The 72,089-nt window shown below is 37.5% G+C and overlaps 3 protein-coding genes and 1 long non-coding RNA gene across 4 annotated transcripts; 3 read left to right on the top strand and 1 right to left on the bottom strand.

The window, feature by feature from the left end:
* Positions 1-30,000: 30,000 nt before the first annotated feature.
* On the bottom strand, positions 30,001-30,357 carry LOC138895110 (uncharacterized). The gene is made up of 2 exons (XR_011409309.1): positions 30,241-30,357; positions 30,001-30,087 (listed from the first exon to the last, which is right to left on the bottom strand). It is a non-coding gene; the product is annotated as an uncharacterized lncRNA (long non-coding RNA).
* Positions 30,358-38,340: 7,983 nt separating this feature from the next.
* LOC104092367 (uncharacterized) lies at positions 38,341-42,221 on the top strand. Its single transcript, XM_070180007.1, has 7 exons — positions 38,341-38,449; positions 39,199-39,446; positions 39,573-39,776; positions 40,234-40,326; positions 41,128-41,236; positions 41,317-41,686; positions 41,770-42,221. The coding sequence occupies exons 1-6, from the start codon at positions 38,341-38,343 to the stop codon at positions 41,580-41,582; spliced, it is 1,029 nt and encodes a 342-aa protein (XP_070036108.1). The 3' UTR covers positions 41,583-41,686; positions 41,770-42,221.
* Positions 42,222-43,217: 996 nt separating this feature from the next.
* On the top strand, positions 43,218-50,232 carry LOC104092363 (transcription factor MYB41). Its single transcript, XM_009597955.4, has 4 exons — positions 43,218-43,270; positions 48,489-48,859; positions 48,973-49,102; positions 49,224-50,232. The coding sequence occupies exons 2-4, from the start codon at positions 48,727-48,729 to the stop codon at positions 49,966-49,968; spliced, it is 1,008 nt and encodes a 335-aa protein (XP_009596250.1). The 5' UTR covers positions 43,218-43,270; positions 48,489-48,726; the 3' UTR covers positions 49,969-50,232.
* A 12,058-nt stretch (positions 50,233-62,290) lies between these two features.
* LOC138895328 (uncharacterized) lies at positions 62,291-62,998 on the top strand. Its single transcript, XM_070180006.1, has one exon. It carries the CDS (start codon positions 62,291-62,293, stop codon positions 62,996-62,998), a length of 708 nt encoding a protein of 235 aa, XP_070036107.1.
* Positions 62,999-72,089: the final 9,091 nt, after the last annotated feature.

Below are 72,089 nucleotides of genomic sequence, written 5' to 3'. Positions count from 1 at the left end.
GAGCGGATCATGTTAGTGGTGGTCGAGCTAATCAACCGGACTATACGGGTCGTGGTTATCGTGGCGAGCAAGCGACGTGGCCTTCTATGAGCCGCACATTTCAAATGCTTCGAATTTCTCGGGTGATTTGCTGGAGTTATGTTGTCTACGGGTTAGGATGACGTCATGATGTTATGCATCATTATGACTCATATTCCCGATGCATTGCTTTGTTTCATGTATGACCTCTGATTAGACCTACCGTTTCGGTTCCGACGCCAATCATGATGAACTGTTTTGGTTTCGGTGCCATGATCTTTATAAATAGAGATCTTCAAACCCGATTTTGGAGTTTAAATTATCTAATGCTTCGAAACACCATACTTTTGTCTTACTCTCTTCTACTCTGAATTTTTTCTTTGTTTCAGTGACCTATATTGTTCTTCATCCCCTCTTGTTTTTTACTCTCCTTCACTACGCCAAATCATGTCTAACGTATCTTCTGATGCTGGCGAGGGGAGTCGTGTTGCTCCCTTGGAGGTGGTGTTTCCCTCCCATAGGGAGAGCGTTTCCGCCACCATTGAGGATGACACTTTCCTGTTGGTGGGGGAAATAATCTCACGCAACCCTGATTCCAAATCTGATTTCACCAAATCACCAGAGTCTGCGCCTGGAGCTTTTTGATCTGTGATGACGATAAAAGAATTAGTGTAGCTTAAAGCCAAATTCGGTCTTCCCAAATATATCGAGTTGATCCCGGCCGGAGGAGACACGGTACAAGTCCACCGTCCTGGGTATTGTGCCCTCTACACCTACCCCTTCCAAGTCGGCTATTCTCTTCATCTTCTTCTGCTGGTGGAAGAGTTAAGTCATCACTACGGCGTTTGTCCCGCTCAGCTCGCGCCGTATGTTTATAAAATTATAAAGATGCTCACAAAGTTTGCCAAGATGGCCGAGGTCGAATTGACGCTGCGGCACTTAATACATCTATTCGCCCCTAGTTTTTATAGGGGAACGATGTTGAATCTTCGCCACCGAGGAAGCAAATACTTGGCGGTGAAGATGGACGACAAGGCCAATTGTCAATTCTGGTTCAACTTCTTTTTTGTCAGAACTGAGGACGTTGTGGCCAATTTTAATGGTTTTCCTAAGGGTTGGAACTATACTCGTAAGTGTCTGGTTTGTTTCCCGTGTTTGGTCCTGAATTCTGACTTATCGCCTTCTTCTTTTGCAGCCAAGACCTCTCCTCCTCCTTTGGACGCTCATATTTCTTACTGAGTCGAGCGACTCCTCTCTCATATCGTAGGGATCCGTGATTGACCAAGTTTTATCAAGAAATTCGGGCTTGCCCTCCCTTCGACTGGTAATTTTCTTTCCTTGATCGTGGTTGCTCTAGGGTATGGACTCAATTTACTAACTTAATGCTGTCTTTTTCTCAGGAAGGGGTTCTTGGAGAAGTCGGGCACCAGTGCCCTCCTTCTGAAAGGCCGTTGTTGCATTGTCGGCTTCGGCTCCTATTTTAACTACTACGTCGTACGTATCGATAACTTCTGCCGATGTAATTCGGGAGCCAGTCTCCGTTCTATCTGCAACTCATGTTCCCCAACTCAACTCATTAGTTGATGAGGACGATATCTCTCTTGATGACGGTGGTCGAATGCCTTGCAAGAGGAGAGTCATGGATACGGGGAGAGAGGGGCCTGCGGCCGTTGATGTGGGAGTTTGTGGCTTTGTCCTTCGAGAGACGGCCATAGTACATATTGTAGAGAGCCTTGAGGCAAGTCTTGAGGCCTCTCACTCGGAGGAAGAGGGCATGTGTCCTGTGGGGGACACGGTCGAGGGCATGGCACGAAATGACAGCCCTGCTCTTCCGGGGCGCGAGGAGGCCTCATCTTCTGGGGTTGCAGCAGACGTACCTTCTTTGACTGATGAAAGAAGGAAGGTTATTGCTGAGAAGGATGTTGGATCTAACTCCGACATGGATATAGACATGTTGAGGAAGATCGATGAGGGGCTAACTCAACTCGAAGTAAGGTTGGAAGGGGGTTCAAGAACTATTGCGATCCCGATGGATCGTAACCTTCTTGTGCACACCGAGGAGATAATCCCCTCCCTCGGCCCTCTCTATTCTGAAATTGAGGGTACGACCCTCGGGACAATGAATAATAGTACCTTGTCAAATACCATTGCTGGTCTCGCCCTTCGGGTAAGTACATTTGTTGTCCGTTATTTTTCTTACGCTTTGCTCTTTCATAGGTTCTAACTCCCTTCGTTCGTTTTGCAGATAGTTGTCCTGGATATTGAAAGTGCTCATAGGTATTAGAGACACAAAGATATTTATGTGAAGTTGAAGAATAAGTACTTCAAATGCCTTGAGAAGTACCGGAAGCTCCGGTGCCGGCTCCGAGAAAGCGGTGATGTGCGCCAACTGATAGAGGACTTGAAAGAACGAGACGAGGAGCTGGTGCGGGTAGTTGGGAAGTGTAGCGTCCTGGAAGGGACGTTGAGGAGTGAAGTGATCTCCAAGATCGAGCTTAGCAGGGTGTGGAAGCCCAGTGCAGTGATCTCCAAGCTCAGGTAGTCTTGCTGCGAGGCTAGCTTGAGAAGTGTCAATTTAGGGGGAGGCTCTTAGTGGCGAGATCACCGAGAAGATGGAGGAGCTTGAGAAGGTGGAGTTCGCTCGGTCGGAGGCTTTGAGGAAGATGAAGTCTCTTGAGGTGGTGATCTGAACTCTCCATTTCGAGCGAGAAAATGACTTGTCAACGGCAAGTCTTAAAGAAGAGTGGCTCGATGAAAGGATTGGTAAGTTGGAGAAAGAGACCTCTAATCTTTATGATCGGGTTGCTGCTCTAGAGGTCGAGAAGGATAAACTACTTGAACGACCTTCTTCATCTGTGGCTTTTGGCTTCCCCAACATTCCTTGTGATTTGTACGAAGAGTGGATTCACGCCGAAGCCCGACTGGACGTGCTTCGCGAGTTGTATGTAGCGGGCTCTATTTCTACTACGGACTTCGAGGGTGCTCGTGCCAAGGCTCGCGAGGCTCGGATTGCTTGTGGTTGTGATATGACTACTTCTCGTCCTGGTGAGGAAGATGAGGGTTATGAGGATGCTATAGATCGCCTCGAGGACGAATCCTGGTATGATTCCATATACCTTCCAGACGAGGATGGAGAGGGTTATGGGGGCTGAGATAGGAAGGTTATCGGTGGTCAGGGTGGTGATATCGTTGAAGACCGAGCTGACGAGGGCACTGAAGGCCGTAATGGCGATGGCCAGTAGTTTTCATTTTAACTTTTTGTATATTTTTGTCGGCCTCTTCAAGAGCCTTTGTAAATAATTTAAATATGAAATACCAAAGTTGTTCCTTGCATCTTCTTCTATTATTGTGGTTTACTTTCTGTACTTGTATATTTTTTGCTTCTATTGTTTTCCCGTTTCGCTTTTTGTCCTTCTTATTGTTGTGGTCTTTTAGCTGATCGTGGTCTTTGGGCCGAATATTCATGGGTCATATTAGCCTTTTGTTTATGTAGGTCGAGTGTGTTTCTTCGTTAAGATTTGGCCGAGGGCTGATAGGTGTTGTTTGAACTTGGTCGATCTTGACCTTTGTTAAGTTGCAGCCGAGGGCCGGTAGGTGTTTGTTCGAGCGAGAGCTCGAACATAAACCTTTTTGTTAAGTTGCGGTCAAAGGACGGTAGGTGTTTGTTCGAGCGAGGTCGAACATAACCTTTTCATATTCGTGGCTAGGGTCCGATAGGTGTTTGTTCCAACTTGGTCGAACATAACCTTTCGTTAAATCATGGCCGATGGCCGGTAGGTGTTTGTTTGAACTTGGTCGAACATAAACTTTCATTAAATCGTGACCGAAGGCCGGTAGGTATTTGTTCGAACTTGGTCGAATGTAACTTTTCATTAAATCACGACCGAAGGCTGGCAGGTGTTTGTTCGAACTTGGTCGAACATAACCTTTTATTAAATCGCGTTCGAAGGCCGATAGGTGTTATTCAAGCATAGTCGAACACAACCTAGTATTAAATCTTGGCTGGGCGCTGATAGGTGTTGATTGGGGTCGACCGTAACCTTTTCGTAGACGTGGACGAGGGCCGATAGGTGTTGTTCGAGCGTGGTCAAACGTAACCTTTTTGTAGACGTGGTTTTCTGATAAACGTAAGTTTTTTTATTACTTCGACGTTGTTGCTGTGGTTACATACTTGGAGAGAGTTACATGTTTTGGGTGTTGCCTGGCATTCCAGTCCCAGTCCTAGTCTACCTAGTCCCTTTATTGTTCGACTTGGAGGGTATCGAGGAGTCGGGCAATGAAAGAGAAAAAAATAGTCTCCTTCGCGTACTTCGACTTGAAGTGTTCCTTTCGCCGCCTCGTTAAAAACCTCTTTGAGAAAACCGAACTAGGACAAAACTCAAGTGAGGGAAAAAGAGTACGACTTGGGGGACACTTTTCCTCTTAGAAGTTGAAGTATTTGAGGCGGCTGATGTTTCAATTGTTTGGTAGTTGCTTTCCTTTCATAGTCTCTAGTTGGAATGAACCCTTGTTTGCTTTGGCTGTGATTTTGTACGGGTTGTCCTAGTTTGTTCCCAGCTTTCCTTCCCTGGGGTCTTTGCTCGCTTGAGTTTTGGCTTTCAGCATGTAGTCCCCGACTTTAAGCAGCCGGACCTTTGATTTCTTGTTATAATAGCGTTCTGCTTGTTATTTTTGGGCGACCATTCTTATGTATGCCACATCCCTTCATTCGTCGATTTCGTCGAGTTCTTGCCTTCTGCTCTCATCGTTACTCATACTACTTTTTGTGGGAGTACCTTAGGCTGGGTTCTCCAACTTAGACCGGTATTACTATCTCGGTCCCATAGACCAAAGAGTAGGATATCTCTCATGTGCTCGTCTTCGGAGTTGTTCGGTAGGCCCATAATACTTTTGGTAGTATTTTCGGCCACAATCCCTTGGCGTCCTCAATGTTTTTCTTCATGCTATTTAGTATGCATTTGTTGAAGGATTATGCTTGCTCATTACCCGTTGGGTGATATGGGGTTGAAAGTATCCTCTTGATATGCCATTTATCGAAGAATATGATAGTTTTCTTTCTCGTGAACTGGTGTACGTTGTCACAGCTGATCTCCTTGGGTAGGTCGAATCAGCAGATGATGCTCCACCATATAAAGGTAATTATCTCTTGTTCCCGTATTTGGGCGAATGCTCCTGCTTCCACCCATTTAGAAAAATAGTCAGTTAAAACCAAAAGGAATCATACATTACCTTGCCCTGCTGGGAGGGGGCCCATGATGTTCATTCCCCATTTGATGAATGGCCATGAGGAGGTGATTGAGTTGAGGTGTTCGCCTACTTGATGAATCATTGGGGCATACTTTTGGTATTGTTCGCATTTCCTCACTAAATCTTAGGCGTCCTTTTTCATGGTGGGCCAATAGTATCCCGCCTGTATGAGACATCTGACTATTGCTCAATTACCAGAGTGTGCACCGCAATGGCCTTCATGGAATTCTTCGAGTATATGCTGGGTCTAGTTTGGGCCTAGACATTTCGCTAGAGGACCACCGTAAGTCCTTTTGTACAGGTCGTTATGGAGGAGACTGTACTTGGCTGCTTGCATTCTTAGTTTCTTGGCTTTTTTTTTTGTCATCTGGGAACATGCATGCAAATAGGCGATAATACGATGGCGCCAAACCCAAGTTAAGTTTACGGTTCTTACCTCGATCAGGTCTAGTGATGAGTTGAGGAGGTGGACTACGCTTTTATCCCCTGTCATGATACTTTTGATAGCTGCGGCCAATTTGGCGAGGCCATCCGCTTCGGCATTCTACACATGTGGGATCTGGTCGAGCTGGAATTCGTCGAACACGAGCAGTAGTTTGCAGATCTCGGTATGATATTTTTGTAATCTTTGTTCCTTGATTTGGAAAGTCCCTGTGACTTGGTTGACTACTAGCTGGGAATCATAGCGGAGTTTCAACCCCTTCGCCCCATACTTGAGTGCTAGCCTCAACCCTGTAATTACGACTTAATACATGCCTTGTTGTTTGTCATATCCGGGCACCTTATGGACTGGCGAATTACTTCGCCTGTAAGGACCTCGAGTACGAGTCCCAGTCCGGACCCTGATGCGTTGGATGCACCATCGGTGTACAGGACCCAGAGGTCTTTTGCTTGGAGGGAATCTTGGACAACTTCCTTTTCGACTTCAGGCATTATCGTTGCACTGAAGTCCTTCTTGAGTACGCCAAAAAATTTATGACATCGATCGGATGATCGTGAGATAAATCTTGATAGGGCGGCAATTCTACAAGTCCACCTTTGGACTTTCTTTTTGGTCGTCAAGTGTTCCGGTATCCCATCGATAGCTTTGATTTGGTCTGGGTTGACCTCGATCCCCCTCTATGACACCAAAAAGCCCAAGAACATTCCCGAGGCTACGCCAAACGCGCATTTCTCCAGATTTAGTTTCATTCTGTACCGTCTTAGTATGTCGAAGGCTTCCTTCAAATGGTCGATGTGATCCTCTACCTTTTCGGACTTGACCAATATGTCATATATATATATATATATATATATATATATATATATATATATATATATATATATATATATATATATCTCCATGGTCTTGCCGAGTTGGTCTTTGAACATCTTTGGAACCAATCTTGATATGTAGCCCCCGCATTCTTCAGCCCAAACGGTATGACCCTATAACAATGCGTTCATTGGTGGGTGATGAACATGGTCTTCTCCTGATCTTCTTCCTCCATAAGTATTTGGTTATAGCCTGAGTACGTGTCCAAAAAACTCAATAGCTCGTGCCCGGACGTTGCATCGATGAGTTGGTCAATGTGGGATAACGGGAACGAATCATTCGGACATGCTTTGTTCAAGTCTGTGAAATCCACGGACATCCGCCATTTTCCTGTTTTTCTTTTTGACCATCACTACGTTGGTGATCCACTTTGGGTACTTCAACTCCCTGATGGATCCGTTCTCTAATAGTTGCTCCAACTCCTCGCGGACTACATCGTTGATGGTGGGGTTGAATTTATGCCTGACCTGCTTTACTGGGGGTAGAATGAGTCGACATTTAATTTATGTGTGGCGATTTCCTTGGGGATGCCCGACATATCTGCATGGCTGAAGGCAAACAAATCTGCATTAGTTATTAGGAATTGACTAAATTTACCTGGTTCTCGGAGTTTGTAGCCGATGTAGGCCTTTTTTCTACGGTCATTGAGGTCCAATTGAATAGGGTCGAGGTCTTCTATGGTTAACTTCGACTATTTCGGGATCCACAATGAAGTCCTTGGTCTCTCCTTGCGTCGACCTCGGCCTTGTTGGTTGCTATGCCACTTTTTCCTTGTCTTTTCTCTGTTGGGTTACCGTGCTATCTAAGGCAATGCAGTAGGATTCCTGGGACGTGCGTTGTTCTCTTCGTATGCTGAATATTCCCCATGGTGTTGGGAATTTAATTACTTGGTATAGTATGGAAGGGATGGCTCTCATGGGATGTATCCATAGTCATCCCACTATGGCGTTGTATGTGGTGGCTTGGTCCATGATGTGGAATTTCATCTCCAGAGTTACGCCGCCGGCCAAGACGGGGAGTGTAATTTCCCCTGACGTCTACTCAACTGCATTATTAAAATCGGTTAGCATGATGTAGTGCGACACTATCTTATCCTCGAGTCTCATTTGGGTGAGGACTCGAGGATGAATACTGCATACTCCACTTCCATCGTCCACCATAATAAGTTTGACATCAGTATCTAAAATGCATAAAGTAATGACGAGGGTATCATGATGAGGGAAAGTCAAACTACAGGCATCTAACTCATCGAAGATGATACTTTCTTCGAATCTGTCATACCGTTCGCGGGGTGATAGGCCGCTTGAACTTGTGGGTGGTGGTGAACTTCACGGGCGTCGTTGCTGCCACTGATGATCATGTCGATAGTATGAGCGGTGATGGCGGCTTCGACGGTCCTTGATGTTTACGTCCTCTGGCGAATTTGTTCCTCCCCTTGTCGCTTAGCAGCTCTTTGAGCTGTTCCTGCCGTATCATATTTACGACTTCTTATCTGAGGGCGGTGTAATCTTCTGTTTTCTGCCCACGTTCCTGGTGGAATTCACATAGGGCATCGGATTTTCTGGTTTTCAGATCGAATCTCATATTTCGCATCCACTTTACCTTAGTTCCGAGCTTCTCAAGGGCATGGACTATTTCTATAAGTGACATGCAAAAATTGTGAGTAGATAATAAGGGGTGTATACCTTTCTCGTTGCGGTGAGTCCCATTCCTTGGCCTGGAGGGGCCTTCTTCATAGTGGAGGGAAGGTGTGAAGGGTGCTCTGATGTATGGCTGGTGTCATTCCTTGTTAGGTCGCGGGACCGGGTGGTCCCTTCTGGTGTTATCCCTTTGTTCTTTCCTGGACTCTGCTTGTACCGAAATGAGTCAATGAGTCAGTCCGTTGAGGTTGTCCTCATCTGCTAGGACTTCGGCACAATAGGCATTACGTATCTCGTCCCAAGTGGTTGGAGGGTATTTCATCAACCGGCTCAACAATTTTCTAGTTGCTCTCGAACCATCCCTACTCATCCCGTTCTGAAAAGCTGCGACCGCAATCCCCTCGGATACATTCGATAGAGTCATCCTTACCTTGTTGAACTGGGCGAGGATGTCCCTCAGTCCTCCCCCAAGGATTTCTTGACAGCGAATATGTCGTTTACTCTTGCTTCGGCCTTCTTGGCTCTAGCGTATGCGGTTACGAACTTGTCGGCCATTTTCTCGAAAGTTTCTATGGAATGGGCTGGTAACTGTGAGTACCATGTTAGTGCTCCTCCCGTAAGGGTTTTGCCAAACTTCTTTAGCAAATTAGAGGACATGTGTTCTTTGGCGAGATATTTTTCTTTCATGGTAGTGACGTAATGGGTCACATGATCTTCAGGATCGGTCGTTCTGTCGTATATCCTGAGAAAGGGTGGCATTTTATAGGTCTTTGGTATGGCATACGGGGCTGCTACATCACTGTATGGCTACTCTACGAACTTGTCGGCGTCCCTTTTTGGCAACAACTTAGGGGCGCCAGGTATCTTGTGTTACACCCCATATTTTCGTACGTAAAAGTATGCCATAGGTAAATTGATGGAAGCTCGGAAAATGAGATGTTACATCCCGCATTTTCGTATGATAAAGTTTCATTGTAAGTTAATCGACGTAAGTTCGAGAATGAGATTATTTTAGAGATTATACGCATTATCATATTTCAAACAAATGATGAGTAAATTCGTGAAGGTGAGAGGGTAAGCAAATCGAAGAAAATGAATTTCGTTAAAGTTTGACATTTTGGGATAAAATGCGGCCCGAGCTAAAATACCCGATATTTATGGACTAGTGCCATGCAAGGTACTACATGACCATGATAATGAGGTGTACAAGGTGTGCTAAAAATGAGTAATATTTTAAGTAATTTGAGATAATCGGGTAATTATTAGTTAATGGAAGATTAACAAGTTAATCAAGTGATTAGTAGATAATTAATTCAAATATTTGGATAAGAATGAAATCAACCAACGTGGCAGCAAGGTCTTGAAGTAATTGTGACTATTTGGTCTTGATAGTTAGGTGGCATGTTAGGACAATTTTGGATGAATTAAACCCCAAAAGTAGGGACCACACATCCTAAAGGTAAGGGATTTCATATAGCTTGTACATAAGTCACTTATAGTGGAAGACTCAACAATACATACTGAAACCAAAAGAAGCAAATTCTAAAGTGACAATTCAAGATCCCAAAGCTACGATTTCCCCCATTTCTTTCTATTTCTTCACATTGCATTACAACAATTACCAGATAACAAGGAAGCTACGGTTGGAGTCGCAATCAAATGTTCTATGGATTACCAAATTATTTCTATCTCTTTTTCTTGAGTTTGCCCCTCTTCTTGATAACAGTTTGTTTAGCGGGAGACCCTTATATATATTATGACTGGACATTTTCCTACAACATAACTTCTCCTCTTGGAGTTAAGCAGCAGAGTGAGATAGATTGACATGACTCTGCTTCAACAAATATTTCATACAAAAGTATACTGCGTAATAGCAACGGGATTTTGCGATTCTAAGGGAGTACGGTGCAATCTTTCTCAAGAATATTCTACGGATTTTTTCCTACTTCGATCCGCCGTTATATGTTGTCGAAATTGACGTATGTTAAAGGTATTGTCAAGAGAATCGGCCCAGGTATGTTAAGGCTATCACTTCTTTCTTTTGGCATTATCTATACGACACGAACGAAACGAGTAAATGCACAATTTCCATAAATGACTCTATTCATAAAAATATTAGGGGTGTCTATATTCTTGATTCCCCATGTGAATTATTATTATATCTTCTGTTCATGTGTCTTAGAAAAATACGTATTTGATAAAATTTATCCGACATGCATATTATTTTTATGACATTCCGAAAAAATCTTATTAACGTGTTTCTTATGCATTTCATGCATTTATACATGTACATTGACCCATGACCATATGGCGTTATATACGCGTATATCATATGTATATGGGATATGAAAAAAGGTTATGGTGTTATCTACGCACCACCACTTGATCAGCTGGTATACGTTGATGATTTGCCCACAGTGGCCGAAATGATATGATGGGATGCCCTCAGAGGCTTGATGATGTTATGAACGCATATACCAATGCATAGTATGACATTTATATGCATATGCATGACATTATAAAAATGAAATGATTCACAGAGTTATGCAGACGTACATGTCGAGTCTTTTACTCCATATTTCTCTCATGTCTATTATTTACTATTTTCATTCCTTACATACTCGGTACATTATTTGTACCGACGTCCTTTTTGCCTAGGGACGCTGCGTTTCATGCCCGCAGGTCTCGATAGATAGGTCAAGAGTCCTCCAAGTAGGCGATAAGCTCAGCGGAAGATGTTGGTACACTCCATTTATTCCGGAGTTGCTTATGTGGTCAGTATGATTAGGACATGTACTAATTAGTATGGCGGGGCCCTGTCCCGATCTTTATGACATTTATTTACTCTTAGAGGCTTGTAGACATATGTCGTGTATGTGAAAGATTATACGGCCTTGTCAACCTATGTTTTGAGTTTATAAATGATGATGTTGTCCTATTAGGCCAGTATGTCACGTGTATATGATGCTGTAATAAGAAAGATACGTTACGCTGGTACTCGGTTGAGTAACGTACCGGGTACTCGTCGCAACCCATCGGTTTGGGTCGTGACATCTTGTCGGCTCGTTCCTAGTGTTCTTTCATCTGGTCTCGGAGTGATTTGTTTTCACTCTCCATTTCCTCCATCCTCTTTAGAATGGTAGCGAGGGCATTGTTTGCTGCACGGTTAGTAATATTGTGAGTTATACATGTTGTTGGAGGGTTCGGCCGGTCGCATTGTTCTTCTGCTCATTGTATTATGCATGCCCTTGCGGTTTCCGTAGTCATTCCTGGAGTGGGCTTGTTGAGCACGCTCACCAGTGTATTAGTCAACCATGCCTCGAGGAGCTTCTTCACAGCTGGTGGTGTCCCTTCTTTTGTGGATGTGGAAGCTCATTTTTCGTTGGGTTTTATTGTGCAACAATGGGGAGAGGTGACCTTTCGCGCCTAGGGGAGGAACTAGGCGTCACATCTTTGCCTAGGGTTTCACAGATGTCGTTGATAGCATTCATGAGGTTGCCAAGGAGATTCCCCGTTACCTTCGTCCTCTCTCCTTGGTTACTTGCCATGTAGGTTTTTGTACGTACAAGGAAAGAAAAAGATTTTGGGGTTTGTGATGTTCGTGACTTGCGTTAGTTGTAGATCTAAAGGAAACTAAAAAAATAACTAAGAAGTCCCCACAGATAGCGCCAAATTGTTTGACCAAAAAAATAGATCATGGTTCAACTAATTAAATTTATATAAATGATGGTTAATCTCAGTTAATAATAATATCCCAAAGACGAAATTCTCGAAACTGTGGTGAATAGCATGTAGATCTGTCCCAAAAGTTATGACAGTGTACAATAGTTAATATTTAAGAATCCAGACAGAAGCAATATGACATTAAATAGTGATGAACAACAATAAATAACATTTATATAAATAAGTGCAAAGAAGTCACCCGAGAAAGGATGAAAGCAATGAATATTCTTTCTGACAATCGAGAGTGATGAATAAGCCTTTGAATGTCCAAGATATTCTCGGATCCAGCGGAAAAGTGTAAACAAGAATCTTAGTGAAAAGGTTATTTTTGTGTGCTTGTGATGAGACCCGATTCTCATTCTCTAAAGTCAAAGTATCTTTTACAAAATGAATATTCCCCTCCTATCATTGTGTCTCTTTCTATTTATAAGGAATATGTTCCTAAAAATCCTAATAATATAAGTGCAGAAAATATCCTCTAGAATATTCTCTTTAATGTCCTATCTTGAAACTAGCCGTTATAACTCTGTCAAGGGTATTCGACCTCGGCCTCGATCTTTAACGACTCTTCGACTCCAGCCTTCGCTGACTCTTCGACCACAACCTTAGATGTTAATTAGATTACATTGACAAGTGGCGGCCTAGAAATATGTTACCAATGCCATTTTTAACAATCCTTGTGATAGATTGTGACCCATACAGGGTCGTCCTTGAGACCCCACTTGGGTCCATACCACTATCCTAATACGTAACACACTTTAGTCTCGAGAGAGGTGATCTAGACAAAAAGGGGTGTCAATTGCAACCATTACTAAAATAGAGGGTGCTAGAAGTACTAGCATTCCAGAATAAGAAATGGTGCCAATTATGATCAATCAAGTTGTCGGTCTTCAAGCGATGACTGTTTAACGTCTTCAGCACACCTCTCACGGGCGTGCATGATTTTTTTATTTTTTATTTTTGGTCAAGCACGTAGAATTTACATTTTTGATAATGAGTGGTGATGAGTGAGTCCAACCGAAGACTCCAATCTTCTAGAATATCATATTGAATTATGTGACTATCCCATCTAAAACCTTAAATTAGAATGAGTATGCTTTATTTAATTAATTTTATGTTCAATGACGATAGTTATGAACCAATTAAGCCCTTATTTATTAAAGAATTGGAAATAATTTATGGAAATTAGCTTGCATTGGTAAAATAATATCGGAGGAAAGAGACTTTAACAGGACAAGCAAGAGCTAAACGAGTTCATAGTCAACACGTGGCAAGCACGGAAGGGATTCCTCATTAACCTTGAGTTAACAAGTATCGGGTTGGCCGAGACTGAAGAACTCTTAGATCATCCCGGGTCTATTAATCCACATACACAGGATAGCCTCGTTCTGGCGTCACTAATCCGAATGGTCTAAGGCATCGGGACAATTATCATGGTATACGGGTAAAATCGAGCTCACTGCATGACTCAACTTTCCGGTGAGCTAAACGGATCAGGAACATGACCATAATGGATCGGAGTCAGAGCGAGGAACCCCTCATATCGGGGCTCGGTCAAAACACCTACCCTCGGGGATATCAGGGCCATATCTTCCGGGTTCGATTTGAGGATTGAGACTTCGGAGAGTATTACCAAACAGTTACACACGACTAACAAAGGGCCGTGATGTCCGTGCCTAACCGGATATAACAGCGTGAATCTCGGCCCATATCGGCAGAAAATCAGTGATTAGCGAAACGAAAGATTTTTACCTTTTTTAGAATTGTACTTAGGGTAAAACTCCCCTATTATATAAAGGGGAAAGCTTATTATTCAAAGCACGTATTGTAACACGCATATCAAGTCATTATTTCAATTCTCTTTGTTGTTCAAAGTTCTTGTTCTTATTCTTTAAGTTCTTCATAAGTATAAACTTGGAATCGAGGGCAGGTTCTTCATCGAGCTATCAACCGAGCCCGGAACCACCCTTATCATTGTCATCTATTACGTTTTTTATTTGTTTAATCTAATGCTATTAATCATTTGTATTGAATTAATTCACATATCCTTAAAATCACATATAAATTCAATTGTTATCCATTTTTAGGGTAAACAATCATCCTTGTACTAACAAACAACAAATGTGATATTTAGCTACAAAACTTTTAGCCATGACACAAAATTCGTCACTAATTATTCACTTTTCGTGACGAAAATTATGTTTCGTATTTAGATACATAATCCGCATACTTTTAGTGACGAAACATAAAATTTCATATCAAAAGTTTTGTCCACTAAAATTTCCCACCAAAAAATAACTTGGCGCCATTATTTAATAACATTAGCCACGAATTTTATATTATTGGTGACATATTATTTTGTCACTAATGAAATACCCAATTTGTGGCAAATCATAATTTTTCTTAAAATTAGTAAAACTTTGGACACGAAAACAATTCGACACAAAAAATGCGTTATTACAATAGTGACAAAATAAAATTTGTAGTTAAATGTGGTAAACTTTAGCTACAAAAATTTATAATTTATTATGACATTAGTTTTTATCACTAATAGTGCGAACAATTAGTGACAATTATTTAATTGTCTCTGTTTAACTTATAATTTAGTCACAACAAACTTTTTGTCACAAAAATATAATTTTTAAATAGCTACGATATGAATTTTGTAGTTGAATAGTACAATTATTGGCGACAAAAAAAAAATCATAGTTAAAAACTAAAAGACATAGTTTTATTCATGTATGATACATAAAATTACTTTAGGACTAATTAACCTTATGTTTGAAGCACCCACCTTGAAAAATTATGAAGTTCGAGAAACTTGAATCCCATTTTATAAAGTTCTATTATGAAGTCTATATGACCTGCAAAATTGAAAGAATTCAAATCAAAACTGTACTCATTTTGATTCAATTGCCACATCTAACTTTAGAAAATAGAAAACCAAAAACCCAAATTAAAATTTAATAGAACCCAAGGAACACTTGCTGCTACAAAAATTTAGCTTGCACTTCACAATTTCTTGAGATTAGAAGGTTAGTACCCTAAATGTAACGACTCAGCCGGTCGTTTCGAGAGTTATAGCCCCGTTTTCCCCATTTCTATTTTTTTTATGTTATTCAGCTATATTATGTTATATCGGGTTAGTTGGTTCGGGACTGGAGTGGTTTCAGAGTGAATTGAGACACTTAGTCTCTTAAGTATAAACTTAAGTTAGAAAAGTCAACCGGATGTTGACCTATGTATAAACGATCTCGAATTTGAATTCAGATGGTTCTATTAGCTCCGTTAGGTGATTTTGGACTTAGGAGTGCATCCGAAATGTGATTTGGAGGTCCGTGGTAGAATTAGGCTTGAATTGGCGAAATTCGAAATTTGGCGAGTTCGGTCGGCAATGAAAAATTTGATATCGGGGTCCGAATAAAATTTCGGAAGTTGGAGTAGGTTCGTAGTGTCATTTATGATGTGTGTGCAAAATATGAGATCATTCGGACGTGGTTTGGTTGGTTTCGGCATCGGTTGCCGAATTTAAAAATTTAAAAGTTCTTAGGCTTGAATCCAAGGGTAATTTGATGATTTGATGTTGTTTTGAGTGATCCGAAGGTTCGACTAAGTTGGTATGTTGATATATGACTTGTTGGTATTTTTGGTTGAGGTCCCTAGGGCCTCGAAGTAATTCCGGGTGATTAACGGATTTGTCAAAGTTGGAAAATGCAGCTAAAACTGCTGCTACTGCTATTTTCGCACCTGCGGAAGAAAAAGTCGCAGGTGCGAGGCCGCTGGTGCGCGTGGGGAGTTTGCAGGTGCGGACAATGCTGGGCTAGGCAGGTTGCGCAGGTGCGAGTTGGAGGTCGCATCTGCGAGCCCGCAGGTGCGAAACCTGGGGCGCAGATGCGGAAAGGGGAATGCTGGGCAGGATTCGCAGAAGCGGAGGAAACGCGCAGGTGCGCCTTCGCAGGCATGGGGTTTTGGGCCGTGGATGCAGAAGCTGGGCTCCTAAGTGAGTTTCGCACTTGCGATGGATTTTTCCGCAGGTGCGGTGGCGCCGAAGCGTAAAAGTTTTCGCAGGTGCGAAAAACCTGGGCAAAAACCATAAATAGAATCCTTCGTGAATTTGGTTCATTTTCACCATTTTCAAGTCGGCTTTTGGAGCTTTTGGAGTGATTTTTGAAGGGTGATTCAAGGGCTATCAGTGAGGTAAGTTGCTTGAGCCCTAATACTCGTATATATGGTGATTTTTCGTTGTTTAATTATGTAATTAGTAAAAATGAGGGGTTAGGGCTTGGGATTTTTGGAAAAGTAATTTAAGGATTTGAAGGACCAAACAATGTCGGATTTTGATGAATTTAGTATGGTTAGACTCGTGAGAAAATTGGCTTTCTAGTTTTATGAATTTTGTCGGATTTCGAGACGTGGGCTCGGGGCCGAGTTTGAGCCAATTTCGGGTTTTGGTCTAATTTTATAGCTTTTCTTGTGGAATTCATTCCATTAGCGCGTATTGATGGTATTGTACTGATTGTGAATAGATTCGGAGCATTTGGAGGCCGAGTCCAGAGGCAAGAGCATTGCGGGGTAGAGATTTGACCGGTTTGAGGTAAGTAACGATTGTAAATCTAGTCCTGAGGGTATGAAACCCCGGATTTCGTATCATTTTACTATTTGGAAGTGACGCACATGCTAGGTGACGGGCATGTAGGCGTGCACTGTTAGGGATTGTGACTTGGTCCGTCTTGTAGCAACTGTGAAGTTGCATATTTTGTTGAAACTACAGGATACTTACATGTTTTAGAAAGAATTTCTATAAATTGGGTCGAATGCCATGTTTGGGCCTTGTGCCAGTGCTGTTTGGATCCTTAGGGGCTCTTCTTACTATCCTCTCATTGTTTTCGGTTGAAAATCTATACTCAGTCGTGGTTATACTTGTTTACTGCATAACTCAGTTTTATGACTCTATTTTGATGCATATAAATGTTTTGGCCCGAATACCCTATTTTACTGAAATGCTCGAGTGGCTTGAGAGGTTTATGACTGAGTGAGACCGAGGGCCTGATTTGTGAGGATATTTATGGGATCGGGCTGCACGCCGCAACATGTTGATATTGGCCGAGGGCCTGATTGTGAGGATGAGTGTGGATCGGGGCTGCCGCCTGCAGCATACTTTATTATTATAGCACGTGAGTTGTCCGTACAGCTTATAGTGCTTGGGCTGAAGGATCCCCTCCGGAGTCTGTACACACCCCCAGTGAGCGCAGGTACCTACTGAGTGCGAGTGTCGAGTACTGAGTGACTGGGTAGCAAGAGTGATGTTGTGAGGTATGCCCGAGTAGCAAGAGTGATTGTGAGATATGCCCGAGTGACACGAGTGACTGTGAGGTTTTCCCGAGGGGCTGTATATGAGTGATATTTTGCCCGAGGGGCTGTTTATGATTTCATCATTTTTTCTCACCTTTGCATTTTTCCTCTGTTTGAAAACTGTTGAAAAATATCTTTAAATGATTTTTACTGGAACTGGGTTTAAACGAGATGTTTTGAATCAAATCCTGATTTTAAAAGCATGTGGTATTTTACTAAGATTTCCTGATATGAACGTTATATGCTTTATTGCTCGTCACTACTGCTCAGTCTTTATTTATTGTTATTACTTACTGAGTTGGCGTACTCACATTACTCCCTGCACCTTGTGTGCAGATCCAGGTGTAGCTGGACACAGTAGCGATTGTTGATTGTTCTGATTACAGATTTTCCCGGGAATAGCAAGGTAGCTGTCTGGCGATCGCAGCCCTACTCTTCTCCCTCTTATCTTCCTCTAGTTGTATTTAGCTATTTTCCAGGCTGAGTTAGCCTTGATATTGTTAGACAGATTGTAGTAGATGCTCATGACTAGTGACATCCCGATGTGGGGCTTTTTCTTCCGCACTTTTATTTTGATTGGAACTCCTTTATGAAGGGTTTTATGTTAAATAACATTGGAATTATCTTTGAAATGAAAATTTCGGTTTGTTTTGGAAATGAGTCGGCTTGCCTAGTTCCACGATAGGCACCATCACGACAGGGGTTAGTTTGGGTCGTGACATATTGGTATCAGAACCTAGGTTACATAGGTCTCACGAGTCATGAGCGGGTTTAGTAAAGTCTTGTGGATCGGTACGGAGACGTTTGTACTTATCTTCGAGAGGCTGCAGAACCTTTAGTAAACTCCACATTCTTGAATTCTTGTCGTGCAAACCTGTTGATTCTATTAACTAAATATCTGTTGTTTCATTCTCTCACAGATGGTGAGGACTCGTGCTACCGGTCAGGAGGGCCAGCCACCAGTACCACCAGCCAGGGCCGCGAGAGGTCGAGGTCGAGGTTATGGTAGAGGCCGTGTTAGGGGCAGAGGTACAACCCGTACAGCAGCTGGGGTAGTACTTGCAGATCCACCAGTTGTCCTAGATCAGGACCATGTTCCAGTTGTTGATGCACCAGCTCAGGCACCACCTGTGCCTATTGTGATTCCAGGCCTTTAGGAGGCCCTACCTTAGATTCTAATAGCGTGTACTGGCCTTGCTCAGGCGGTCTCTATTTCGATGGCCGCAACCATTTCTCAGGCCAGGGGAGGCAGTCAGACTCCCGTCGCTCGCACACCCGAGCAGGTTATTCAGGGACTTCAGACACCGGAGGCACCACCAGCCCAGCCGATTGTTGTTGCTCAAGATTATGTGATTCCTGCTATGCCTGAGGATGATCAGCGTAGTTTGGAGAGGTTTGGGAGACTCCAGCCACCACCTTTCAGTGGCACAGAGAGAGGGGATGCTCAGGACTTTTTGGATAGGTGTCAGAGGATACTCCATACTACTGGTATTTTGGAGTCTTGTGGGGTCTCATTCACTACCTTTCAGTTTTCTGGGGCTGCACTCAAATGGTGAGAGACTTACAAGAGGCGTAGGCCTGTTGGCGCAGCACCCCTTACTTGGCAGCAGTTCTCTGTGGTCTTTTTGGAGAAGTTCGTGCCTCGATCCCGCAGAGAGGAGCCGCGCAGACAGTTTGAGCAGCTTTGCCAGGGTGATATGTCTGTGACACAGTATGAGATGCGGTTCTCCGAGTTGGCCCGTCATGCGATCTGGTTGGTTCCCACGGACAGGGAGAGCATGAGGTTTATTGATGGTCTCATTTATCAGCTACAGTTTCTCATGACCAGAGAGAGGGTTTAAGGTGCTACTTTTGATGAGGTTGTCGACATTGCTCGAATTATTGAGATGGTTCGTGGTCAGGAGAGGGTTGAGAGGGAGGACAAGAGGCCTCGTGGTCAGGGTGGATTCATCGATGCTCCTTTTGGGGGTCAGTTCTAGCACGGTAGAGGTCGTCATTTCAGACAGGCTCAGTCAGCTCGGCCATTTCATCGGGGTGCATCATCTGGCCATGGTTCTCACAGTTCTCATCAGGGCCACTCATCACTTAGTTCCCTTCCAGCTCAGAGTCCGTCCCGTGCTCCACCTGTTCAGGGCTCTTCCATGCCAGGTTCTTCTACCAGTCATCCCGGTGCTAGGGGTTCCCTTCAGTTTCCGCCGCCAGCACCAGGGAGTTGTTTTGAGTGTGGGGAGCTTGGTCATATGTGGAGGCAGTGTCCTCATCATCATGGAGGTCTATCTCAGCAGAGGAGTCAGCCTCCGACTACAACACCAGTTACCTCACCACCCGCCTAGTCAGCTCGGGGTGGAGGTAAGTCAGCTAGGGGTCTCCCTAGGGGGGAGGCAGATCTGGGGGTGGTCGGGCCCGTTTCTATACTCTCCCTGCCAGACCAGATACTATTGCTTCAGATGCTGTGATTATAGGTATTGTCTCAATTTGTCACAGAGATGCCTCAGTATTATTTGACCCTGGTTCCACGTATTCATATGTTTCCTCGTATTTTGCCCATTTTCTCGATATGCCCCGTGAGTCTCTAGTTTCTTGTGTTCATGTATCTACTCTTGTGGGCAATACTATTATTGTGGACCGCGTATATCGGTCATGTGTGGTGACTATTGGGGTCTGGAGACCCAAGTAGACCTTTTGCTGCTCAGTATGGTCGACTTTGATGTGATATTGGGTATGGATTAGTTATCTCCATGTCATGCTGTTCTAGATTGTCACGCTAAGACGGTGACGTTGACTATGCCGGAAATTTCGAGGGTTGAGTGGAGCGGTTCAGTAGACTATGTAACAAGTAGGGTGATTTCATATTTGAAGGCTCAGCGCATGGTTGAGAAGGGTTGCCTATCTTATTTGGCTTTTGTGAGGAATGTTAGTGCAGAGACTCCTGTCATTAATTCTGTTCCGGTGGTACGTGATTTTCCAGATGTGTTTCCTGCAGACCTGCCGGGCATGCCGCCTGACAGGGATATTAACTTTGGTATTGATTTGGTGCCGGGCACTCAGCCCATTTCTATTCCACCGTATCGTATGGCACCGTCGGAGTTGAAGGTATTAAAATAACCGCTTCAGGAACTCCTTGATATATTCGGCCTAGTATGTCGCCTTGGGGTGCACCGGTTCTATTTGTGAAGAAGAAGGATGGTTCCATGAGAATATGTATTGATTACAGGCAGTTAAACCAGGTCACAATCAAGAACAAGTATCCTTTGCCTCGTATTGATGATTTATTCGACTAGCTTCAGGGAGCGAGGGTGTTCTCCAAGATTGATTTGAGGTCCGATTATCACCAGCTGAAGATTCGGGATTCAGATATTCTTAAGACAGCTTTCAGGACCCGATATGGCCATTATGAGTTCTTGGTGATGTCTTTTGGGCTGACCAATGCCCCAGAAGCGTTCATGCATTTGATGAACAGTGTATTCCAGACCTATTTGGACTCATTCGTTGTTGTATTCATTGATGACATCCCGGTGTACTCTCGTAGCCAGGAAGAGCACGCTCAGCATTTGAAGATTGTATTACAGAGATTGAGGGAGGAGAAACTTTATGCAAAGTTCTCCAAATGTGAGTTTTGGCTCAGTTCAGTAGCATTCTTGGGGCATGTGGTGTCCAATAAGGGTATTCAGGTGGATCCAAAGAAGATAGAGGTGGTGCAGAGTTGGCCCAAACCGTCCTCAGCCACGGAGATTAGGATATTTCTTAGTTTGGCGGGTTATTACCGTCGCTTTGTAGAGGGATTTTCATCTATTGCATCGCCCTTGATTAAATTGACCTAAAAGGGTGCTCCATTCAGGTGGTCGGATGAGTGTGAGAAGAGCTTTCAGAAGCTCAAGACTGCTTTGACACAACTCTAGTGTTAGTTCTATCATCGGTTTCAGGTTCTTACATCGTTTATTGTGATGCCTCGAGGATAGGTATTGGTTGTGTTTTGATGCAGGAGGGTAGGGTGATTGCCTATGCCTCACGCCAATTGAAGACCCATGAGAAGAACTATCCTGTCCATAATCTTGAGTTAGCAGCCATTGTTCACGCCTTGAAGATTTGGCGTCATTATTTGTATGGGGTTCATTGTGAGATCTATACTGATCACCGGAGTCTGCAGTATCTGTTAAAGCAGAAGGATCTTAATTTACGTCAGCGGAGATGGTTGGAGCTTCTTAAGGACTATGATATCACTATTTTGTACCATCTAGGGAAGGCCAATGTGGTGGCCGATGCTTTGAGTCACCGGGCAGAGAGTTTGGGGAGTTTAGCATATCTTCCAGCAACAGAGAGACCTTTGGCATTGGATGTTCAGGCCTTAGCGGGCTAGCTTGTCATATTGGATATTTCAGAGCCTAGTCGGGTATTGGCTTATGTGGTCTCCATGTCTTCTCTTTTATGACCGTATCAGGGAGCATTAGTATGTTGACCCCTACTTGCTCGTTCTTCAGGACAGGGTTCGGAGAGGTTACGCTAGGGATGTGACTATTGGTGATGACGGCGTGCTGAGAATGCAGGGCCGGATATGTGTGCCTAATGTAGATAGGCTTCGAGAGTTGATTCTTGAGGAGGCCCACAGCTCGCGGTATTCCATCCATCCGAATGCCGTGAAGATGTACCAGGATTTGAGGCAGCACTACTGGTGGAGGCGGATGAAGAAGGATATAGTTGGGTTTGTGGCTCGGTGTCTCAACTGTCAGCAGGTTAAGTATGAGCATCAGAGACCGGGTGGCTTGCTTTAGAGATTAGATGTTCCGGAGTGGAAGTGGGAGCGAATCACAATGGACTTTGTAGTTAGGCTCCCACGGACCTCGTGGAAGTTCGATGCTCTTTGGGTTATTGTGGATCGGCTGACCAAGTCCGCGCACTTCATTCCAGTTGGCACTACTTACTCTTCAGAGCGGTTGACTGAGATTTACATCCGAGAGATCGTTCGCCTGCATGGTGTCCCAGTTTCCATCATTTCAGATAGGGGTACTTAGTTCACATCACAGTTTTGGAGGGCCGTGCAGCGAGAGTTGGGTACTCAGGTTGAGTTGAGCACAGCTTTTCACCCTCAGACGGACGGGCAGTCCGAGCGCACTATTCAGATATTGGAGGACATGTTGCGTGATTGTGTCATTGACTTTGGGGGTTCATGGGACTAATTTCTGCCACCCGCGGAGTTTGCATATAACAATAGTTATCAATCGAGTATTCAGATGGCTCCGTACGATGCTTTATATGGGAGGAGGTGTAGATCTCCGGTTGGATGGTTTGAGCCGGGTGAGACTAGGCTCTTAGGTGCAGACTTGGTCCAGGATGCATTAGATAAGGTGAAATTGATTCAGGAGCGGCTTCGCACGGCGCAGTCTAGGCAGAAGAGTTACGCGGATAGGAAGGTCCGTGATGTGTCTTTTATGGTTGGGGAGAAGGTTTTGCTGAAGGTATCACCCAAGAAGGGTGTTATAAGATTTGTGAAGAGGGTCAAGTTGAGCCCCCGGTTCATTGGGCCTTTTGAGGTGCTTCAGAGGATAAGGGAGGTGGCTTATAAGCTTGCCTTGCCACCTAGCTTGTCGAGTGTGCATCCAGTGTTTCATGTTTCCATGCTCCGGAAGTATATTGGATATCCGTCCCATGTTTTGGATTTCAACACGGTTCAGTTGGAGGGTGATATGACTTATGATGTGGAGTCGGTGGCTATTTTGGATCGGCAGGTTCGAAGGTTGAGGTCAAAGGATATAGCTTCAGTGAAGGTGCAATGGAGAGGTCAGCCTGTGGAGGAGGCCACCTAGGAGACTGAGCGGGAGATGCGGAGCAGATATCCACGCCTATTCGAGACTCCAGGTATATTTCTAGACCCGTTCGAGGACGAACAGATGTTTAAGAGGGGGAGGATGTAACGACCCGGCCGGTCATTTCGAGAGTTATAGCCCCGTTTTCCCCATTTTTACTTCTTTTTGTGTTATTCGGCTATATCATGTTATATCGGGTTAGTTGGTTTGGGACCGGAGTGGTTTCAGAGTGAATTGAGACACTTAGTCTCTTAAGTAGAAACTTAAGTTGGAAAAGTCAATCGGATGTTGACCTATGTGTAAACGATATCAGATATGAATTCTGATGGTTCCGTTAGTTCCGTTAGGTGATTTTGGACTTAGGAGTGCATCCGAAATGTGATTTAGAGGTCCGTGGTAGAATTAGGCTTGAATTGGCGAAATTTGGTCATTTCGGTCGGGAATGGAAAATTTGATATCGGGGTCGGAATGGAATTCCGGAAGTTGGAGTAGGTTCGTAGTGTCATTTGTGATGTGTGTGCAAAATTTGAGGTTATTCGGACGTGGTTTGGTTGGTTTCGGCATCGGTTGCCGAATTTAGAAATTTAGAAGTTCTCAGGCTTGAATCCGAGGATAATTTGATGATTTGATGTTGTTTTGAGTGATTCAAAGGTTCGACTAAGTTGGTATGTTGATATATGGCTTGTTGATTTTTTGGTTGAAGTCCCGAGGGCCTCGGGGTGATTCTGGGTAGTTAACGGATTTGTCGAAGTTGGAAAATGCAGCTGAAGCTGCTGCTACTGCTATTTTCGCACCTGCGGAAGAAAGAGTCGCAGGTGCGAGGCCGCTGGTGCACGTGGGGAGTTCATAGGTGCAGGCAATGCTGGGCTAGGCAGGTTGCGCAGGTGCGAGTTGGAGGTCGCATCTGCGAGCCCGCAGGTGCGAAATCTGGGGCGCAGATGCGGAAAGGGGGATGCTGGGCAGGCTTCGCAGAAGCTGGGGAAACGCACAGGTGCGCCTTCGCAGACGCGGGGTTTTGGGCCGCAGATGCGGAAGCTGGGCTCCTAAGTGAGTTCGCACCTGCGATGGATTTTTCTGCAGGTGCAGTGGCGTAGAAGCGTGAAAGTTTCCGCAGGTGTGAAAAACCTAGGCAGAAACCATAAATAGAATCCTTCACGAATTTGGTTCATTTCCACCATTTTCAAGTCGGTTTTTGGAGCTTTTGGAGTGATTTTTGAAGGGTGATTCAAGGGCTATCAGTTAGGTAAGTTGCTTGAGCCCTAATACTCGTATATATGATAATTTTCCGTTGTTTAATCATGTAATTAGTAAAAATGAGGGGTTAGGGCTTGGGATTTTTGGAAAAGTAATTTAAGGATTTGAAGGACCAAACGATGTCGGATTTTGATGAATTTGGTATGGTTAGACTCGTGAATGAATGGGCGTTCTAGTTTTGTAAATTTTATCAGATTTCGAGACGTGGGCTTGGGGGCCGGGTTTGAGCCAATTTCGGGTTTTGGTCTAATTTTGTAGCTTTTCTTGTGGAATTTATTCCATTAGCGAGTATTGATGGTATTGTACTGATTGTGAATAGATTCGGAGTATTTGGAGGTAAGAGCATTGCGGGGTAGAGATTTGATCGGTTTGAGGTAAGTAACGATTGTAAATCTAGTCCCGAGGGTATGAAACCCCGAATTTCGTATCATTTTACTATTTTGAAGTGACACACATGCTAGGTGACGGGCGTGTGGGCGTGCACTGTTGGGGATTGTGACTTGGTCCGTCCTGTAGCAACTGTGAAGTTGCATATTTTGTTGAAACTATATGATACTTACATGTTTTAGAAAGAGTTTCTGTAAATTGGGCCGAATGCCATGTTTGGGCCTCTTCTTACTATCCTCTCATTATTTTCGATTGAAAATCTATATTCAGTCATGGTTATACTTGTTTACTGCATAACTCAGTTTTATGATTCTATTTTGATGCATATAAATATTTTGGGCCGAATGCCCTATTTTACTGAAATGCCCGAGTGGCTTGATAGGTTTATGACTGAGTGAGGCTGAGGGCCTGATTTGTGAGTATATTTATGGGATCGGGTTGCACGCCGCAACATGTTAATATCGGCCGAGGGCCTGATTGTGAGGATGAGTGTAGATCGGGGCTGACCCGCCTGCAACATACTTTTTTATTATAGCACGTGAGTTATCCGTGCAGCACGTGAGTTGTCCGTGCATATTATGATGCTTGGGCTAAATTAGCCCCTCCGGAGTCTGTACACACCCCCAGTAAGCGCAGGTACCTATTGAGTGCGAGTGCCGAGTGCCGAATGCTGAGTGACTGGGAGGCAAGAGTGATTGTGAGCTATGCCCGAGTGGTAAGAGTGATTGTGAGGTATGCCCGAGTGGCAAGAGTGATTGTGAGGTATGCCCGAGTGGCACGAGTGACTGTGAAGTTTGCCCGAGGGGCTGTATATGAGTGATGTTTTGCCCGAGGGGCTGTTTATGATTTTATCATTTTTGCTCACCTTTGTATTTTTCCTCTGTTTGAAAACTGTTGAAAATTATCTTTAAATAATTTTTACTGGAACTGGGTTTAAACGAGATGTTTTGATTCAAATCCTGATTTTAAAAGCATGTGGTATTTTACTAAGATTTTCTGATATGAACGTTATATGCTTTATTGCTCGTCACTACTGCTCAATCTTTATTTATTGTTGTTACTTACTGAGTTGGCGTACTCACATTACTCCCTGCACCTTATGTGCAGATCCAGGTATAGCTGGACACGATAGCGGTTGTTGATTGTTCTGATTACAGATTTTTCCGGGGATAGCAAGGTAGCCGCCTGGCGATCGCAGCCCTGCTCTTCTCCCTCTTATATTCCTCTAGTTGTATTTAGTTATTTTTCAGGCTGAGTTAGCCTTGATATTATTAGACAGATTGTAGTAGATGGTCATGACTAGTGACACCTCGATGTCGGGATTTTTCTTTTGCACTTTTATTTTGATTGGAACTCCTTTACGAAGGTTTTTATGTTAAATAACATTAGAATTATCTTTGAAATGAAAATTTTGGTTTGTTTTGGAAATGAGTCAGCTTGCCTAGTTCCACGATAGACGCCATCACGACAGGGGTTAGTTTGGGTCGTAACACTAAATGACCCTCTTTTATTTATCAATTTAACCTTATATCTTGCTCATCATTTTATTATAAATAAAAATAAATAGCACTCTTCTTTAGCTCACTAATCACAATTAATAAGTTTAGCCTCACATGAATGCTTGTTAGGCTAACTAACCTGAGTCGCCCAAAATGCAAATATCAAAACACAACAAAAATTAGAGTTCTATCCGTCAATAAACATGCATAACATAAATTAAATTTACTCTGAACTATTATTATTAGACTATACTGTTGACATATCATGTGATAAAATAAATAAAATGCCTAAAAACATCACGATACTCTGAATAAAAAAAGTTACAAATTAAGATGTCAAAACCATCAAGAGTCTCAACAAGTCTATAAATACTTTATCATACACATGGCTAACAAAAGGCATCTGAACATAAAGAGTTTACAAGACCATTGCAACATTTAGAGCTAACAAGAGTCATATGCCTACTTTTAAGCTGTATTCTAACAAAATAAGATAGAGAACAAGAATTTCAATAATGTTGTCTCATTTGACAGAGAAGCCTCTTCCATCTCTTTTCTGCAAATGTCACTCAAACCAAAGTTGTGCTTCTTTTTCTTTTTTCCTGGCCTAAAAATAAATTTTCATGTGACGGACCATATCATTCACTAAAAAGAATCTTAGAGAAATAAATATCCTTACATACAACACCACAAATAAGTAATTTAACATAAATGTAGTAATATACTTATCAAAATTTTGCTAAGATTCTTTCTAGTCATGATTGAATAAGGGTTATATCAAAAAGGAAAATGAGTACGAATTATAACTTAGTAAAATATAAGTATGATAAACACTAATTTATCTACTACCAATAAAAGCACTCTTGTTAGGTATAAGATCAAACGTAAAATACAGAAAGAGGAGAAAAGAAAAGAAGAAAAAAATGTGTAGTCTCTATAGACTTTTCCCTAAAAAGAACGAGGATTCCCACCGGATCACATTGGTGATAAATACATCTGCTCCTTGTGATGGCTTAGAAAAAATCTGAGTTGACATGGCGACAAGCATGAATCTAAGCAACTCGTAAATTTGTAAAAAATATACCTCCGAATTAGGAATGAGTTCTTGAAGTCCCCTCATCCAAGAGGACCAAGACAATTTCTAAATAAAACGAAAGGCCTCAATTGGTGATACATAAAAGAAAGGAAGAGCAATATGCCAACCATCTGTTCATATGCTTAAAGCATTAAGCGGATGATTTATTTACTCTTTCCCTATTTAGAGTTTATGTGATAGACACTAATAAAGTTAACATTTAAGAGAAAACAAAAGGAGAATTTTCTTTAGACATATAAAGTAGAATAAACAGAGGGCACACAGACCTACATAAGCGGATATTACCTCAAGACATCTATAAATCGCCTAATTATTTAAAACCTCCTATTCGCCCCATCGCCAACATAATATATTTAAAAACAATGCATACCAGCAACAGGTTACTGACTTTATTATTATAAGGTTACATCATAAAACCAATATCATCATCATCATCATCTGTGTTATCGATTTCATCGTCATTAGTACTTTTATTACCTTCATTCCCCTCATTCTCCTCATGATCACTGATGTACTCTACCATTGTGTCATCCTCTTCGTTAGAATTTTCTTCGTCATAACCAACTTCATGTTCTGTCTGAGCCTCCAATTCAATTACAGTTGCATCTAGGGTAATCGAATCAACATCATCTCTATGTAGTTGACTCAGCATATTATCCGTATTATTGACAATTGAATTACTTTCAAGTGATACATCTTGATATACTTCATCATTTGTAACATACAATTCGCCATTTTCTGTCTCTGAATTTTGCATCTTTGGCACATCATATAAGTGTTTATCTTGAAATTTTAGGGTAATTCGCCAATTTTCTCCCAACTTCGGATCATCAATATAAAATACTTGCCTTGCTTGAGTAGCTAGTACAAAAGAATCATGTTCATACCAAAATCTATTAACATTGATGCTCGTAAAATTTTTATCTTTTTTCATTCTTATCTTCTTGCGAAGATCAAACCACTTGCATTTAAATAGCAGAACTGGATTGCCATTAAGATACTCTAACTCAATTATGTCAGTTATAATACCATAAAAATCAATCACCTCATTTTTATGATAGCCTTCAACAACTAGATCGCAATTTTGACTTTTACGTAGTTTATCGCGTCTTTGAATATGGTACCACACATCCAGTATATGTTCTTCCACTCACATCAGGTCCTATTGCCAAAGGATATAACTGATTGATAGACACTGACTTTTCCTTATTATATAATTGCATAATCTACAATGAAAAAAATATTACTTTTAATTAGTAAAGAGGAAAACAAATTAGAATTTAAACACATTAAGATGATTTTTATCGTAAATAGTTACTTACTTTCTTTTTGAACCATAAAGGAAATTGTTCTCTATGTTTCTCTTCTATATTCGCAACAACTTGCTTCATCAACTCTTCTTTATGCTCCCTATATGCAAAATAAATTACTTATAAATTATTTAAAACAGAAAAATAACAATAGAGAGAAAAATAACTTACCGAAGAAAAGGTTCTACTTTTTCGCAATTATTCAATACGTACCACCGAGCCATATCAAAATCTTTCTTTGGTATGGTATCATAGTTTTCATCTCCAAATGGTCTAACACACTTTGAGAATATGTCCAGAACAAGTTCATCTTTGTTACTAGATCCATCATCATTTCGATCTTCACGATTAAATCTAGTTTCGATGCCAGTAAGATACATAGAACAAAATGTCAAACATTCATCAATAAGATAGCCTTCTGCAATAGAACCTTCTGGCCGTGCCTTGTTTCGCACATAACGCTTAAGGTTGCACAAAAATATTTCAATTTTGTACATCTAATGATATTGTACTGGTCCCCCATAGATAGCCTCTCGTGGTAAATGCACAGCCAAATGTATCATAACATCAAAGAAAGCAGATGGAAAGATCATCTCAAGCTTACACAATATTAAAATTATATCCTTTTTTAGTTGTTCTAAGTCATCTTTTCTCAAAGTCTTGCAACATAATCGTTGAAAGAAATCGTCTAACTCAATCAATGCTGAACAGACATCTTTATTTACAAATCCACGAATAGCAATAGGCAGCAATCGTTGTAACAAAACATGATGGTCATGACTTTTGAGTCCAGTTATCTTATCATCATCCGCATTTACACGCCATGAGATATTTGAAGCATAACCATTAAGAAATTTAACTAATTTTAAAAATTTACAGAACTCCTTTTTTTTACTTTTTGACATATTATAACAAGCAGATGGCATTGTATAACTAGAACCATTATCCTGTAACCATAGTTCTTTTCTTATGTTCATATCCTTAAGATCTTGTCTTGCTTTATATGTGTCGTTAGTTTTCCCTTCAATATTCAGAATTCTCCCCAAAATATTCTCGCAAATGTTCTTTTCTATGTGCATGATGTCTAAATTGTGTAGCAACTTCAAGCTCTTCCAATATGGCAACTCAAATAAAATACTTCTCCTCACCCAATTTAACTCTTCAGGAAGACGTTTTCTTTTCTTATTATTTGGGTGTTTTCCTGGTCTATAAGTACTAAGAAAATCCAATTGTTGTAAGACATCATCTCCTGAGAGCTGTTTTGGTTTTAATCTTTTTTTTTATCTTACCATCAAATTTTTTGCTTCTTCTCCATGTGTGCTTAGGTTCAAGATACTGGCGATGATCCATGTAACAGATTTTACTTCTTAACTTGTGTGAAGGTGCATCTTTATTGCAAGTAGGACATGCCATGTATCCCTTAATACTCCATCCAGATAAATTACCTAATCCATAAGAAATAATATATGCTCACATTAGTTTATATTCCTAAACTATACTAAACTTACTTACAAATAGTATACTAGTAAAACTTATACAAAATCTTCTATTTAACAATTATTTAGACATCTTGGACAGTAAGGAATTTAAGAACTTACCATAAGCTGGAAAATTATTTATGGTCCATATAACAGCAGCATGCATTTTGAAGGACTCCCCTGTTGATGCATCAAATGTATCTACACCTACACTCCATAACTCACTCAATTCATCAACCAAAGGATGCAAATAAACATCAATATCCTTTCCTGGTGCTTGAGGACCAGGAATAAGCAATAACATTAACATAAATGGATCCTTAAAAGGAACTAGAATGACAGGCCACATACTATAAGTTGTGCTCATGTTACCAAATGGATTAAAACTATCGGTTGCAAGACCAAGTCTAATATTCCGAGGTTCTTGTGCAAACCACTAATGATTCTTGTCAAATTCTTTCCACTCTTCAGAATCAGCAGGATGCCTTAATACATTTGGCTCATCAAGACATTTTTCTTTATGCCACCTCATGTCCTCACTTGTTTTTCTAGACATAAATAACCTTTGAAGTCTCGGTTTTAATGGAAAATATCGCAAGACTTTATGAGGAATATTTTTATCTTTTCCGTTATTAATTTTTAATCTCGAAGTACCACAATGTGGACACTCTTGTCCATCTTTAAGCTCATCCCAATAAAGCACACAATCATATTTGCAAGCATGGATGGAAATGTATCCTAATCCCAAACCTTGCAGCATGTTTCTAGTATCATAATATGACTTAGGAAGTGTCTCACCATTTGGCAGTGCCTCTCTTAGTAACTCTAGCAATATATTAAATGACTTATTACTCTAATGATTGTACACTTTCAAGTGTAGCAACTTCACAAGGAATGAAAGCTTTGAGAATTTCTGACATCCTGGTATAATTCATGTTCAGTTTCTTCCAACAATTTGTCAAACTTTTTGGCTTCCTTCCCATGCATATTACCACATATATTATTACCAGTTATTGTCTCCGCCAAAAAATTGGCAAATGATCTTCCACTGACATCTTCTAACATAGCGTTAATTCCATCATTTTTGTCATGTTCTTCATCTTCATCTTCGTCTTCGTCTTCGTTGTAAATTGCTTCATCTTTATCTCTCCTTTGCGATTGTTTCCCATGGTATATCCATTGCACGTAACTTCCCGTAATTCCTTTTATCAACTAATGGTCATACACTACTTCTTGTGTTTGAAAATTTATATTTAAATAGTCTTGGCATGGACATCGAACTTTAGAATTTCGATCAAAGTTTGACCGAACGAGTTGCATAAAATATTGAACACCCTCAATATATTTTTAGAGAACTTCCGTTCATACATCCAACCTTTATCCATGATCAACTGCACAAACATATCGACAAAGCAAGCTAAGTCAGCCATGCGGTAATAATTGAGTTTTAATAAAGCAAAAGAGAAATGCATTTATAATCTTTCAACATGTCATAAAACTTCTGCTGAGAGAATAATAAAGAAGAAAAAAAAAACACAATCAATATCCAATTCGAATATCCAAAAATTTAAAGTACCAAATTCAATATCCAATCCAAAATTTAAAAAAATTAAAAATTAAATCCAAAATCTAATTTGTAATTCGAAAATCAAAACCAAAATATTAGGATTTCGGTTTGGATGTCGGGTTTTCCCAAACTATGCCCACCCCTAATGAAGACCAATGGCAAATGAAGATACAAATTCGGGCTATCTATTTTCTAAAAAAATGTTCAAATAAAATTCATTGTTATGATGTCCAATTAAATAATATGCAATGATATGGCTCGTTATTTGAGTTACTCTCGATTTTACGAATGAGTAGAGCTTTTACCATTCATTTGTTATAGAATTATGAGCGTCAACAAAGCTTATTAGGGAACTCAACACATTATTTGCGTAAGAGCTGTTGGGCGAGCCCTGAGTGTTTAGCGTTAGGCATGTTCAACATGCGCAGTCGGGCGCTTGGGACATTTAAGTCTCGTGAAACTATGCCACGTATGTAAGTGTCAGGGTGTTTTGATGGTGCCCCGCCCAAGGGCGAGCCCCGGACGAGTTCCAGAAAAGTTTTTTAAAATAGAGATATAATGGTATTTTATTGGATACAAAATTTAAAAGGAAGAAGGACTTACTAAATTGTGGTTTAAAAAAGTCATAGAAATTTATGTGCCTATTTATTTTATTAGGGTATAATGAAAAGATTAAAATTAAATTATTTCTGACTACGTAAGTATGACATTCACATACTAAAAAGGAAAATATGACACATTAATTGGGATAGAGGAAGAACTAACGAGGAAAGTATGTCACATTGAACAAGACAAAGATATTATGTAATAGTTGTAATGGCTAAAAATAACATTGTGTCAATGCGGTCAACTTTTATCGTCGGAACCCAATTGATCAAGCCCAAGTCGCCCTTTTAACCTAATTGGTGGATTTTCAGATCTACAATAGTTATATTAGAATCAAACCAAACCAAACCAAATCGGCTTATTATTGGTTCGGTTTTATCGATTATTTTGATTTTTCTATCAGTTTCTTAAAAAAAGACGTGACAAATTATATTAAACACATATTATAGCAATTATATTGAATTACTTATTAAGAAAAGTTGTTAATTCTCAAGATATTTTGATGATAATTGAATAATGATGAATAATTTAAGGACTAAATTAAATTTAAAAAGTTATTTTTAACATGGAATAAATTCTACAAACCAAAATAGAATATAAACTATACTATAAGTGCAAAATAAGGCTACGAACCAAGAGCACAAAAATCAATGTGTAATGTAAAATTTTATGTAGTTATAATTTTTAAATAGGTATTTATATAATTAATCTGGTTCGACTTTTTGGATTACGTTTTGCTTAAAATCAAATAATTAAATTTTATATGTTCTTAAAACTAAAAAATCAAAATCAAATCAAATAAAGAATGTCAATTTTTTCTCCGATTTGATCCGTTTTCTATTTAGTTCAATTTCTCGTGAACACCCTTTGTTTAACTTTTTATTTTATGCCAAGATAGTTAAATCAATTTTTGAAATAATTCTTTTGAATATTGTATTATTGTAGTATATATTTTATATAATTTATTTATAACATAAAGTCATCCAAAATTGGGATAAGTTCTAAAATAAAGTTTCATTTTAGTATTATTTTTCACAAGTTAAAATTTCTTTTTACTATTTTTTCCCATAAGTTGGTTGTAGATTTGTAGTATTATATCGGCTGATATTTTAGAATTAGTGGGAGAGAGAGATAAAGGTTAGGGTTAGAAGAAAATTTCGGTAAAGCCACTTCTCCACTTCCTAATTTTTTGGGATAATCTTCTTCCTTGGCATGATAACTCTCCAACCTCGTCCATACCCACAAACTCGTCGATACCCACCAAATAGAATTCCACAAGACAGTAAAATGGAGAAATAAATCGTCTTTTGGCGCTGGATTTTGGGATTTTTGGCTCCAAACGAATTTCAGGATAACCACTATATATATATGAGAAAAATTACTGAAAAAAATACATTGCAAAGTAAAGCAAATTTTTTGAACAGGTATGTATCATTCCACCTACTCTATATTTGAATAAGATTCAATAGATTGTAATTTGCCACAATCGTATATCGAATTATTAATTCATTAATTATTTGTGGCACAGACATTGATATGCCTTTATTTTATCTCATATGATCAATCTAGTCGAGAATAAATCAATTGGAAGATTTTGAAACAGAAATTCTCTAATTTACTGTGTATATTTATAGTTTTTAATTACTGTGTATATTTATAGTTTTGCATGGTGTGTATTTTTACAGTTGGTGTGTGGCATAAAACTAGTGAAGCATGTCTGTAACGACCTGGCTGGTCATTTTGAGAATTTAAGTCCCTCCCGGCGGCGTAAGGCCCTGAGCAGATTCATATTATGTGTATTGACTTGCGTGCGTGGTTGAATTCAGTTACCGGATGATTCAGAGTGATTTGGGATACTTAGTCCCTAAAACGGAAGCTTAAGTCTTAGGATTTTGACCGTAGTTGGAACTATGTGAAGACGACTCTGGAATGGAGTTCCGTCGATTCCATTAGCTCCGTTGGGTGATTTTGGACTTATGAACATGTTCGGACTGTAATCTGAGGTCTGTAGTTGATTTAGGCTTGAAATGGTGAAAGTCAAATTTTTGGAGATTTGGACCGGAAGTGGACTTTTTGATATCGGGGTCGGAATGTGATTCCGAGAGTTGGAACAGTTCCGTTATATTATTTGGGACTTGCCTGCAAAATTTGACGTCATTCCGGGTTGATTCGATAGGTTTCGGCACGAGTTTTAGAAGTTGAAAGATTTGAAATTTATAAGTTCGATTTATGGTGCGATTCATATTTTTGACGTTGTTTGATGTGACTTTAAGGCTCGACTAAGTTCGTATGGTGTATTAGGATTGGTTGGTATGTTTGGTTGAGGTCCCGGGGGCCTCGGGTGAGTTTCGTGTGCTTAACGGATTAAAAATTTGACTTGTGTTACTGCTAAGTCTTCAGGCTACTGGTATTTTCGCACCTGCGAAGAAGAGACCGCAGGTGCGAGAGCGCACGTGCAGAGAGGCAAGCGCAGAAGCGGAAAAATAGAGGAGTGCCAGGGGTCGCAGGTGCGAGGAAAATTCCGCATCTGCGATGCCCGCAGATGCGAAGATTGAGGCACAGGTGCGAGAAGAGCTGGACTTGACAGTCTCCGCAGGTGCGGAGAAATTGTGCGCATCAGCGGCTCCGCAGAAGCGGATTTTTTGCGCGCAGAAGCGAGAGGAAGCGCAGGTGCGGTTGGACATGCGCACCTGCGATCGCGCAGATGCAGCTAGTTATGCGCAGGTGCAGTCACGCCTGGGCAGAAAAGAGAAATCCGAGGATTTGATTTCATTCTTCGTTTTTGGACTTGAGAGCTCGGAATTTGGCGATTTTTCGAGGATTTTTCAGAGGAAACTTTGGAGTAATGATTCCTAACTCGTTTTTGGTTGTATTTCATTAATCTATAGTTATTTTCTCCATTTAGTTTCGGATTTTTGGGGTTGAAAATTGGAAAAAATTGGAAGAACTTCTTCTATGAAGATTTAGAGTTTTGAAAGGGGATTTGAGTCATTCTTATATGACTGGACTCGTGAGTGAATGAGTGTTCATATTTTGTAATTTTTACCCGATTCCGAGACATGGGCCCAGGTCGACCTTTTAGGGCGAATTTTGAAATTTTTATTAAATATTGATTTCATTGATTAGATAAGTCTATTATTGTTGTATTCATGTTATGCAATTGTGTTTGGCTAGAATTGGGCCATTCGGAGTCGGATAATTGAGGAAAGGGCATTCTTACGGATTGTTTGAGCTTGGTTCGAGGTAAGTATCCTGCCTAACCTTGTGTGGGAGAATTTTTCCTTAAGATTTGAGTCTTCTATGTTGATTGTAGTCCATGCACGCGAGGTGACAAGTGCGTGCTCGGACTTATTTATGAAAAGTTGGCCTTTTAGGATTCTTAGGTCCTTATATTCACTAAGTATGAAGTTGTTCTTGATATGATTAAATTCCTATTTACTAGTTTCGCCTCTACATACTTTAATTAAAATTAATTGCTTTCAGGATTCACTCTTATTGCCTATTTGACTCTTATTTGACTTAACTAAAGATTTTACCTCCTATATTGTCATGCTATCTTTTCATAACTGCTTATCTTTATTTGAAATTATTATTGTATCATATTATAATTTGTTCAGTCTTAATTGAGGTTATGATTATCTTTTCGCTGCTTATGCTTAATTTAATTGTTGAAAAATCCTTAGTAATTTCTCAACCTTAAAAGAAGTTTTAGCTATCATATTTCTTAGTCGACTTGTTTTATTTGGAATTATTTGGCTCGTATTAGTTTCCCTGTTGTTGAAATGTATATTGTGGGATCGTTGATACACATTAGTTTTCCCTTTGTTGAGTTGTTCTCTTTACGCCTATCATTCTTTACTGTGGTTGTTCTTTGTGATTTGGTCCCATATTTTTCCTGTGATTTAAAAGTTCTTGAGTTGATTTACTTGTCGTACTTTGTATTATTGCCATTTTTGTTGTTGTATTTGTTGTGGTGATGTATGAGGTTTCTGCCATGCGGTTGTTATTATTGTGATGCACGAGGTTTCTGTCGTGCGGTTGTTGTTATGGAGTTGCACGAGATTTCTTTCATGCTATTGTTACTATTGATATTTGCACATGCGGCGTGACAATGTGGGATATATATATGTGTGGGTTGCGCATGTGGCGAGACAAGGTGGGAACATTATTATGCACGTGTGGCGAGACAAAGCGGGCACTTATGTTACTATTGCACACGTGGCGAGACAAGGTGGGCTGTGTCAGGGATTGATTTGTGATGATTTATGGCCTGGGGGCATTCTTGTTGTTGATATTTGTGTAGTGGTATACGTACCTATGTGAGCTTGATCTTGTGAAAGCTGTGAGAAAATATTCTATGTGTTGTCCGTTCTTCTTCTTCCTTATGCTTATTTGCTAGTATAAACTATGTTAGGACACTTGCACAAGCATACACGTAGTTAAGCACTCTTATCGGATAAGAGGTGTTCTTGATATTGTTGAGCATAGATGCTCACCCTTGTTTACTTGCCTTCTATGTGAGAATGACTCTATTGACACGTGAGTCGTCAGTGTGGTTATGAGAGCACAGGATGCCAAATGTTAGGGTTCAGGTATTGAGACCCGTGAGTTATAAATTGTCCAAGGTTCGGTATCTCGTGGAGTTGTTGACAGAAACCTGAGGTAAAAGCGGTTGTAATTACTGAGTTATTTCTTGTCCTTGCTGTATTCGTGATTCCGGACTTAGGTTCTGTTCCATTCACTTTGTCTGCGTCATTTTCATGATATTCCGCTGATACTTGTTATTTCTTGCTTTAATGCCATTACTGTATTGTGAGCCGTATTGCATAGTCTTTATGTAGACATCATACTTCTGTTATTCATGTACTTATATCTGTTCAGTTTATTAGACCAGTGGGTGTCTTGACTGTTCCTCGTCACTACTCCACCGAGATTAGTCTTGATACTTACTGGGCACCACTGTGGTATGCTCATGCTACTCTTCTGCATATTTTTGTGCAGATCTAGGTACTTGTTTGTTAGCTAGCTGTGTGGACTGTTGCTGTGGATACTCAAGGTAAACCTGCTGCTTCGTTCGCAGGCTTCGGAGTCACCTTCAACCTTTTTGTTTTGCACTGTTTATTCTTATTTCTGAACAGTTGTATTTAGAAGTTTTCTAGCAAATACTCTATAGAGCTTATGACTTGTACTACCGGTTCTGGAAATTTTAAGAGATTCTGTTTAAATAATATTGTTATTTTAATTATTGTTAGGCTTACCTAGTCCCTAAGACTAGGTGTCATCACGATACCCAATTGAAAAAAAATTGGGTCGTGACAATGTCTCTGCTGAAGGGGAAATATTAGGGATTATCAGAGTAGGCATCTATTTTGTATATATATATATATATATATATATATATATATATATATATATATATATATATATATATATATATATATATATATATATATATATATATATATATATAGACTTTTTCTGTCTGGTTTTGAGGGAAGAGTGGATGATTGTGGAAATATGGTATTAAAGCTTCTGTTTGAGTCAAATCATGCTTCTTGGTAGCCTTTAGGAATTTATTTGATCGGATAATGGCACTTTAAATTTAGATGAACTGAACCAAAGTATTTTAAGGTGAACATTATGTAGGGTAATTTATATTTTTGTTGAAACCAGTAAATATTTCTTCACTAGGCTCAATCTTTGTTAGACACACAGCTTCTTTTAACTTTGTTGCATGTATAAGTTTTTGAAAACATAGTTTATGTGCCTTCAAATTTAAAAATTTCCTGCATAAATAGATATTTGGTATGTTATACTAATTACTTAAGTCGGCTAATGATGCTTCAATAGTTCAATAAATATTAGGAGAAGAAGACAGTAAACTCTTATTAGGAAATGATGGGTATCACGCTCTCCAGATTGATGATTTATGTTCTTTTTGAATTTTTATTTAGTTATTTCTAACTTTTGGTTTGTTAAACTAATAGATTTTACATCTAATGAATATACTAAAATTATATAGTATGTTTGGTAGAATTCTACATTCAATGGCACCAGGCGGACGTGTCTCTAGACAAACCACAATTACTGGTGCTTCTACTCAAGCAAGTCGATCATCTGATCTATCAAATAGTAATAATACTATTCCTAATACATGTAATACGTACATTTTATTATATTGACTAGGAGTGTATCTATTAGTTATTGTTTGTTCTCCTTTTTTCTGATGCTTATTGCTCATTGTTGTTAGAATACTCCTATTTTTTTGTTGTTTACTCTTATGGATCCTTTTTTTTGGCTTGTTCAGTGCATTCCATATTATTTTTCTATATGTATCAAGTATATCCTGCACTTTCTTATTCAGACTTTTGGTAGTATTATTTTTACTGAAACCTTTGCTGTAAAATTGAAGTAATTTCTTATGGTTGGGTCAATTCCATTGCAATTCGAAGGTATATTGGGGATTTTTATTTCTGTGAAAGTCATTATCTGATAAATTACATTGCACCCATTCTTTCTTATTGGTTTTAGTAGATACTAAGGGTAGCCAAGAATTTCACACCTACTGCAATATTATTCTTGAGTTTATCTTTATAAAACAAACATATTGTCTTTAAAAGAGGGGATATAAATAAAGTTTCTGATTGTCGCCCGATAAGAAGTTGCAACAAATTCTTACTTTTCTTGACTGGAAAGAAATAGCTATCTTTATATTCCAGTATCTAGGATTCTTTTGTGTTCAAGTTGGAACCAAATATATTAACATTTGAAACATTCATTTGTGTTAAACTTATAACAATAGAGTTTTAATTTGTAGCATAGCAATTAATTACTAATATATATACATGATTACCATTTCTGAATTTTAGCAAGTATTTTGAACTGACTTTTACTTTTAAAATCAGATGATTCAACTAGAATCAGGAAAGGTCGTGGAAGGACAATGGGAAAAGGTCTTGAGAAAATGGAGAAGTCTATAGGAAGAAAGATGGTTATAGACATCCCAGTTGGTAAAGGAAGGCCAGTTGAGGCAATTTCATCAGCAAAGCTATCAAATGAGTTAGGAATTATTTCTCGCAACTTTCTTTTGCTTCCAAATAAGTGGAAGGAACTCACAAGAGAGGATAAGGATGCAGCATTAATTAGATTCCATGTAAGGATTCTATATTTTGGTACATTTTATTACATTGTAAATATGTTAGTTTTCAATCTTTTACAAGCAAAGGGAATTTTGATTGTTTTGTGAGTGTCTTCAAAACTTCTCATTTTGCTGGAGAAGTTTGAAATTAACTTGGACGAGCATTACACCAAAGATAGCTGTGAGGATATTCTGAAAAATAGAAGCCGACAATGGTGCTACAAATTAAAAAATCTAATTGAATGTGCAAGCTCCGAGGAAGAGGCTCGTAAAATTGAAGTGCCAGAGTTGATCCCAGAAAATTGGAATAGGCAATGTGATATGTGGGCGTATCCAGAGCATAAGGTAATTTATATTCATATTTGTCTCGTCGTAATTTTTTCTGGCAAACAACATTCACAATTTCTCAAAGAAAATTATAATTTAAGTAATTAAGTATACGAACGAACAAAATGTATAGAAGATATTTTCAATAACATGTTTTGCTCTACTTTGTAGCTGCAACATTCAGTCATGGATGATATGGCTTACATTGATATGAGTAGACCCTTCAAAAATCTGTATTTACGGAAGATACAAATAAGAGTGAGAAAATAAACTAGAAGTAAAAAAGGAGAAAAAAGGATCCTTTAAATGCCTCTGTAAAATGCAACCTTTGAGAATAACTTGATGTGGTTCTTTAGTTTCTGTCCACTCTTTTATGCTAACATCTGAGAACTTATAGTGAGAAATGATAATAAGCTTTAAAATCATATTTGTGTCATTATAATTTTATTTACTTATATTTATATATTCTTTGTAGAGACGATACGAGATAAACAAGGTCAATCGAACAAAGTTGAAATCTAATCATTTCATGGGGTCAAGAGCTTTTGTAGCTGCTCGTGCGGAAATAGTAAGTTATACTATTTCTACTTTTTGTAACTTTTCCAATCCCTTTGATTAGTAGGCGAAGAGTGAAATCTCAAGGGACATTTTTAATATTCAAAATGGTGAAAAAAAAAAAAAAAAAAAGGCCAATGAGTTTGGTATACTTCTAATTCTACTTGCACATACTTTTAAGTATTGTCATTTTTCATTCATAATTCAACTCATAACTTCAATTCTTTGTCTTCTTAAAAGAGAAAGCACTATATAGTTTATGTTTAATATAAAAGTTAGTATTGTTATTTGTCTCCTTTCTATCATTTTTCCTACTGATTTTTTTTCATTTGTTCTTCAAATATATACGTGTTAAATAGATGAATAGATGAGTGTTAGTCAGTGGTGTTTAATTAACTTTTAGTACCTCATGAAGATATAAATTTGTATAGCCTTAATAAAACTTCATGGAGGGTATAATTGTAAGTTTTCCCTGCTTGTGAAAGCTTATAAAATTACAAGTCACATACATATACTTTTATATCTCTGTTTAAGGGAACAAGAGTCTTTTTCAACTTTTGATTAAGCATAACGCTATATCTCTACTAACTTACATCTGACTTCAATTAACTCATAAAACTAGTTTTCAATTTTCCATTATACAATGGATAGCTGCATAATATAAAGAACCACGATCCTATTAGACAATACATTCATTACCTTTTGTTGAACCTGTAATCTAATCATGTTAATGTGGTTGAGGTTCAATCACCCTCCACATTCATTACTAATATGATATTTTAGTAATATTTCATATTATTTTCATATTGTATAGGGTGTAAATGAACATGGAGGAGTAGAGCCAAATAGGATTGAGTTCTACAAAAGTACCCATTACTCGAGTGAAAAAGGATGGTCATCTCCAGAGGCTGAGACTAACTACATAAGTAATATTTTAGTAACATGTCACACGTATTCATTCTATCTCATAATTAATTTAACTGATATAATATGTTTATGTAGAACAAAATGAGAGATTTGAGAGCTCGGTCTGTTTCTGAAGAGAATCCAATGACTATTGATGAAATTGCTGATAATGTACTTGGTACAAGGTCGGGATATATTAAAGGCCTTGGCTATGGTCCAAAGCCTATTACAACTACAACAACAAAAAGGAGGACAGCAGAATTAGAGGACTCTCTTAGGAGGGCAAAAGAGGATGCTGCTACCGCCCAACATGGTTTACAAGAATATTTGAATGCAACTGAAATTGAGGTAGCAAATCAGTAGATACAGATACAAACATTAACTTCTGAGTTGGGTACTGTACGGGCACGCCAAGAGGAGATATTAAACCAAATGCAGCGTCATTTTATTGGCTCATCACCATCAAGGTTAGAAGTACCACATCTTTAAATGATAAATTCAATTATAATTCTTTTAGCATCTAAGTTCGAATGCTTTTTTTATGATACAGCGAAGATTAAGCTCCACCAGATTATCAACTTTTGGTACACTAAACTTCACACTATTTATTCTTTTTCTCATTTTTATTTTTTTGTATCACAATTCAGTTATTTGTTTCACCAATTAAACTCTACATTTAACAAGAAGTCGTAGTTTATACCAATTATATTTTATTTATACCATGATACCATAAAGTATTAAATTAAATCTTAATTTTTTCTCTATCTTTTATACAGGTATATGAAGGTAAATATTGGATCAAGACTAATTGCAAGTGAAGTGTCATTGCATTCCTCCACTTCTCAGTTTTAGTTTAGGAGTAATATTTAGTATATCTCAATTCTCAGTTAGACTTTTATGTTGGACATATTTACTTTAATTATGTTTCTTTTAATTTAAGGAGCTTTTATCTTTATATGGTTTTAATATTAGTTGTATGATCAATGGTGAATATTTTTGTTATTACCTTTGATTGTTTTTATTTTTCTGTTATTATGTTATTTCAAATTTGTATAACGCCAATCTAAAACAAATACGAATATAAACGTCATCAAACATTTGTTATTAGTGACAAAAAAGTTCACTTTTGTATAATTTTTAGGAATATCGCATTTACGTCACGAAACAAATTAAGTTCGTCATAAATTCACTATATCTAGTGACAAAAATAATATATGTCCCAAAATCATCTTTTTATTGACTACGAATCAACTTTGTATTTTTCAACAATTTTAATTGTCACTAATCATGATAATTATAGTGACAACTTTGTTTTGTCGATAAAAATATTTTTTTTAGTGACGAGATGATAGTTTTAACTACAAAATTATAATTATATTTAGGGACAAAATATTTTTTTGTAGATAAAAGGTAGTCTTTAGTGACAAAATTACGGTTTTTCAACTACGAAACACACATAGCTTTAGAGACATTTGACGTCGTCACCAATTAAATTAAATATTTAGCGACGAGGCAGTTTCGTTGATACTAATGCATTTTTTAGTGACGAAATCATACTATTAAGTATGATTTTTTTGTACTTTTTATGACAAATAAATCCGTCATAATATTACATATTTGGGGATGAAAAAAGATTCCGTCTTTAATATATTATCATTTGGCGACGAAACACAAAGTTGCCTTTGTATATTATTAGTGACGGTGTTTTAGAGACGAAATATTGATAAAAAAATTTCGTCACAAAAAATTTTTAGTGACGAAAAGTGAATTATAGGTGATAAAATAATTCATCACTGATAATCAAATTTATTGTAGTGATAACCCGAGATGTTCGAAATTTCGCATTAAACACGTATGAGATATGTTTGTTATGCTTGTAACAGGCAGGAAGAATTCGCAGAACGGTTACAATTTGCTTAACCTATAAATATCCCTTTTTCCCATCGTTGTAATACATTCTGATTCACATACACGATTACTACACATAAATTCTAGCAAGTTTTATGCTTACTTTTACTATTCTTTGGTCATCAATCAACCCAGGACACTGAGTAAGAATCTCTCTCTTTCTTAATTTATTTCGTTAACTTGTTTAGTTTATCAACTTTATTACGTTATTTTGCTTATAATCGTGTCAACAAAGGTTCAGTTACCTTGGTTTAATGAGATTATTTATGGCTTAATTTCATAAATTTAATTGCTTAGTCTAATAATTTGATTTAGATTTTAGGTTAACATAGCTCCACACCAGGACATATATCCTTCTGGGTTGAGCTCTCCAGTACTACATATATAACTTGTGTATTCTGAAATTGGTAACTTTCGTACAGTGGTGGCATACAGTTTATACACACTGAACATGACAAATTAAAGTTAAGTTGCCCCTACTTTAATGACCATCTTTATTTCACATAGAGCTTGCCTCAAGTAGAAGCGGATTCAGGATTTCAAAATGATGGGTGCACTATTGTGAAAAGGTGAATTTAGAATTTATATTTGACTGGTTTAACTTTAGTTTTTTACCATGACCTATTACACTTTTAAAATTATAGGTTCAAATTATATTCTTTTTGAAATTCTAAAAATTTTCACTTATATATATATACTCCGTACAGAAAACAAGACCGCTCAGAGTGAGATTTGAACTGTCAATTTCACATGTAGAGGTGTACCCAATAATAATTGTACCATAATCGTCTTTAGCATGAGTTCATGCACATATATTTAAGCAATTTTGAAGAAATATAATATTATTATACATGATTTAGGGAGAGGAATATAGGTTCACGTGAACTCATACCCCTCTACTTCAATACGCCTCTGCTGCTCAAGGTACAAGTCGTTTACAGCTAAGCTACAAAGTCGTTAAAGCGAAGCTACAAAGGATGTGATTAGAAATACAAAACTATTCAATATTTCCGACACACTCTTTGTCCCTTCGCTGGTTGTCTTTCTTTCCCTTTTATCTATGTTTTAGTGTCCTATTATTGATTAATCCTTTCCCACAGAGAACATAAGTTTCTTTATTTGAATCAATTACAAAATATTTGCTGGTCCCAGCCCCAACAGTTCCCCCCCCCCCCCCCCCCCAAAAAAAAAACGAAGAAAAGAGTGGGGTCCACGGATTGCTACAGAAACATCTGGATATGTTGACCGAATGACATGCATGCTCCTTCCTGTGATGTCACTTTGCAACTATACACGAGTCTGCACGAAGCTTAACCACGTACAAGAAATTTCAACACCTTATGAGCTCAACAAATTACTACTACTAATTTTCTCCAATTTATAATCTTAAATACATCATCAGCCACCTTTTTGTAAAATAATTTTATCCTAAACATGAAATATATATTTGATTTGTGTGTCATAACGAGTTGCATGGATATAATACATATGGCAATTAAACAAATATGCATGATCACACTAACTTAAGCAGCGTCCACATGCTTTTGATTTCGTATCAGTTTCACACTCTATATTGAACAATATTAACTCGTACAAATTAAATAATTGGTGTTGGAGATAATGAAGAAAAAAAGAAGCATTATATAATTCAAAGTTTGTTGAGGGCCATTGAACACCTCTCAACAATAAATAACGACATTCACATAACAACAAATTGTTATTTTCCGTTTGTGGACGGGGGAAGGGGGTGAAGAGGTCAACTCTAATGACGTGGTAGCTATTTAGGGCAAGTTCCCCATAAGCAAGCCCTAAATTTGTGACAAGTCAGTACTGGAGGAGATATATTTTTTGTGTTAATTAGTAAATCCAAGAATTTTTGCCATGCTAATAAAGCTATTTTTTCTAATGGTGACGAATTACAAGATGATTTTTACTCTTAAACAAAGATTAGCGAACATGCGACGGCTTAGCTAGAACAAAGTACGGAGTTTTTCTTTGAAACTTTGCCTTTTTTAATATATAATAGTCAAATTAATAGAGACAGGTGGCAAGTTTCGATCGAGATAATCTCCATTATCTTGTTAATTAGTACTGTGGTTTTCTCAAGGATTTCATGATTAATATTATTTTAGCAGTTGATGAGATTGAGTTGTCCCATAGACACCAAACAGGGAACAAAAGATGAAGATTATCATCTCATTAGAATATTAATTTGCCAGTAATACGTACTAATGCTATTTCCTCTTTCTGCTCCCTACGCATACGTAATATTTCAAAAATTACAGCTAAATATTGTACTAGTAAGTTGGAGATAAAATTACGCAGTGTTTCTTCTAGAACAAAGTAGTATAATAAATGAAGTGGAAAAAGAGGTAGACAAGGCAATTAAGCAATCCTAAAATGTTTTCTGACTTTGGATTTGCTGAAATGCTTGTATTACTAGGAGAAGGAAGTATTTGACGAATTTGTTTCGTTAGCTAAAAGTTTGATGAATCAAATACCAGAAACTCAGCGACTTTGAATTTTAGGCTGCTTTAGGAGAGGTTTTAGAGTGAGCCCCAAAGCATTACCTGCTGGACTGCTACAGTGGAAAAAAGACCATATTTTCTTGCCTTCTGGTTCTATTGTATATAAGTATTAATTAGAAGGGGTATCTTTCAGCCGAAATTAATGCTACACAAGACAAGCTAACACTTTTCAGCCGAAATAACTTCGGCCTTTTCATTTATTTCTTTTGACGAAGCAACTCGATGGGGACTTGGACAGTGGCGGACCCAGAATTTTGTGCAAGCGGGTTCAATCTCAGAAATACATAACTTTAGTCATAAAATAATAGTTGTCAAGTCGGTTCAAATAAAATATTTATACAAAATTTACGCAACTTTAATCTTAATTTATACATATACACAATATTATTTTTTATGAAGTGAGTTCAGTTGAACTCGCTTGCCACCACGTGCGTCCGCCACTGGCCTTGGAGCAATAGTAAAATTATTTTCGTGTGACTTATAAATCATGGGTTCGAGCGTTGGAAGTAGCCAATAATGCTTGCATTAGAGTAAGCTAATTACATCATACCCCTTAGGGTGTGGCCCTTCCGAGAACCTTGTGTGAATATAGGATACTTTGTGTATCGTGCTACTTTTTTCTTTTTGATGAAGCAACCTGAAATTGATCAGCAATTATTACATTTTAACTTCTTGTTCTTTTTTTTTAGTCTTCTTTCTACAGAATAATTTGCAAATCTCCACGAGAAAGGTCAAATTGAAAATGGCTGATCGCTAAACAAAAATTCAAATTTATAAATGATTAATTAAGTTTATATATGTCTTGTTCTATGTACAATATGTCATTATATATTCCAACAGTCTTCTAATTGTTGTAAGAGAGTCAGAATCAATTTTGAACCGATTTCACTTCACTGGTTTAATTTGTTTATATTTTTCTATCATAGACACCTTTTTTCCTTGTAGTCTTGTTCTTGTTCTTATTTCTTCTTTTGAATTTTCAAACACAACAAGCGCTTATGATAGTTTGTACATTAAAGGTGTATGAATTTTTTTTACTATCCTATCATTAATTTATTAAAACTAGTATCTTTTCTTAAAAAGTCGAATGTATATATTGAAAAGAAAAATGGAAGAATATTAATTTACAAATTTGCACTTCTTAAAATTTGAATTATTGTGAATATGCCAAAGCATTCTACGTAGTACATGGTCGATGTTGTTAAGCAAGTGAGATTTCAAGGTAGAAGTTGGCGTGTAAAACATTGTCAATAACTAAAAATGTCCACGCTGGGGCCATCTGTAATCGGTAGTTGTGATTTGTGAGGCTGCTGCTTTTTATCTGATTAATAAAATCAGCTTTGGTACAGTGAGGGGTCAGACCATATAAGGATCCTTCTTGACTTGCTAAAATGCTACTATATCATTTAACATAAATCAAAATTGACACTTGTCCCTAAGCTACGTGTATGGTCTTGAATTGGGCTGACCTAATGACAAGGTCCTCAAACTAGACATCTCTAACTTAGCGTCTATTACATAAACACACGTTTTTTTAAGAAAAAAGTTATGTAAAAACAAACATTTCCTCATAAAGTTTTTTTTTTCCTGATTAAAAATGACCTTGGGGAAAAAATGGTTCTTGTGAAAATCGTGCCCCCTAGCTTGTTGTATTACATTTTCTAGATCTGTACCGTCCTTTGCAGTATTATAGTTGACCTTTATGCTTGCAAAATACTTGTTCAATCCTTCTACTCAGGAAACTTGTGAGCTGAGTTTTCTCCATTTTGGACATCTAATTGCAAAATGAAATTTTTAAGAAGAGAAAAAAAAAACAAATATAGCTTTCTCACTAATGATTAATAAGAAAAGTTTAACAAAAAGGTTAACCCGACATAACCATTATTAGAAGTTCAATTACTGAACTATGTGACAATTTCCTTAAAAAGTTCTTTAGGTATACATATTACAATATATAGAAGCGAGATATTAATTTATTAGTTAATTTAAAGGACATCCTACATTGCACATTCTGACTAATATGCATTATTTACTCCACGATGATCTATCAGAAACAGTATCTCTACCTACACAAGGTAAATGTAAGGTTTACGTATATACAATCCTCTTCATACTTGACTTGTGGGATTACACCTGAGTTTATTGTGTTGTTGTTGTTATTGTCTAATGTACATTATTTTGTTGGACTGTATATCTGTTTTTTAATCATATATCTAGATCCTCAAATAATGTACATTGAGGTATATATATATATATATATATATATATATATATATATATATATATCGCTACTATATTATCTCTAAGCTTATATACTGGCTTCCTCAGGGGATGCATGTCAAAGAATACAATGACTGTAGTATATTTTATTTCACTTAATTAATTATCAAAACTTTGTCTCCGAGATTAAGCTTCTAAAAAGTGACACGAAGAGGACTAACTGAACTCGAGCAGATACGCTGATGATAGCCTACGTAATTTATGAGATTTTATGTGGACTATGCATATCTAAGAATTTGAATTCAAAAGTTATATTTTTGTTACAAAGAAGCAAAAACACTGAAACAAATGAAACCTTGACAATCTTTAATTGGTAGGAGAAACCTAACTACCATACCGACTAATAATTCTCGGTTTGAAGACTTTGATGTAAAGGTCAAAACCACTAATTGGTTGCCACCTGTCCCAATTCACTCATCCAAAAAAATTCACATTTTCTTTTTACAGATAAAGTCCAAATAATTTTACAGTTGACGAAAGAATATACCAATATTTATTTTTCCATATTTTATTTCCCCAAGTAACTTTTGTACATTTCACCCTCAAATGACAGCGGACAAAGAGATTGAGGCATTGACATAAAACGAGGCCGGCGCCAAATACTATTGACTTCAATCTATTTTCTTTGCTATAAATATGGGACATTATCCTATTAAGGTCCTACAAGTTCACTTTTATTCTCAAAAGTTCTTCTTTACTAGAAAACTTGAGTTTCTTTATTCGAACACTTCCAAAATCCAACCTTCTAAATTAATCAGCTTCATAACAACTAGAGAGAGGAAAAAAAAACAATGGGAAGATCACCTTGTTGTGATAAAAATGGACTAAAGAAAGGTCCATGGACAACAGAAGAAGATCATAAACTTATCCAATATATTCAAATTCATGGTCCTGGAAATTGGCGAACCCTTCCTAAGAATGCTGGTATATATTTTATTCATCCCAAATTTTTCTTCAAGTTAGAAAATTTAGTGTTTTGCCATATATTTTATGAATATGGTGCTAGGTTATAAATATTTTTTAAAACAAATTTGCAGGACTTCAAAGGTGTGGAAAGAGTTGTCGTCTTCGTTGGACGAATTATTTAAGGCCTGATATTAAGAGGGGACGTTTCTCATTTGAAGAAGAAGAAACTATTATCCAACTTCACAGTGTTCTTGGCAACAAGTAAGAAACAAGAAACTATAACTATCATTCTTTTCTTTTTTATGATTTTTAGTCATTGCTATTTTTTTTCTTTACTGCAATATACTTAATATTTATATGTTTGTTTTACGTTTGTGCTTAGGTGGTCAGCTATAGCGGCTCGTTTGCCAGGAAGAACAGACAATGAAATCAAGAATTATTGGAATACTCACATAAGAAAAAGGCTTCTAAGGAGTGGTATTGATCCAGTTACTCATAGTCCTCGTCTTGATTTATTAGACTTATCATCCCTTCTAAATTCAACTCAATTTAACCTTTCGAGTTTACTTGGGTTACAAGCACTTATAAACCCTGAGATCTTCAGAATTGCAACTACTCTTTTGGCATCACAAAATGAAAGCCCTGAATTGTTATTACAAAAACTTCAAGAAAATCAATTGTTGAACACTCAACTTCAAAATCTTGAAGGGTCTGAATTATTGCTACAAAAGCTTCAAGAAAATCAATTATTGAATGCCCCAATGCAAAATCAGCTTCAAAATTTCCAACCTAATAATCAATTCCAAAATCAGATTCCAGAAATACCAACTTTCAGTACCCCATCAAATGTTCCTTGTTCATCTTCACAGCCCATGCAATTAGGACACGTGGAATCCTATTTGATGAATGACCAAATGCTACCTCCGCAAAACTATGGTTATTGTGCTTCTGATACTTCTGATAATTCAACTTTCCAATCACTTAACAACAGCAGCAATCAGAATATCAGCTTAGATTCAGTGTTGTCGACGCCTTTGTCTAGCACAGAAGATGAGAAAGAGAGCTACTGCAGTAATTTAATGAAATTCGAAATCCCAGCGAGTTTAAATTTTGATGATTTTATGTAAATACCGATACCGTCCGAAACTTTGTTTCTCTTTTTCGTGATTGTTGTGGTTTTCTTCTCTAGGGACATTTGGATGGAACAGTTGTTACATTTTTTAGTTGGTGATCCATTCAAATTCTATAGTAATTTGTATTGTTAGGTGGATTTTGTTTTGCAGTTTTTTTTATTTATACATACCAGTTGTTTGTTGTCTTATTATCATTCTTTTTTTTCAATGTAACCGGTGGACATAAAGTTTGAGTTTGAGGATTTCCTTTCCCTCTCATCTTGCTTCTCTAAGTATTCTTTATTCGTTCTTTTCCAGTGTTGTCTTTTAAACTATAGAAATCAAAATTATGTACCTAGAAAAAACCAACTCTAGTGATTTTATTATTTTATATGATTTGTTTTTGCTACACGGAAGTACGGCATGTTAATGCGTTTTCTTACTTCCAATTCAATTAGATTTTCTATTCGTAGCTTCGGACTTTAGTTTATTGGTTTGAGTCAGCTGAAGCATAAATAGATCCGTGATATTATGAGTAAATAATCTTCTTTTATGTTAAGAACATACAATTAAACATCTCGAGCCCTGAGTTTACCTAAAGGATTTACTATAGATACTCCATCCATTAGCTTACAGTTTTACACTTTTGCTTAATATTAACTTTGACTTCATATTCATTAATAATGTCTTCTATTATTCATCAGAAAATATAGATAAAAATAAAAAGAAGATAAAACAATATTCAGACGAGAGAAAAGAGAGTTTTCAGCATATTATATTCTTTAATATTTGGAGTCTGCAAAAACTATGTTCTCTTAAGCTTTATGTCAAACAGAACTCCTCCATTATGCAGCAAGTAATTTATCGCTCCTATCTGATTTTGGACAAAGGAGAAAGGAAAAGGAAAAAGAAAAGGAAAAGGAAAAGGAAAAGAAAAGAACAAGTGAAAGAAAGGAAATTAAACCAAAAATATACGAGTGATACTGGGAAGATTTGTTTTGAGCCTATAGAATGTCAAACTATAGTTTTCATACCCAGCTCCATTGTCGAGTCAAACATGAAAATGTTTACCAAACACCAAATGTACTACTCCGTACTTATAACTTATTAATTCAGACTTTAGACTAGAGATGGCTGCGTGAAATTCCACTCTGGTAAAAAAACCAAGCGGGTGTTTTTCTCCGTTAAAATAAAACATTTTCAAGATAATTTTCTTCCAAAAGTTAAATCATTATCTGACAACCAAACAATAGGAAATGCTTTCCTTGCAAAATATTTTCCATTAAAAGGGGAAAACAACTTTTTAGGTTATGTTTTTCTCCGTTAGTTTATTTGGAAAAAGTTTCTAAATGGTGGCTAAGCTCCTTCAGGCCATTTCGTGGTCCACAAGTTTAATTCCACATAGATATCTGGTAAACTTACTTAGCATGTGGATTAAGCAAAATTTACGCCGGCTGGGGGGCGGGGGGAGGCCAGATACGACATAACAATGATTTAAGGTTACTGTTTGGAAAATTGAGGTCCGCCTATAAAATAGTTGAGAGGGCAAAATCTGTCGTTAATCTATCTTTCGATCATTTGGAGCATGTATAAATGCAGTGCTTAAATATATTTACTATAATGCAATCCTTCCTATAACTGAATCCTACATCATTCCTTTTACAAGGATAATTGTTACAACTAACATTATTTTGGTTATTTCGTTGCTCATGTCCCTCATTTGCCCTAATATTGAGGGAAGTCATGTCACTAACCATTGACAAGATGTAGTTATTTTCTCGTGTTTCATGTGTCCGCTATTTCTATTAATGATTTGTTTCTGGAACGTCCCTAAAAGTTGTGACACGTAAAATCATTCGGCAAATTACTCATTTGCTTGAGTCAAGAAAACAGAAAATAGCTAGAAACTACATTTTAATTTGTGTGTATGCTTGTCGAGTAGTTGAGGGTCTTTTGAAAATAACCTCTCTAACTTCATTGGGTAGGGAATATACTGGGTCTGTTGTTGTTATTGTTCTCGAGGAGCCCCTTGTAGCTTAAGTAAAGAAACGGTACACTCCTAAATTAATTAGAACCAAAATTCAAATATATTTTTTTAGAGTTTGAATACCCTAAAAAGTGCAATTTTGTCTCGGCATACACTTTTTCTGATGAGAAGCATGTGATGGAGAAGAAAACGAGTATAGATTGAGCTTTTTTTATGGTACAAATTCTAACAGCAATACTTTTGCGATGAGAGACGCAAAGATTGACTCAAGTTTTACTAAGAAATCAATACTGTTCATATAGTCATCTATAATTAGCGTCCACACACATTCTATAGCTCTGAAGGATCATAATGTTCTCTAATTCAATGATTGGTAAGAGACACAATGAGAATAATTGATGTCTCTTTGACATGATTAAATCCTGGAATACCATGATTGTTTTCATGAAATTAAGTCGCTTGGCACAGGAATTCACTTATATTAAACGTGAAATTTTGAAACTAACGAGTATTAGAATGGATATTCAATCCAAAATAAGGTAACACTAGGTAATATCAAAGAAATTTATTAGACAATATTTTATCTTCAAAATTAAATACAAAAGGGGGACTTGCACCTTTTTCCTTTAATTTAAGCTTCATATCATTATCCCTTTTTTTCTTTTTGATTTATATTGCGGGGTGGTAGGGTGAAAACTTTGGGGGTATAGGAGGGTGATTATATATGGTTATATTACATGCTTTTAAGTTTTCACATTGACCGTATTACCTTATCTTAACGCCGCCCTCGCAAATTGCAATCAAAACTCTTAACATGCTATATATATATATATATATATATATATATATATATATATATATATATATATATATATATATATATATATATATATATTGTGAATTTGCTTAGCTCAATACAAGATCAGTATCCTTCCTCGTTAATTTATAGTACTAATATTTTAAGTGAATTTCAATAATATTCATTTCTTATTATTACAAAAAAAAATTACATATTTAAATTAAAACTGCATTAAGAGTAATATTAATCACAATTATTTTGTAGTAACACATGTAGTCAATGAAAAAATTATTTATTTTCCAAACAGTGTTAAACAGGAGAGATTATTGACTTATAGAAAACCATATCCTTCTCTCTGGATTTGGTGGCGGAGATACTGGCATCATAATTGAAGAAAAATAATACAGAATTGCATTTTTAATGAACTGATAGCGCACTTCTTAACTAGCTCCGGTAGTAGGCTTTACTTTACAATGTCGTCATGCTTAATTGCTTATATATTCAACAGCTTGCGTTTCTATTTTACTGTAATTAATATTGTTATTGTGTGCAGGGTGCTGGTGGGGTTGCCAACTACACTCCCAACCAGGGACGGAGCTAGCCCATCAAGTATGGATTCGGCCGAACCCAGTTGTTTTGGTCCAATTCATGTATTTGTTTTAAAAATCTATTGAATATATACAAAATTATTAATTTAGAACTCAGTAACTTAAAAGGATTAGGATCCTGAATCCATAAGCTTCAAATCCTAACTCCGCATCTGCCCCAACCACACACAAACTCTCAAGCTTTCAAGAGTTGCTTTACCAAATTAGTTTTGCTCCCTATATGTTTTTGTAAAATATTTCATTACCATTTTCAATTTAAATTGATACTTCCAACGTAGGAAAATCTTGCACCACTATTATATGTGCACCAGTACTAGTCATGTCTAGTTCTATTCTTGGATGTTCAGAAATGTTTGGCACAATTTCACTAATGATTTCTTGAACAGCTTTCACAAAATGCAAGAACTAGATTGTTAGCTAATCAAGCTTTTTTTAAATTAAATGCCATATTTCATCCATCAAACTAACTTATTAGTTAATACTTCAGCTGTTTTTTTTTTTCACCACTGTGTTTATTTGATACATAATTATATACATGCGATCCTTCCAGTTCTCTTTGCTTTGATTTGATTTTTCTTTTCTTTTCTTTTCTTTTTTTCAAAATAAATGGGGCTAATCTCGTTATTCTGCACACGAAAGTGTTTGAACAACTAATAGAATTCGAATGTAAAAATGACATCTCGTAGCCATTAGATCTAGAGGGCTGTTGTTTAGGAATTAGCCAGTTCGTCCTGAATTTCAGTTTTCCTGTTTAATTTTTCAGGATAAAAATATTCTGAATTGTCCTGAATTTAACATTTTAAGTTTAAAAATTAAAAACAAAATAAGTATTGAATAATCTCCTAATAACATCTTTGAAAATACTTATCTATGCACTTGTCCCAATTCGAACGCACCACTAAGATGCTTGTTTATCTCAACTACTTTTTGGTCCACTGAGATGAACTGCTTTTATGGGCCGTTTAATTTTGTGTTTCGGATGAATTGGGCTCTCAGAAATCCCAGAATTTTGGGCCGTAAGCTCCTCAAATGTGAACAAGAATTTTTACTATTTTTTGTTGCGAAAATAACACCGTATAACTGCTATTATTAGCTATCAAATAATAGCCGATAAATATATATATATATATATATATATTATTTACTTTTGTGGCGATCGAATATTAAATAATTTTGACTCCGGGCTAAAAGTGATCTTTGACCGTTTTTGTTTTCAAGTTTCAACAGTTTTATGTGTTTCCAATTTTGGTAGCGAGGAAACTAATTTGTAAGCAATCTAGCTGCTTTGGCCTAGTGAAAGTTTCTTCTTAATTTTTAATTTATCTTTTGAGTGATCGAAGAGAAACTTCCAATTTCTTAGTGTAGCCTTCAATTCTTTTTAGTGTGGCAAGATTAAGTCTTCTATAATCCAAGGGAATAACTAATCTCTCCATTCCGTAAGGTGGGATGTTGAGAAGAATTTTCAACATATTTGTTTTACAAGTTTTAATGCCATTGGTCTTCTTTACAAGAACAAATCTTGAAGAGGCACTTAAAAATCAATTATATCTTGCATGAAATTAAAACTTTCACCACAAAGAATAGCATAAAAATTACCATTATTTTCTAATTTTAATATCCATTATTAATGAGAGTAAAAAGGTATGTAGTTGGAATAAACAATTATGGTAAAAGACAAAGCTACTCGTATGATTGAAGCAATCAATGTTTTCTCCATTCTAGTATATGATTTTCCAAGGTGGAATCTTCTTTATATCTTAGCACATGTAAGTGGTTGATGACTTGATACATCAGTAGCTACAGAAGTATATTTGCCTTGTTCTGTTTTGGACTTGTTTCAAAAGTTGAATCAAATGGCTACTCAATCATGTTCTACTTCAAATTATTTTTCTTGACATTGTGGTCCATCTTTGATAAAGCCTGATTTTTCTAATGTTGTTTTCCTTTGAATTTCATTTTATGTTGTTCTTGAAAATCATCATTAGCTACATTTGATGATTCCGACGAGTAGAGATTAGTTGTAGTTGAACTGTTGTGTCAAGTGGGTATTATTAGTCAATTTCGCCAAGTTTCTTTTGGGCTAAAATTGATTTTTTGACTAAAGTATTTTTTTTCCAAAATTAAGTGTTTGGTCAAGCCGCTGGAAGAAAAAAAATTGTTCTAGAGTAGAAACAGAAGCAGTTTTTAAAAAATAGAAAAAAAGTTGGTTCTTTCCAAAATTATTTTTTTAAAGAACACTTTTGAGAAAAATGCACGTAGAAGTACTTTTTAAAAGATGTGATTTTTAAATTAATTAGTCGAATATAAATTATTTCTCACTAAAAAGTACTTTACGGAAAAAATACTCCTCAAAATAAGCTAATTTTCACAGAACTCCTTCATACTTTTATTTGGTGAATTCACATTTAATTAGTGGAAAAATAAAATTAAAAAAATAATTAAAATAAAATAGTGGAAAAAATGTTAGCCCTGACCCTTATTTCCTAAAGTTTTTGGGTACAGCTATACAAGTTATGTTTCTGCTGCCATTGTCAAAATACACATTATCAAATACAGCCAAATTTTAGATCACAAAACTTAAGATGCAGATGATTTAACAAGGTTAACAAAATTCCCAGGAATAGTTGTTCCTAGTTAAAATAGAAGAAACAGAAAGAGAATGGATTTGCGACACCATCATCACTTCCTTTCTTTTACTTGCCAGTTCTATTCACTTTTCGTGCTCAATTACCAAAGCCCTTTCTTTAAGTCATTTCAAACTTCTTTTAATCTTTTTTTCCTCGATTCTAAACTTTCATCATTTAAGAAAACGTCCAAAGTACAGAAAAGATTTGAATCTTTTACATATTAACGTCCCTTCCTCGAGCGTGACTGACACATGAGTGTATAGTGTGGCTAAAAAATAAATAACAAACTATAGTAAATTTTTGGACTAGTTTTGACAATATCACTCCACAAATATACTATGTCTTATTCTGCTTAATACATTGGCTCTCTTTTGGCACACCAATGTTGAAAACTTCTTTAACATTTTAGAATGTGAATTTATTTGTTCAAATTGAAATCAAGATGCTTGGTTTCCTTGTCAATGAACTTCAGACTGAAAAATTTATCTCTTCTACTAGTCAAATAGTAAATGAAGTACTTAGCTCCCATTTGGCCATGAATTTTGGCAATTCTTTTTTTTTTAAAAATAAAATGGAAAATATTATTTGTTCATGTAATAAGAATAATTTTTTTCGTTTTTGGTGAATTTTTTATTCCACTTATAAGACTTCAAGTTTTTTTTCAAATAAAATACATGTACAAACACAAATTCAACTTTCAAAAATTATTTTTTAACATAACTTTAAAAACTCATTTTCTTCAAATTACAACAAAATTTATGTCCAAACGCTAGCTTAATAATATGATTGATTATGAGTCCAAATTTATGAACTACTATTTGACTTGTAACCTCTAAACCGTTTAACTATTTAACTATCAAATTGACAATTGTGCGTAAGAAACTCAGACTTTAAGTCATACACTAGCGTTAAGGAAACGGTAACAAAATGCAAAGGCCAAATCTGATGGCTGATGCCATAGAAAGTTAGAAAAGAAAGTGGAGTTGTCTTTTTGTTTCTTTTCTCTTGTTTTCTTCAGAGTGGAAGCTGGAAACACAAGTTGGATGGGGTTATCCTAGAATTGATAACCAGCTTTTCACAAAGAGTCTTTTTATTGAAATAATTCAGCGTAATGGGCGCTTTTTGTATTGCCTTGAGACTAAAAGTACACAAATCTCAAGCTATTTGCCTTTTCACTATATTACCTACCTTTTTCTAAAGTCAGAAGCGTAACTTGTTTTTGCACTAAACGTTTTACTTTCAATTTGTTTTAATCTTCAAAATACTTGAAATGTTTTTGTAATAGTGTGGAAAAACAAGATTTTTTTCCTTCTATTTGACTCGTAAGGATGACTAAACCATTTTATACAATATTTTATTAAATTATATTACCAAAACTAATTCACTGTGTGATTTATGCGAATTACAAATTGAACCGTTATGATTTTATAACATATTCAGAGAAAAGCGAATTTAGGCTCACCTAATATTAACATTTACAATGTCATACATATATTTGTTATGTACTAAGAACAAAAACTCTATTTGTTCATAGCAACAAAAAAAAAACTCTATTTGTTATGCGCACTATTGCAAATTAAGATCAGAAATCGATCTACTTTTAGGTCCATCTATTTGCAAATAGACTTATTTTTCCAACGTACAATCAAAATAATGGATTAGTTTAGTCAATGGAAATTGAAATTATAAATTGCATTACTGATATGCATATATGATATGTGATCTACTCCATTATTTAACAACGATGAATTGTATTAGTATAAGATATCTTCAAAAAATAAATTTAACAAAAAATAAATAAAGGTGGGGATTATGCTGTCAAGCAAGACTATTGTACAAGTGAGAAAGCGTAAGGATGCCTATCCACGCGCTTAAGTCAAGAATATACGGCTGACAACATTAGCTCCTAAAACCTTCCCTAGGTAAAAGGCCTCGTGACTAGTTTAATTATTAATTTAAAAATTATACGTAGTACCAATAAGTACAATTTTTACTCCCTATTTTATTTTATGTGATAATTTTTACTTTATTCAAAAATAATAATATATTTTTTTACATGGCACAGCTTTAGCTAACCAAATAAAAGGTGGGGAGAGGTGATTAGGCAAGACATGGCGCAACTTCAGCTGGCCGAGGACATGACCCTTGATAGAAATGTATGGAGGTCGATGATTAGAATAATAGAGTAGGTAGTCTATTGTGTTCATAACAGTAATATTGGCACGCAGTCTCGCTTTTCGTTGATAGTAGGTTTTTATGACTAACCGTTGTTTTCTTTCATTGTTGATCACTTTACTATCTTGTTGTTTTTATTCTTCTTTTATATGACTTTTTGGTACTGTCCCTTCTTGTCTATATTTTCATTAATGTGGGCTTATGCTTTCCTAAGTCGATGGTCTATTGGAAACATCTTCTCTATTCTCACAAAGTAAGGGTAGAGTCTACGTACTCACTACCCTCCTCATACCCCACGGTGTGGGATAATACAGGATATCTTGTTGTTGTTGTTGTTGTATTATACACGAAAATAATCTAATTTAATTTTTTATTTATTCTTAATCGTGTATAGTTTTCTTTTCATATGGATATGTGTTTCTTCACTGTGAGTTACGTCATTTACAAACCAAGAGCTCGTTTGGTACGAATGATAAAGGATAATATCACAACCCAAAATTCACATGTCGTAATGGCACCTATCTCAATACTAGGCAAGCCGATAACCTCAATAAATCGCATAATCTCTTAAGTTTGAAAACATAATATTTATTTTTAACAGAAAAATCTCACAAATACGAATATAAAACAGTCTCAAAACCCGGTGTCACTGAGTACATGAGCATCTAAATGATAACAAAGTCTGACTGATAAAAAAATATTGTCTGAAAATATAGAACAGTACATTAACTGAAAGAAAGAGAGTCAAGGTCAGCGGATGCCAGACAGCTACCTTGATAGTCTCCGGTTGATAGCACCCTGAAATCTAACAGTTGCCGTGTCCGAAAGTACCTGGATCTGCACACGAGGTGCAGAGTGTAGTATGAGTACAACCAACTCAATAAGTAACAAGACTAGCCTTTGGGCTGAAAGTAGTACCGAGCTCCACAGGTATAGTTCAGTATAGAAATAACAGTATAGAAATATAGGCATGTTTTCAAGTTCGACAGTTAAACTCAGTACAAGTAAGATAGATTAATATTGCATGATATGAGGAATATGACATATCAGTGAAAAACCCCGTGTACTCACGATCACTAATCACTCGGTACTGTTTATGGTCAATCCAGCCTAGGGATATTTCATCCCATATATATATGCATCGACTGACAATCAATCACTCAGTACCGTATAAAGCCAATCCAGCCCTGGGTAATTTATCCCCAAATGTAAATGATTCGGACAAGATCTATGTCCATGAAAATTTATCACAAATATAAATAAGTAAGGCAAGTCCATGCCCTAGGAAGTCCATCCCGTATATAAATCATCTATGCTCACTGTGGGGGGGTGCAGACTCCGGAGGGGCTCATTCAGCCCAAGCATAATATAAAGCCGATATGGCCTACTGCAAGCAGGCAGCCCCGATCCATATAATGATAAAACCTATAAGGCCTGTTGCAGGCGGACAACCCGTTTATATAATAATAATAATAATAATATATAAAACCGATATGGCCTGCTGTAGGCGGGCAACCTCGATCCCATAAATATCCTCACAATTTATGAACATGATTGAGTATGAAATATACATTTTAAAACAATTAAATTTAACAGCAACACGACCCTGCGGGTCCCAAAATATCGGCACGTAGCCTAATCATGATCTTTAATACGAGTCTCAGCTCAATTTTCTAACACGTGGAGAATATGTGAATAATAACATGACTCTTTAATTTTAAAACTTCGCAAGATTTATTCAAGTCACAATTTCTATGGTGCACGTCCACACACTCGTCACCTATCGTATGCATTACCTCCAAACAATTTATATAACACTAAATTTGGGGATTCATACCCTCAGAACCAAGTTTAGAAGTGTTACTTAAGTCAAACCATGTAATTTCTTACTCCGTTATACCCTTCCCTCCCGAATTGGTCTCCGAAATCCTTGAATCTAGTCATAATTAATTCGATTCAGTCAATACAATTTATTGAAATTAATTTCATATGAAAATACTAATTTTCCAACAAAAATCTAAAATTTAACTCAAAAATCGCACGTGGAGCCCACATCTCGGAACCCAATAAAAGTTATAAAATATAAACGCCCATTCAACCACGAGTCCAGCCATACCAAATTCCGATATCAACTCGACCTCCAAATCTCAAATTCTTATTTTGAAATCTCTAAGCCCAAATCCTCTAATTTCACCTAAAAAAACACATGTAATCTAATCGAGATACTCAATGATAATCCAATATTATTGACTAACAATGATCACAAGTGACTTACCTCAAGATTTTCCGTGAATTCTCGCTCAAACATCGCCTCAACCAGTGTTGGAAATGTTAGAAATGAAGCCAAAATCGCGGACCCTTATTTTTAATATTCTGTCCAGGCTTTTCGTACCTGCGAACCCCTATCCGCACATGCGGAACCGCTTTTGCGGTGCAGTTTTAGCTTCTGCGGAAGACACGTCAAGTCCCCGACTCGCGCACCTGCGCTCAAAATCCCGCACCTGCGGGTGCGCTTCTGCGAACCCCTCGCCGCGCCTGCGACCATGCACGTGTGAAAAAAGTTTCGCACCTGCGATCTTTGACCACCCCAAGCCTGGCCTCATCTGCGCTCCACTCCTCGTACCTGCGACCAAAGTTTCGCAGGTGCGATTGCACCAGAAAACTGAAATTTCTAGATTTTTCCTTAAGTCCAAATTTGATATGTTAACCATTCGAAACTCGCCTGAGGCCCTGGTTACCTCAACCAAATGCACCAACAAGTCCTAAAATTCATACGAACTTAGTCGAAACCTCAAATCACATCAAACAACGCTAAAATCACGAATCATACCCCAATTCAAGCTTAATAAAATTAAAAATTTTTAACTTCTACATTCGATGTTAAAACCTATCAAATCAAGTCCGATTGACCTCAATTTTTGCACACAAGTCATAAACGACATAACAGACCTATTCAAATTTTTAGAATCGGATTCCGACCCCGATATCAAAATCTCAACTCCCCGATAAAACATCCAAATTTAAATTTCTATTTTAGCTATTTTAAGCCTAATTTAACTACGGACTTTTAAATAATTTTACGGACATGTTCCTAAGTCCAAAATTACCATACGGAGCTATTGAAATCATCAAAATTCTATTCCGGAGTCGTTTACACGTAAGTCAATATCCGGTCAACCTTTTCAACTTAAGCTTCCATCATCGAGACTAAGTGTATCAATTCATTCTGAAACGTCACCGGACCCGAACCAATTACTATGGCAAGTCACATAACAGTTATAAAGCACAAATTGAGGAGTAAATGGGAGAACGGGATTGTAATACTCAAAATAACTGGTCGGGTCATTAAAGATAATTAATCACGGGATTAAATTTGAGAAGAGTTTATCCCGCATTTGGTTGGATTAAAATCGTGATATAACCAATTCCGGAATTAGCTATCCCGAAATTGTAGTATTTTTTATCCCCATGGGAGGGTGGGATAACTAATTCCAGAATAATTAATCATAGTATAACTTATTTCCCAACCAAACGATCACGGGTACATAATTCTTGAGCAATAGGTAACATATTATCCAATTAATACTGTATGAGACTATCTGTTTGTTTTGCGGCTAAGTGATACGAAAATAAAGTACTCCTACATTATTTATTTAATTTTGGCAAAAGCCTTGTCTTCAATACTCACTTAAATTTTTTCTTTCTCGTTTGAATGCAAAGGGTGGAAAAACGATTAGTCAAAATTTTATTTTCAAATATTACTCTTTAGGGATTGTACATATTTATTGAGAGTGGAGTTACTTAATGAGTCTAAGAGTTAATTATAGTTAGAGTTAGTAGAATTAACTGCAGTTAGGAGTAGTATTAATTATATGTTAAGAAGTCGGTTAGTTAGTTAGATTAGCTGTCAATGTGCTGTCATAAATCAGTTGGTTGAAGTGAGCCTTGTATATATAGATTGTAAAGATATGAAATGAAGTAAGCATTTCCAATATTGTGCACTTTTCTTCCTCGACCACCATTGCTGTAATTCTTCATCTCCAGCTCACAATTTGACATGGTATCAGAGCTATGGAAGATTGAGGATTGATTGTTCGAATTCATCAGAAATTCACCAGAGTTGTTTCTTCGTTCGAAGACCATGGCTACCATCGATACTTTGCCGGAGAAACTAAGCTATAATCATCCATTGTTTTTTACGACGAATGATAATTCAGGTGCAGTACTAATCTCACTACAACTGAGAGGGACAGAGAACTACTCTGTATGGAGCCGAGCGATGAGAATCGCGATCCTTGGTCGTAACAAGTTAGGGTTCATCGAAGGTGCATGCAAAATAGAGGATTATGGTCAAAATCAAGTTGATATGTGGGAACGATGTAACACTATTGTCCTATCATGGTTAATGAATTGTGTTTCAGCTGAATTACTAAGTGAAATCGTATATTCTTCAAATGCATGTGCACTTTGGAATGAATTGAAGGAACGATTTGATAAAGTAGATTGCACTAGGATTTTTCAGATCCATAAGCAAATTGCTACGATCAATCAGGGAACCTGCTCAGTAGCAATATATTTTTCGAAATTGAAGTTATTATGGACAGAATTTGATTGTTTTGCCCCAATTCCTGGGTATGATTGGGCTAAGTCACGTGAATTTATTGTTTTCATGGAACGATTGAAGCTGCTACAGTTTCTCATGGGGCTTAATGAGCTTTATGAACAGGCTCACAACCAAATTCTTATGATAGTTCCTGCACCAACTCTGAACAAGGCCTACTCTATGCTCACTGAACGGGAGAGTCAAAGGAGCATGATTGTTGCGTATGTTTCTACTGAAGGAGCATAGATGACATCTCAAATAACTGCTAGGAGTGGAGGTATGCAAAGACAAAAGAGGAATTATAATGTGCAATGTGAATTTTGTAAGATGAAGGGACATACACGTGCAGAATGCTTCAAAATCATAGGCTATCCAACTGATTTTAAACCTAAAATAAGGTTTGGAAGCAATACCCCTAACTTTGCAAAAAACAACACTCCTAACAATATGACAATTGAACAACATAGAGCAACAGATTTTGGTGGAAACAACAATGGTACGAATGATGTTGTTCCTGCTGGTTTAGCAACTCCATACTTCACACCAGCACAATATAATCACATCCTAAAGTTGCTCAATAAAGATGATCATGCAGAAAGTTCAGCCAATATGGCAGGTATTATCAAAGCACTAGAAACTTGATTGTGGATACAGGAGCAACAAATCACATGATTTCAGATTTAACCATGTTGTTTGAAAGAAACTTAATAACACTAAGAAAGTCCATTTGCCAAATGGTAGTATTACTGATGTATCACATGTTGGATCTTGCCATATAGCAGGAGGATTAGTGAATAATGTGCTATATGTTCCTGATTTTAAATATAATCTTTTGTCAGTATCTAAGATCACTAAAGAGCTACAATATTCTATTCTTTTTCTACTTGATTTCTGTGTGTTCCAGGACCTATACACTGGCAGAGAGAGGGGGATTGGTAAAGAGGATGATGGCTTGTGCCTATTGCCTCAATTTTCTAATGAGAACACTACAGTATCAGCTAAGAGTTTGAACACAAGGTCAGAGAACATGGAATGTGGCACAAGATAATAGGGCATGCACCTGTTGGAGTGATTAGTAAATGTCTTGATTTGCCTTTAGTAGATAGTACTAAAACAATACAAGAATGTTCAATTTGCCCATTAGCTAAACATACTAGATTGCCATTTCAAAATAGTACTAGTATGACTACTGAAGTTTTCCATCTGCTATATATAGATGTCTGGGGCCCTTACAATGTACAGACCGACGATGGCAATAAACTGTTTCTTAGTGTTGTTGATGATCACTCTAGAGTTACTTGGCTATTTTTGCTGAAATTGAAAAGTGACGTTGTAGTCATTTTAAGACAGTTTTTTTAAAATTGCACTCACACAATTCAACAAAACAGTTAAAGCAAGCAGATCTGACAATGAAAGTGAGTTTATAAACAATGAATAAAAGGAGCTCTTATTATCTGTTGGGATATTACATCAAAGAACATGTATCTACACACCCCAACAAAATGGGGTGGCAGAAAGAAAACACATACATATTTTGGAAATTGCCAGGGCTGTTAGATTTCAGGGAGGAATCTCACTTAAATTCTAGGGTCATTGCGTTTTGGGTGCCACATACATCGTCAATATGCCTTCAACAGTTCTAAAAGGCAAGAGTCCATATGGAGTCTTTCATGGGAAAAGACCTACCGTGAGTCATCTGAGGGTGCCCAGTTGTCTATGTTATGCAAAAAGGCTGCCTTTACATGATAAATTTGGACCAAAAGCAGTGGCTGCAACATTTATGGGATACTCAGAAGTAACAAAATGATATATACTATATGATTTAGCTAACTATTCCTTTTTTATTAACATGGATGTTACTTTTAGAGAAAATGTGTTCCCATTCAAGCACAAATATGTTGATAGTTCCAAGCTCTTCTTAAATGATATAACTTGGCTGATGCCTTCAGAGGACACCAACCATATAAAAAACATTTATCATGTTGTTGAACTTGATACTCTATGTACAATAGACTATGAAGTCCCACCATATCAATCATTGCAGCATAGTGAGTTCCTGATCCTACCATACATGCTTCACCAACTAGAGAATCAGCTGATCATATGCCAGACACTACCTCAACACCTACTTATATCCCACCATCTGCACCTACTGATGATCCCTTGCTTGCACATGATTCACCTGTTGATGCTGCTCATTTCCCTCAACCTCCTGCAATAGTGTCACTTCCTGATTCTTCTAATGCACCTTTGAGACAGTCTCAGAGAAATAAACAGCAACCAACATGGATGACAGACTTCATCATTGGATCAAAGTCCAAGAGCACAACAGAACCACCATACTTCATTCATGCCAATATTGATTATGACAGACTCAGGCCTTCGTACATGCAATCCTTAGCTACATTCATCTCCATAGTGGAACCTCAGACTTTTTATGAAGTATATAAATATCCAATTTAGATTGAGGCCATGCAGACATAGTTAAAGTCTCCTGAAGACAACAAAACCTGGGAACTAGTTACACTGCCCCCTGGCAAGGTGCCTATTGGGTGCAAATGGGTCTACAAAGTTAAATATAAGGCTAATGGGGATGTTGAAAGATACAAAGCTAGGCTAGTAGCTAAGGGATACAGTCAACAGGAGGTATTGGACTACAATGAAACCTTCTCTCCTATAGTAAAGATTGTCGCTATCAGGGCAGTGATGTCTCTCGCAGCTAGTGTAGGTAGGTATTTGCACCAAATGGACGTCTATAATGCTTTTCTTCAAGGTGACTTATATGACGAAGTCTACATGCAACTTCTACAAGGTTTTGCAAGTCAGGGGGAGAAGAATACAGTATGCTGACTTGTCAAATTCTTATATGGATTGAAGCAAGCTAGCAGACAATGGAATGTCAAGTTAACAGATGCCCTGCTCAGCCTAGGCTTCAATCAAAGCTCACTAGATCATTCCTTGTCTACTAAGAGACAAGATAAGAGCGTTGTAGTAGTCTTAGTCTATGTCGATGACATGTTAATCACCAGGAAGTGACATGAGTTTGATAGAGTTCACTAAAAAGTACTTACAATAAGCTTTCAAGATGAAGGACCTTGGTGAATTGAAGTATTTTTTGGGCATTGAATTCTCTAGATCACACAAGGGCATCTTGATGAACCAAAGAAAATACACTTTGGAGCTGATAGAAGACTTAGGTTTGAGTGTTGCGAAACCAATTGGGACTCCTCTAGAATTCAATAAAAAGCTTACAACAAATGAACTTGGTGATGTAGCTGGAACCACAAAGGATGACTTATTGGAAGACAAAGTGCAGTATCAAAAGTTAATTGGAAAATTATTGTACCTCACCATGACTAGGCCAGACATTGCCTATGCAGTGCAGACTCTTAGTCAGTTCATGTAACAACCTAAAAAATTCCATTGGGAGGCAGCGTTAAGAGCGGTGAAATATGTGAAGTTGGCACCTGGAATGGGAGTATTAATGAGTAGTAAAAAGAGCAACACATTGACAGCTTTATGTGATGCTGGTTAGGCATCATGCCCAAATGCTAGAAAGTCAATTACAGGCTTCATAATGAAGCATGGTGAGTCACTCATTGCTTGGAAATCAAATAAGCAAAGTACAGTATCAAAAAGCTCAACAGAATTAGTGTACAAGAGTATGGCTTCTACACTATCAGAACTGATGTGGCTTATTGGCTTGTTTAAAGAACTTGGAGCAGAAGTGAGGGAACCTCTTGATCTGTACTGTGATAACAAAGCAGCATTGCAGATTACAACTAATCTAGTTTATCATGAGAAGACAAAAGATATAGAAGTAGATTGCCATTTTATAAGGGGAAAAATTCAACAAAGGATAATGCAAACACATCATGTGAGCTCAAGTGAGCAACAAGCAGACATCATGACTAAAGCACTGTTGAGGTCACAATATGAATATTTGGTTTCCAAGCTGGGAGTGCTTAATGTCTTTTCACCTACCAGCTTGAGGGGGAGTGTCGAGAGTGAAGTTACTTAATGAGTCTAAGAGTTAACTATAGTTAGAGTTAGTACTATTAACTGTAGTTAGGAGTAGTGTTAATTATCTGTTAAGAAGTCGGTTAGTTAGTTAGATTAGCTGTAAATGTGCTATCATAAATTAGTTGGTTGAAGTCAGCCTTGTATATATAGATTGTAGAGATATGAAATAAAGTAAGCAATTCATTGGAGCTCATTCTCAGATGACCTCCATTTCCAATATTGTGTACTTGTCTTCCTCTGTTGGCCCAAGTAAAGGATAGTTTTGAAGATTGATAAAGAAACTCAGGGATGAACCTGGTCCATCACTGGTAGGCATAGACAAGGTAGATTCAAAGCACGTGAGATGCACATGCAAGAGATAAACGAAATCTGGCATAATAATAGATATCTCCTGATAGAAAAGATTGCATAATTGATAAGGAGAAGGACTCCTTGCTCAACGAGAATATTATCCAAGATAAGGAAGGAGTTAGGAGTTGAGATTAACTAGAACTCTTCCACCAAGGAAGAGTAGCATTGGAACTCTAGTTATTTTCTACTCTACTAACTCTATAAATCGCAGGATGTTCTCATTCTACAGGTAACGCAAAAAAGCAGAAGTTGAACGTGAATTGAGAGCAAAATAGCAAGCCATTTTTGCTAACAGTTCGTGTGTGATTCAAGTGTGCGAACCTGAAGCTACATGAACTAGATAGAAGAACCAGTTCCAAGTGTCTGTCTTTTATTCTAGTTCAATTGTAGTAGGTGTTTTCATATTGTACCTTTCAGCTTTATCTAGAGGCAATTGTAATAGGTACTCAGAGTATTCAAGTTAGAGTTAACTTGAAGTTGTCGCAACATTTAGAGGTTGTGTGACACAACGGGATTAGAGTTAATCCTAGGTTTATAAAAGTATTTTGTAAATATATTTTTTGGCTCTATGATTTAGTGAAGAGTTTTAGGAAAATCCTACTGGGAAGTAGGTCGTGCTTTTTTTACCTTTTGAGCCAGGTGTTTTCCACGTAAAAATCCTTGTGTTCTGTAATTTTTGTATTTATTATTCCTCAACAGTAGGATAAGGAACACATAGAAGAACCAGGTCTTTCTATAATCTGTGCATGCAAAAAATTGGATACCGCACAAATCACCCCCTCTTGTGTGGTATTGAAGTTAAAACATCAATTGGTATCAGAGTAGGTTATTCTTGAAAAGGCTAACACCTTAGGAGAAAATCAAGATGAGTGCACCACCTGAAAACTGGGAAGGGCAATCCACTGCTAGGTCACCACTCTTCAGAGGCCAGTACTACCCATGTTGGAAAAACAAAATGAGAGACTACATCATAGGAGAAGACTATGAGCTATGAGACATTGTCACAGATGGTCCATTGGCTACCATGAAGATAAATGCCGAAGGAGAAGAGGTGCCAAAAACAAGAGCTGATTGCACTGCTGACGACTTGAGGAAATGGGAGAAGAATGCTAAAGCCAAGAAATGGCTTATTTGTGGACTCAGTCCAGACGAGTACAACAAAATTCAAAGTTGTACTACTGCTAAGGAAATTTGGGACACTTTGTAAGTGGCTCATAAAGGAATACCTCAGGTGAAGAGGTCCATAAGAACATTACTATATTCTCAATATGAGAATTTTACTATGAAGGAAGGAGAAACCATCCACGAGATGTATACAAGGTTCACCATACTAACAAATGAACTTAAGTCTCTTTGAAGGGTTATTCTTGAAGAAGACAAAGTTGAGAAGATTTTGACAAGGGTTCTGCCAGTCTCATGGGAGAGCAAAATCACTGCTATTCAGGAATAAAAAACATTGCCACTCTTAGGTTGGATGAGCTAATTGGAAATCTCACTGCTTATGAACTTAGAAGGCAAACCATAAAGATGGATGTACCCAAGAAGGAAAGGAGCCTGGCACTCAGAATTACTGAAGGTTCTGATCTAGAGGAAAATGAAATGGCTATGATCACAAAGGACTTTAAGAAGTACCTGATGAGAGGAAAGGGTTCTTCGAGAAGTGGAGGCTACAACAAACCAAGGGTTACTGAAAAACAGACCAATGAGGGCTGCTACAAGTGTGGGAAAGCTGATCACCATATCAAAAACTGCCCTCAATGAGAAATTGAATGGAAGAAGGAAAGAGCTGAACGAAGAAACAGAAAGAAGGAATAGGTTCATCCCAAGAAGAACAAAGGATCAACAAAAGCTATGGGTGCTGCTTGGGGAGAAAGCTCAGATGAGGACTCAGATGATGAAGATGGAGATGAACAAGCACTTATGGCAATTGGAGAATCCGATGAGGAATCCGAAGTAAGTATAATCCATCTAAAAGACAAGATTAAGTTTTTGTCTAAAGAAAGGCTATCTGAGTTACTTATAGATTTCATTGATGAATCTGAGGATATAAACAATGAAAAGGAATAGCTGTCTAAGGAATGTATAATTTTAAAAGCAAAGTGTAAGAACCTGGAACTTACAGTTAGTAAGACTGCAAGTGAAAATACTTCTCTAAAAAGCCAGGTTCATGCATTTGAATCAAATATCCTAGAACTTAGATCTGAAAACCTAAAACTGAAATTAGGAATAAGTAAAACGACAGCTGTTTACACACAACTCACTTTAAACGAAAATGTAGGTAAACTAAAAGATGAGTTGTATAAGAAGGATGAGCAGGTAAGAATTCTGACAGAGGATCTAGGCAAGGTCAAGCATGAACTAGACAGAACTTATAAATGGAACAGGTCCTCCGATGCACTTTCATAGCTACACGAACATCATAGTAGCAATAGAAGAGGACTTGGCTTTGGGAATTTGCCACCTAAATGGAATCCCAAAAGCAAGTACCTTACACTTCCTGAGAATAAGATTTGTACTCACTGTGGTAAGATTGGTCAATATAAAAGTGAATGCACTGCAAAAGAAAAGGCTAGTCAAAAGAATAAAAAGTTTGTTCAAGGAAAAAATGGGCTGCCAAGTTGGGCTAAAAAGAATTTGATTCATCCTTTTGACTATAGAAAGGGACCCACACTAGTTTGGGTTCCTAAGACTAACCCCTGATTTCCTTTTGCAGGTCCAAGTGAAGGGGAGCAGTCAAATATATTACATGGATAGTGGCTGCTCAAAGCACATGACAGGAAGTAAGGAACAATTCCTTTCACTTGAAGACCTCAAAGGAGGTAATGTTTTCTTTGGAAATGGGAAGAAAGGTGAGATCATTGGGGTTGGCAAGGTAGGTAAGACTGACTCTCACTCGATTGAGAATGTCTATTTGATAGACGACCTAAAATACAGTCTAATTAGTGTATCATAACTGTGTGATAGAGGTAACTTAGTAGCATTCACCTCTAATAAATGCTTTGTGATTAGTCTTATCACTGACAAGATTGTTTTGCAGGAAAAAAGAGTGAACAATATATATATTGTAGATCTATCCACACTGCCAGAAAATGAACTCACTTGCTTAAGTGTGTTGGACAATGATCCCCTCCTTTGGCACAAGAGACTTGGACATGCAAGTCTGAGTCAACTCAACAAATTAGTCTCCAAGGACTTGGTGATAGGACTGCCTAACATCAAGTTCAAGGAAGACAAAGTTTGTGAGGCTTGTGCAAGGGGGAAGCATGTAAGATCCTCTTTTAAATGCAAGAAAGTGGTAAGTACCACCAGAATGATGGAACTGGTTCATATGGATCTCTGTGGTCCAATGAGAACATTAAGTAGAGGTGATAAAAGATATGTGATGGTGCTTGTTGATGATTACTCTAGATTTACTTAGACATTATTTTTAACATCTAAAGATGAAGCATTTGACATGTTTACTTCTTTTGTTAGAAAAACTCAGAAACAACTAGGTAATCAACTTGCATCAATTAGGTCCGATCATGGCACTGAATTTGAAAATGCTAAATTTGCTGAATTTTGTGATGAGCATGGCATAAATCATAATTTTTCTGCTACTACGACTCCACAACGAAATGGAGTAGTTGAAAGAAAGAATATGACACTTGAAGATATGGCTAGGACTATGCTTCTTTCTAGTAAACTGCCCCATAGCTTCTGGGAAAAAGCTGTAAATAATGCATGCTACATCATTAATAGGTGCATGACTAGACCTCTTGTTGAGAAAACTCCCTATGAGTTACTTAAAGGGAGAAAACCAAATATATCCCCTCTTAGGGCATTTGGATGCAAGTGCTTTGTGCACAAAAATGGTAAAGACTCCCTAGGCAAGTTTGATCCCAGAAGTGATGGGGGAGTATTCTTGGGATATTCTTCACATAGTAAAGCATATAAGGTATATAACAAAAGAACTATGTGTGTTGAAGAAAGTGTTCATGTGGTTTTTGATGAAACTAACATTCTTTCTGAGAGACAGGAACATGATGATGAAGCAATTGGGCTGATAAGAAACTTAAATGAAACCACAGCCCAGATTGAAGCTACACAGGAAGAAGGAACAGGTGATGGAACAAGTCCTTCTACCTAGGTCAATCTGACAGGGGGAATAGAACAAAGAGGAAATGATTCTCAAACCTCAAGGGAACCTGTCCTTGAACCTGTTCCACAACAACAAAGCATTGAAGGAATATCAAGGGGAAACCAGTTGGTTGTGAAACCTTACAAGTATCAAAGTTCCCATCCCATTGAGATCATAATTACTGATTCAACCTCTGGAATCAAAACCAGATCTTCATTAAAGAATCTTTGTGCTTTTGATGCTTTCTTATCTCTTATTGAACCTAAAAATGTTGCTGAGGCTTTGTAAGGTGCAGACTGGGTGAATGCAATGAAAGATGAACTCAACCAATTTGAGAGAAGTCAAGTTTGGCATCTGGTGCTAAGATCCAAGGACATATCAGTAATTGGCGCAAAATGGGTCTTCAAAAATAAACTTGATGAAGGTGGAACAGTTATAAGGAACACGGCAAGATTGGTGGTTCAAGGATATAGCCAAGAGGATGGCATAGACTATGATGAAACCTTTGCTCCAGTTGCAAGGTTGGAAGCAATAAGACTCCTCATAGCCTTTGCTGCTTATATGGACTTCACCCTCCACCAGATGGATGTTAGGAGTGCCTTCCTCAATGGCTATCTAAAGGAAGAAGTGTTTGTCAAGCAACCTCTAGGGTTTGAATGCAAGGAGAGTCTTGATCATGTGTATAAACTTGACAAAGAACTTTTTGGGCTCAAGCAGGCGCCAAGAGCAAAGTATGAAAGATTATCAAAGTTTTTGCTTGAGCATGACTACAAGAGAGGTAAAATTGACAATACTTTGTTCTTGAAAGAAAAATGTAAAGATCTCTTGGTAGTTCAGATATAT

Source organism: Nicotiana tomentosiformis, chromosome 7 (assembly GCF_000390325.3).
Source record: "Nicotiana tomentosiformis chromosome 7, ASM39032v3, whole genome shotgun sequence".
In the NCBI taxonomy this organism is placed as follows: Eukaryota; Viridiplantae; Streptophyta; class Magnoliopsida; order Solanales; family Solanaceae; genus Nicotiana; species Nicotiana tomentosiformis.
This window is presented reverse-complemented; position numbering and strand designations above follow the sequence as displayed.

What these genes read in the sequence shown, in the direction of transcription:
- LOC104092367 (XM_070180007.1), top strand. Translation starts at nt 38,341, where the DNA reads ATGGCACCAGGCGGACGTGTCTCTAGACAAACCACAATTACTGGTGCT. An exon ending in CAGCATTAATTAGATTCCAT is followed by an intron (nt 39,447 to 39,572) that starts GTAAGGATTCTA and finishes TTGCTGGAGAAG; the next exon opens with TTTGAAATTAACTTGGACGA. An exon ending in TAGCTGCTCGTGCGGAAATA is followed by an intron (nt 40,327 to 41,127) that starts GTAAGTTATACT and finishes CATATTGTATAG; the next exon opens with GGTGTAAATGAACATGGAGG.
- LOC138895328 (XM_070180006.1), top strand. Translation starts at nt 62,291, where the DNA reads ATGGCTACCATCGATACTTTGCCGGAGAAACTAAGCTATAATCATCCA.
- LOC104092363 (XM_009597955.4), top strand. Translation starts at nt 48,727, where the DNA reads ATGGGAAGATCACCTTGTTGTGATAAAAATGGACTAAAGAAAGGTCCA. An exon ending in AACCCTTCCTAAGAATGCTG is followed by an intron (nt 48,860 to 48,972) that starts GTATATATTTTA and finishes ACAAATTTGCAG; the next exon opens with GACTTCAAAGGTGTGGAAAG. An exon ending in CACAGTGTTCTTGGCAACAA is followed by an intron (nt 49,103 to 49,223) that starts GTAAGAAACAAG and finishes GTTTGTGCTTAG; the next exon opens with GTGGTCAGCTATAGCGGCTC.